Here is a 71,672-nt window from a genome sequence, read left to right as displayed (position 1 = left end):
CCCGGGCGGCCCTGCCAACAGCACGCGGGGGCCAGGCAGAGAGGCGGTAAAGACACAGCTTTCACCCCTTTGATATTCAGACTGACCCCATTGTGTCAGCGCCTCTTCTCGGCCCATCTATCACGGTGTCAGTTCCTGCTGGGGCCCCAGGACCCAACTCATAGAGGTTGCTCTGTGTGTCGACCCATTTATCTTCCCAGGCTGCTGTGCTGACGGGACTGACACTTCTATTTGTTATCCTGCAAAGCAGGGCCTGGGCATGTCTTCTGAGACAGAAAAACAAGGGATGGGGGAGTAACTGCAGGGCCTGAAAGGGCGTGTGGCACTAGTCAAATGGCAGGTAAAGGAGAAGGAGCAGGAGGCAATGGGAGGAAAGGATGTTCTGGCTCCAGGTGCCTAGGGGAAATGCAAGAAGGAAGCATGAAGTTAGCATCTGAGTCCTCGACAAATGAATAAACAGGAGAAGAGCTGGGAGCGGTGTGATGCATCTTTGGCTCAGGACCTAAGCCAAAGTATCATTGTTAATGTTGGGAGCACAGGATCCTTGCACTGGCTTCCCACTCTTGAGGTACAGGACTTCCAGCTCTGTTCAGGGTCATTCCCAAGATGTCATGGCTTGTTGTTGTCACGGTGGCCTTTCAGTGTTCACCAGAGACCCCCCACGTCAGGCAGCTAAAATGACAGCAGAGGGAGTTGGAATGGGGTGGGAGTCATTTCATTAGGAAGAACGTTCCCTGTGATCGCCGTGCCACACTCCTGATGTTAGTCACAAATGGTGAGCCGACGCTGGGTTTGGCTGGCACTGAGACAAAGCGTCTCTGAAGGAAAGGCGAGTATGTGGCTGTGGCGAGGAAGGCTGGTCTTGGGGTGAAGGCACTGGGCAGGGACAGTGGAGAGGTAGGTTCAATTCCTGGCTTTCTGCCCATACTTCTTTGGTGAGCTTGAGCAAGGCCTCAGTTCCCCAACTGTGAAATGGGGATAATAGTGTGTTCCCACCCCAGGAGGCTTGACTCACTAATATTCGTGAGGTGCTCAGATATGGTGATGGCAGCTAGCTAGCTGAGGTACTTTCTCAAGGAGTGTGTTTAGCTCTACAACTGGGGCAGGGGCTGTGTGTGGACAGTGTCTAGGCCAGTGGAGTCCTCATCCTGCATTGTACAGGGCCTAGTGCTGATCCTGGGGGTGAGGAGGTGCCTTTGGGTGCTACTGCCATACAAAGAATGACCTTTCAGAGTGGCAGTCACTAGTGAATGTGTGACACTCTTTGAGTCTCAGTTCAGCAAAGCAGGTCGCTTCTGCTCTGGAGCTATGTGGGGGTGCTGCCGGCTACCATTGAGGGACAGTGGCAGGATGCTGTGAGGGAAGCTGACACAGCGACACCCCCTGCTGGTCTGGCTTTCCCCACCTCCCCCTGCACACACACCCCTCAGAGAACAGCTATGTAGCTGTCACAACCCCTAGCTCCGGAGCCAGCTGCAGTAGCACAGCTGTTAATCTCACAATCCAAGAGCTGTGAAACTGCCAAGGAAGTGTGGCTTGGTGCTGTCTGTGCTGCGTTCCCACCTTCTGCTTGTCTGTGGGAAGCTCAAGGCTGTCAGAAAGGAAAGGGTCCGGTCCATGAGCCAGGTGCAGTGGGGCATCGACTGAGCCACCTGCAGCATTCATGCCCACGCTGAAGTCAGGTGAGTCAGGGTGGGGAGAGCAGTCAAGACCTTACAATCCAGATGAGCAGGATGCTTTCTTCAGAGATAAGGTGGAGAATGGGGAAAAAGCCTGTCCGAGTGCATGTCAGCCTCTCTGGCGAATGTGAAACACTCTGTACTTAACCCTGTCGGTGCTGCAGAGATGTACAGCCTGCTGCCTACCAGCCAGTGGGGCAGGCACTACAGCAGTCTTAACCAGTCACCAAAGTCCTCTGGATGGTGGCCGGACTTCTCTGGGTGCTTACCACAGCCTCACTCATGAGGGCCATATCAGCGCAAGAGGGCACAACTCCGTTGGTTTCTGTGGCACTGCCCCAGCACCTCATCCAAACCTGAGTGATCTACACCCAAATGGGCAGCAGGAAGGTGTGGCACCCAAGGGGGTATTACATGGCCTGCGTTTTTTTCTGGTGTCCAGCGTGTGCACCAAAACCATGCTCAGCACAGCAGCCTATTGCGCTGTTCAGAAAAGCCAGCTGCCATTGAAAACCTTTCACCCTACCGGGCCACCTCTGCCTGCTTTGAATTCTTCCAGCACTCCCAGGTGGCTCTGGATTTCCTCAAACTCCCTTTGATTTAAAGCTGAGCACTCCAGGGGTGTGACAGAGATATGGCCTCTTTCCCCCTTACACCACTCCCAGATTTGAGCTGGCACCTGCTGCTTTGGCTTGGCAAAGCCAGCTCTACCCGCAATGACAGGATCATGGGGGCAGTTGGCAAATGTGGTGCATGCCACAGTGCAGTTTTCATCCCCTGGAGAAAATGCTTTCTTTTCTAGAGCTTAAACACTGCATGTGGCAGCTGCAGCCTTACACAAATTAACCCTTCACGCACAGTCTACAACAATGATGTTGCTCTATTCCAATTGCAAGTGTCATGCCATTAAGTGAAGGTGCCACACCACAGACACCAAAATGGATGCAGAACTCTAAGTGCCAGATTTCCAGAGCTGCTGAACACCTGCAGCTCCCATTGACTTTGGCTGGAATTCTGGACTCACCATCCCTGAAAGTTAGGCCCCAAATGACCTACCGGCTGGGTCTGAATTAATGTCCTAACAGCACAGTCCTCTGTGTCCGTAGGAGTTACACGCTTCCAGCTCTAGTTCCTCCCTCTTGGCTACTCCACATGGCATCCAGCCTGGTGCCTACGTTTAGAGGACATGGTTCACTGGGCAGAAAATGACAAAGTTCCCAAGCCAAGAGCCCAGCACTTCCCAGAAGCCACTGGAAGCTGTAACATAATGGCATCCTCCGCACTGCTATACAAACACCCAGCACACCAAGAGCCCCACTTTGCTCTTCACCTTTGGAGACTGGTTGTACAGTATGTGCAGCAGATCTCCGGCAAAGATAAAACAATGGAAGGTCTCTTCCACTAGCAGGGCTGGCCTGCCCCCGATGCAGGTGTGAGGCTACCAAGGGCCTTAATTAGCCCCCATGCTTTCTCGCAAGCAGGCCGTGTTATTTGTACACTTACATGTGAAGCTCCATCAGACAAGTTCATGGACACGTGGATAATCCTCTCCTGGGCGTCAATGTTGTATCAATTACCCCTTCCGTGTTGAATTATCTCTGTCAGGCTTTGAAACTAAGGAGATGCACGGAAGCCTTCAACATGGGAAATATCAAATGAAGTGGAATTTAATCTTGCTTGGTTCCAGGGCCGGCTCCAGGGTTTTGGCCGCCCCAAGCAGCCAAAAAAAAAAAAAAAAAAAAAAAAGCCGCGATCACGATCTGCAGCGGCAATTTGGCAGGAGGTCCTTTGCTCCGAGCGGGAGTGAGGGACCGTCCGCCAAATTGCCGCCGAATAGCTGGACCTGCCGCCCCTCTCCGGAGCGGCCGCCCCAAGCACCTGCTTGCCAGGCTGGTGCCTGGAGCCGGCCCTGCTTGGTTCTCATTTGTTTTGCTTTGTAATTAATGCTGATCAGTGAGTAGTTTATATATCCTACCCACTATGTAGCTATAAGTATGTCCTTTGAAGAAATAACATAACAATGTTGTTGTTTTTCACTCCCAGAAGCCTTTGACTCCCTGGGATTTTGTGATGAATCTAGGGCTATGTTCCAGCTCCTGAGATTTCCAGTAAAGGCAGTATCCGGTTGCTCAGGGCAGGCAGGGTAAGCAGCCCCTACACTGTTTTCAATCACATACATTATGGTCTTGACATATTGCTGGAAACTGGCTCTGAAATTATCTTGATGTGTCAGTTTTGCCTGCCTCTCATTCAAAGCTCACTGGCCGCCTGTACCATCCAGGATTCACTAGAGATCAGATATGAAATATCCTGCACCTTCCACCTATTTGTGGGGAAATGTAACGATGTAAGCCCAGCAGTCTCTTACCCAGCAGTCAGCTGGCCGAGGCCTGGCACTGCCAGGCTGCAGGTCTTTTATTGCAGTGTAGACATACCTTAAGTGTCTTCCTCCTGCAGCTGGGATTGCCTCTGCTAGCAGCAAGGAACTGCTCACAAAGCATGGGTGCCTGCACTCTGCTACTGGCTCCCTCTCCTGTCAGGAGCAGGGCTGGGAAAGAGCAAGAACTGCTCCACCAGGACTTCTAAGCTCGACACCTGGAGCAGAGCCTCACTGAGCAGAGTCCATGGATGCGTCATGGCTCCATCAAGGAGTTCCCCACATACCCAGCAGCTCTGGATGAGCCCTCCAAAGCTGGGTGATGGATGGCACCAAACAACCGCTGGGGATTATTAATATTCATGTTCTAAGTCAGCACATAATGGAGGCTTGTTTTCTGCAACAGATCATTAAGCTAGGAAAATGAGTGACCTCCTGAAGCTGGAGGCCACACTGGAGGCATTGCAAGGAGCTGAATGGACAGAGATGGGGCCATCACTTAGCCCATTTTTTAAAAGGAGCAGTTCCAAATTAGCGAGGCTGTGGAAATCTTGCAAGATATAAAAACAGTCTTAAAATAACTTTGGGGCCAATGCAAGAATCACAGCTTGAATATCACAATGCCCTATCGCAACAGCTTTGGCTGGGCGGAAACCACTCAATAAAGGGGTGCATTGGGGTCTTAACACCAAATCCAGCCCTGGTGCAAGCCTCTTGTTATGTGCACAGCCTACACACAGAGAAGTTAGATAAAAATATAAAGTACTCATGCTGGAAGATAGCAACATAACATTCCTTTATGTCTTAGAATTCAGAACAATATCACACATGAACCCCAAAACAGAGAGAGAAAAAGCAGGCTGCTCCCTAAAACCAAGAGGCACAACTCACCCCACCTTACTCTAGATTGGCTGGCTGCTGACTGACTCTGATCTCCTGCTTCCCTACAGAGCCCCCTGCCTGCAAGCAGGACCAGGAACACCATCCCACACACACTCTTATAGCGATTACTTGCAGTTCCAATGCAGTCCTCAATACAGCACACCTATGGCATCTCCACTGAGCTGGGTCCATGGGGTTTATGCTCTCTCTCTCCTCACTCCACTCTAAGCACCTAATAGGTGATTTCAATATTATTCACCTGCTCTGCATGTGAAAAAATCTGCTTTATTCCCCCGACCCCAATCAGCAAATTCTCCTACTATATTATCCAACTCTCCATAGGCTCAGACATCCAAAGGCCTTGGCACAATGTTTCGGTTATTCAGTCGATGCCCTGGGGACAGAAACAGAACCCAGAGGAGGCTAGGCAGAGAGATCGCCAGTCCCTAATCCATGCCCCGGTAAGAATGACATATAATCATTCCCTCCCACCCAGCTATTATTCAAAGGTGGCTCTCGTGAGGAAGGCTGGTCTTGTGGTTAACACTCATGAAATCTGGTTTTACTTCCCAGTTCAGCCACAGACTCCCTATATGACCTTGGGCAAGTCATTATGTCTTTCTGGGTCTCAGTTCTCCATCTGTAAAATGGGGCTAATGATACTTCCATTGTTTCTCTTTTCTATTTAGATTTTAAACTCCTCTGGGGCAGGGATTAACTCTCACGATAGGTTTAAAGGTGCCTATCTCCGCCAGGTCCTGGTCTCAGGTGTGATCTGTGGGAGCGACTGTTATGTAACTAATAATAATGCTGTTCCATGGACTTACCAGTAACCTTCACTTGACAGTTGAAATTGTCAGCTGACAAATCACAGGCAATCCATTGTGCAGTCAACTGGTTGGATTCGCCGCTGCAGGGGAAGATCATAGAGGAAAATGCTGTCTGGGATAGGAAGGATGGGTTTGACGTTAAGGCACACGACTGGTAGTCAAGAGACCTGGGATAGATTCAAGCTTTTCCTACAGATTTGCTGTGTCACCTTGGGCCAGTCAGTTACCTTCTGTGACCTGCCTAGAGGGAGTAATGAAGCTCCCCTACCTCATAGCGGTGCTGGGATGGTAGCTTCATCCATGTTGACAAAAGGGTTTGAGAGGCTAGGATTGAAGGTGCTGTAGAGAGATGCAACGCACTGGCCTGGGTCACCTTTTCCTGCAGCGCAGCAAGCAGGAAAGGGCTGTGTGAGAGGAAATCTCCACAAAGAGCCTTAGTAATGGAGCTCTTCCCCTTGCTTCTAGCTGGGGATGGGGTTTCTTCACCTGTTCCCAAATCTGGCAGATGCTCAGGATCCATGGGACGACGGGGTCATCTGCGCAGAGGCCCTGTGCTTCTGCATGGGCTCTGGCCCCACAGCCATCTGGACCCAGAAAAAATAACACAGGCCAGGCTGCATTGTCTTCTTCAGGGTATCTGGGATATGAGGAGGGGATATGACATGCCTCCATGCACAGTCCCAACCCCTCCCTCTAGCCTGCCCCACTTTCCATGGCACCTCGCTGGGATCCTCAGGGGGAGGGGATGGTGTCCGATGCCCAATCTGCACAGGTATGGGGAGTTCTGCATGCAGATCTAGGTGGGGGAGAGGGGAATCCAGGCTATTTTTATTATCATTACTGTGGCTGGATAACTGTCTGACCAATAAATAGTATTTGTACTTATGCTAATTGCAATCCGATCACATGCTTCAGGACCTCGCTCCGTCACCATAAGGGTCAATGGAGAATCCCTCCAACACATTTGGCAAGGTGCACTCATTTCTTTTTTTTTCTTTTTTTTTTTTTTTGTCTTTTGTCACTTTCCACTGAAGCCTCACATATTGGCCATTCTTGGAGACAGGAAAACAAGACTCCAGGGATCTGGCACATCAATGCTTGCACTCCCAGGATCCTCCCAGAAAATCAAGCTTATGTGAAACAGAAAGGCTGAGGTTTTGCAAAGCCAGTTGCGGGGATTCAGACACCTGACCCACATTCATAGTAATGGGACCTGGGCGTCCAAGTCTCTTAGGCAGCTTTGAAAAGCTCAGCCCTGCAATCTGGCCAACGACAATCCCCAACACAGCTGAACTAGAAATTGAGGGGTCTCTCTAAACAGTTTCAGAAACTCCCAGCGCCCAAGCAAGTGTGTGAGACCTGACAGGCACCACCAGGTATAATTTTTGGAGCATTCCAGTTCGTGCGAGGAGACACGCCTGGGCCCTCTCTCTCACTGGCCCTCCGCTCTGCTGACTGTGCCACCGCTGCACCACACACGTCCCTGCTTACAGAGCAGCCTGATGAAAGAGACTCTTCTGGTCATGAAGCCCTCCCCTTGCCCTTCCCCGAGTTCTGTGTGGCCTCCTCTTGGCCAGTATAAAAGGTAAAGGGCTGGATTGTACTCCTCTGCCAGATACCCATGTAGGGGGGCCCCTTGCAGAGCTCCCTCTGGATTCTACCACTAGGAAGGCTAGGAGGTGGGGCTTGCTCCACACACAGAAGAAAGCAGGATTCTGGCCCACAGATCACCATAGATCCACCAGGATATGGGGCCACCAGGTCAAGACCCGGTTCCCTCTATTAGCTCTCAGCCCCCTGAAGCTCTGTCCTGGCTCCCTATCAGTGAGCTGCCTGCAGACTTAAAGCAGGGCTGCCATAAGCTGTATTAACATCCCTCTGCTGCCTGTTTCCAAAGGGTGCTGGAGTGATAGAGACAATACGCATCCCACACACACACACACTTTCTCCTGCCTCTTTTGCAGATCCCCTCACCCGTGGAGAGCCCTTGGCAGGGTCTGAAGAAAGGGGAGACAGTGGGGAAGGGTAGATCTGGGCATGAACCCTCCAAGCATCGATCCAGCCCAATCTGGCCTCCACGTAATTCCTGAAATGGAGCCTGCAGCGAAGAGGGAGCCAGTGGAGCTGTCTGCGGATGTGGTGCTGTGGGCACTGTTCTCTGCATGTGCAAGAGGCCAGGCGATCAGATTCTGCACCTGGGGAGGCCATAGATACAGCATGACACAGAAATGAACAGCTGCGTCTCTCCAGTGCTGCTGCCCAAGGTCACTCACTCCTACCAGCAATCCTGAGAAGAATCACCTTGAAGAGTTTCCATTTCTTGAGCAATATTGAGCAGTCAGAGCTGGATTGAAAGATCGTATCCATCTTAACCCAGGTAGCTTTCTTTGCCTCCACTCCTGCACAAACAAACACACAGTTAGAGGAGTCCCAAGGGGAGAGCTGGCACTTTGCGACCCGTGCACTGTTCACGAACAGGTCACAGACCTGGTTCCGATTATTGGTCCCATTTGGGAATGGATGCATGGGAAGCTGTCCTGATTTAACACAGGCTTCTCTTGCCTCAGAAAGCTCTCCCTCTGGAACAGATCTCTTTGCCCGTGGCATCCTGGCTCTCTCTCTAAACAGCTGCCTCAGTTCCTCTCTGACTTCAGGATGGACAATATCAAGTCAGTGGCAGCTGGTGAAACAACCAAGCAGAAGCATTTTTAAAAATAAAAGTATTTCCGACGTTGAAGTGTTGATGGGAGGGCGGACCAAGCTCTTATTTGGAGGGGATTTTATATGTGCCTGTGACGGGCAAAGGGCTTTCATTCTCTCTCTCTGTTTGCACATGCTTTTCCACAAGCTGTGCCATTCCCATGGACGCAGCGTGCAGCTGAGCTCTGCTCCAAGTGTAGGAGACACCTTGTGGCCAGACAGAGGAAGAGGAATTTATTGGGGACGTTAGTAAATTTTTTTAAACTATTTGTCAGGAAGGCAGAGTCCCTACTTGCCTGTGTAAAATAGTGAGGCCCAGATGTGCGAACCCTGCCCCTTCCCACGACACTAATCCTTTGATTTGCACCGAACGAAGAATTAGGGAACCCTAATCCCAGGATTTGGGAGGTTCAATTTCACTTTCATCCTGGAATCCCAAAGAATCTCTATTCCCCCACTGTTGTTGGGTTTTGATATTAGATTTCATGCCTTTCAGTATCCTGCCCTCGGAAAACACTGTGGGTTTCTGGGACTGCATCCCTATCTCTTACGGGCCAGATCCTCAGCTGGGGTAGAGCAATGGAGGTCCATTTAAACCAATGGAGCTATGCCAATTTACACCAGCTCAGGATCAGGCTCCCTCTGTGGTTTTTGGGTAAAGGTGGGAGTTGTGGGCAGCAAAGAACAACCCAAGAAACTCCAGCTGGATTTTTACATAGAGACTCGGATGACCTATTTCAGTCACTTGCCTCTCTGCTAGGAAGATCTAAGCGCTACCTGAAGCAGCCAATGAAGAGGGATGCTTGCTGGCCGCTCTAGTCTTCACTGATGCTTTCCTGCTTTGCTTAGTACCTACATGAGGGACAAGGTGGGTAAGGTAATATCTGTTATCAAGCCAACTTCTACTGGTGAGTGAGACAAGCTGTTGAGCGTTCATAATAGTTTTTTCTCTTAAAATGTGACCTCCATGCAATGGGGAGGGATAAAGGGTTTATTGGTGCTCATTTAAGAAGGCCTGCATTGCTCTGAATAATGCATTTGTCCAAAACTCATGCCCACAAATCCTTTACACCATCGTCTATTCCAAGGATTAGTATCTATGGGTCCAACCTGTGAAGTCCAAACCCAGGGGCAGACTTTTTAAAAGCTTGGTAGAGGGGAGAGATCAAATCCAAACCCATTGCTAATAAACATGCTCGCAGCCTTGTCTAAAAGGCCAGCAGTAGCTGACTGATGCTTAATGTGGAAAGGAGTACAGATGGTTTTGTTTCTATAGAACTTGAGTGCGCTTTCCACATGGGGGTGAGGCATAACTGCCTAGGGGTCAGCTGTACCACCCACCACTCACAGAAGCAAATCTCTGCTCCAGCTGAGAGGGAGGAGAAGGCAGATTTAGAATTGCAAATAAAGCATTAAACTGAAGCTCCTGGCATAAAACTCGGCCTAATTAGAATACTTCCGGCAGATGCATCCCCCCGAAGCAATGACATGGGTTGCAAAGGGGCAAAGTACCTTTTCAAACAGAGTGTAACTCCTGCAGAAAGAGTGCCTCAGGGTGAAATGAAGGCCCTTTACCCAGAATACTGCTTGCCTTGACCTGATACCAGGCACCATGGTCCTAGCAGCCACATGCTTAATGCTGTCAACTGCTTCTCCCATAGCAGATATCTTCAGTATGGATCTCCACAGCTAGACAGTGACTTAGGCCCTGGTCTACACTGGGGGGGATCGATCTAAGTTACGCAACTTCAGCTATGTGAATAACGTAGCTGAAGTCGACGTACTTAGAATGACTTACCGTAGTGTCTTCACCGTGGTGGGTCGACTGCTGCTGCTCTCCCGTCAACTCTGCCTGCGCCTCTCGCGGTGCTGGAGTACAGGAGTCGACGGGAGAGGGCTCGGGGGTCGATTTATCACAGGGATTCTCAAACTGGGGGTCGAGACCCCTCAGGGGGTCGCGCGAGGTTATTGCATGGGGAGTCGCGAGCTGCCAGCCTCCACCCCAAACCCCGCTTCCCCTCCAGCATTTATAATGGTGTTAAATATGTAACCCTTCTGCCCATCTAAGTTGGCAGCAACAAGGGCCGGGTTCTGTATCTAGGCGTTCCGTTTCAATAACGCAATGCAAAACCGGCTCGAGCCCCCACCCAGTGACCTGGGACAATTACATACCACCCCCTGGATGCCTCTAAGAGGCAATACTTCCCCTCTCACAAGCACGGAGTCTGAGTGTAGCAGAAAATGTTTAATAACATGAGGTAAATGACAACAGCATTACATTGGAAAAACACCACAAACAGGATTCATAACACAAACCATGAGCAAAAGACCCACCCCAGCAAATTGGGCTGTGTCCTTTCCCTTTGGTTCTTGAATCCAGCAACCCAAAAATCACCCGGAGTCCCCAAAGTCCAACACCCCCAAAGTCTCTTGGGTCCAGCAACCACCCAAAGTCCCAAAAGTCCAACAACCCCCAAAGTCTCTGTCCCTGGTCAGTGCAGCCCCAGAGTAAAAAGGGGGGGGGCACGCAGGGTGTTAAGGGGCACGTTACGTGATCCAAGGCCGGCCGGCCGTCTCTCCGTGGGGTTCCGCTGCAGCCTTCACCACGAGCCAGTCCACTCCTGCCGTCCCACGAACTGCTCTGCTCTACGAGCTGCTCCACTCCACTCACCGACCTGTGAGCCGCTCCAGCCGTCCCCGCAAACAGCTCCGCTCGCTGTTCCTTGGTCCACTCCAACCGTTCCCGCAAGGCTCCGCGCTGCTCCTCTAGTCATCCCCCCAAATTGCTCCACCAGCTGCTTAGCAATATAGCTTCAGGCTCCCCCACTAGTTAACACAGCACTCAGTGATCTCAGCTCTTAATAACTTTAGCTCTTTTGTGATTTCAGCTCATAGTAGGGAAGCCCTAGTGCTGGTGCACCATTGGCCCAAAGTGAATTCAGCTCAGCAGCCTGTAACTAGACTCCTAATAGAATCAAAGCTAGCTCTGACATTCAACAGTGGAGAGAGGAGATGGTGCAATTGGTGTTTCAAGCCCTCAAAGAAAGCAAGAGAGGGTGGAAGATGCTCACCTTGCAAGGGTTTGGGACAGACTTGTTGCTGAGCTCAATGGGATGAAGTGTAGATAATGCCATGTATGGTCCTCATAATCCAATTCAGATTATTTTCCCTCTGATTCTTTTTATCCAAGGCCATAGGAGACAACTTTTTATTTATATACAGCACAACATTAGTCTGGGACACTATTGCTACAGTCAAACAGTACCAGCACACAAACTAAGCATTTATCTGTTTGTATGGGCAATCACAACAGTCACCACTACATTCACTAGTACTTTCAATTAAAAAAAATATATACTGTACTAACACCATCAGTTTGGAAGGACTGTAAATTCACATGCTTCAAGACACCAACCAACCAGCAATTCCAAGGGGTTAGAAGCACCCTTTCTCTGAGGGTACGTCTGCACTGCAATTAAAAATCCACAGCTGGCCTGTGCCAGCTGACTCAGGCTTCGGGCTGCTTCGTTGCTGTGTGGTCTTCCGGGCTTCACTAAACACCGGGCTCTAGGACCCTGCGAGGTGGGACGGTCCCAGAACCTGGGCTGAGGCTTGAGCCCGGAAGTTTAGTCTACACCCAATCAAACAGCTCAGCCGCCAGCGGATCCTGCGAGCCCGAGTCAGCTGGCACGGGCCAGCTCCGGGGTTTTAATTGCTGCATAGACATACCCTGTCAGACAGGTTTATTCAGATTCCCCACTATGGGGCTCCTTCCATTTCCCCTCTGTAGCATTCAGTACTGGGAACTGCCTGACACAGGATACCAGGCTACATGGACCCCTGCTGTCACTCACTATGGCAGCTGCTAAGAGGAAAACATTTTCAAGAAGGTTTCAGCACTAGTCTCACTGACCCTCGATCTCCCCCCATGTCCCTCACACACTTTTACTAGCAGAGTCACTGATCACCTCCCACGACACTCACATGCTGCATTTCTGCACTGACCCAGTAGCTAGGGTCTCCTCCAGAGCATATATCACCTGGCGTCTGCAGCAGCCTGCGCTGGGATAGCGAGCAGTATGGGACAAGCAGACAGACAGCAGCTCCTCGGAGCAGGCAGGCCCAGGGGGGGTCTTACTCTGAGTCAGATTGTGACCAGTGCCGGGGGCGCGGAGGGGAAGCAGAGGAAGGGCAGGGTACAAATAACCCAACTCTCTCTTTCCTGGGTGTGCACAGAGAGCACCACTAATAGAAACCGACGCTGCACCAGGAGTGAAAGAATAATTAGTCTCCCAAACACAGAGGAAACTATCTCAGTTCCCAAGCAAGTTATGAGAACAAAACGAAGAAAAGCATGTGCACTAAGTTATGCACATAGCTAGAAAGATGATATGGACTTGAAGGGAGCTTCATAGAATATAAACCGTGCACGCAGGTTATGGCATTCCAGTTGAATTTTGCTATCTTCAAAACATGTGACAAGGGGTTATTATAACAGGTGGTTTCCCAAAGAGGGTGCTGTGGTATGATAGTAGCATAGGTACTGTACAGGGTGCTGTCTGGAAACTTGGTAAGTTCTACAGTACTTTTAGGAAGGGTGTGATCGTTACAAGGGCTTGCTGCGAGAGGACTGTGTACGTGGAGGAAAGAACAAAGCCTGAACGTTGTACTGTCTTGGCTCACTCCCGTCCCATCTCCTGTTTCAACGCTGAACATCTCATTAACATACCTTTGCAATGCACATTGGGATTTTGTTTGTCTATGGGCATGTGATTGTATAAAGGCATTTGAAAGCATAAATCCTGAACGTTGTACGGTCTTGGCTCTCTCGTGTCTCTTGCTGTACCACTGAACCACTAATTAGCATAGACGTGCAAAGCATGATGGGAGTGTACTTCCAGCTCATCCTGAGCTTAAAGTCCTAGCTAGGGGGAGCCTTATATAATGTTCAGATACTCATTTTATCCAGTCAGAGGGAAGCTCACCACTGAGGTCACATGCAGGGTGCTTGTCACTCAGTGTTCAATACCTCTGGGAAGGTCTGAGACAAGAGCCATTAGCTGCCCTTGCAGGGCATCACCTGCTGCAGGTGGATGAGTTACCAGCTATGTTGGGCCCTGGGTGTGGGGCAAATTGGGCAGGAGAAGCTAGAGGAAACCCCCTAGTGGATGCCCAGCCCCCTCCCAAGGGTTTGGGACAGACTCATGGCTGGCACTACTGAGTTCAATGGGATGAGGTGAGACCCCAGAGGCCTCATAACCCAATTCAGACTACTCTCCCTCTGACCATTTTCTTACAAGACACATCCTATATGCATCCGAAGAAGTGGGTTGTAGCCCACGAAAGCTTATGCTCTAATAAATTTGTTAGTCTCTAAGGTGCCACAAGTACTCCTGTTATTTTTGCGGATACAGACTAACACGGCTGCTACTCTGAAACCTTACAAGACACAGTTTGAAATCTACTGCCACAGGGAATGTTGTAAAATCAGACAATCATTCACAGCTCCACTGAATGAAAAACCCCAATCTGCATATAAATCCGCATAAAGCACCTGCCAACGCATCTCCGATAAGCAGGTTTTTCAATTCCCAACTACGGGGCTCCAGGAACCTACTCTCTGTAGCATTCAGTACTGGGAACTGGCTACTGGAGATGGACTTCTGCTCATACCCACTATAGCAATTGCCCAGGGAGATGTTTTCAAACATCTATTATTTCAAACATCTTAATTTCAAACATTAAGCGGAAAAGTCCCATTGACTCTCAGTACTTTGGAAAATCTCCTATGTCCCTAACACCATATGCTAGCAGAGGCTGTAATCACATCCCACCACACATCATGCACAGCACTAGATTAATTCAGCTGGGGTTATGTCTAAATCAATCAATCAAAACTGTGGCCTCCAAGGGCCATAGCATTACACAATGGGGGTTATTAGTATTAATTATTGAGACTGCAGGAGCATCCAGACTACCTAGGCAGGATCAGGGCCTCACTGTACCAGGTACTTTACATGCCTGTATGAAGGTGGGGTCTCTCCCTAAAGAGGATACAATCCAAGAGCATTATCCTGCAAGCCTTACACACACACATCACAAACAAATGAGTTTTTCAGACCAAGACCTCCACCCTGCCAGCCAGCACCTGGTACCTTTCATTCATCTGTGCAGGTGCTACTATCCCCAGTGAGCTGGGGCTCCCCCAGAGCATACTGTCAGGGTGGGGTGTGGAGCAGAGTGCACACACAAGAGCAGCAAATGGGCAGCAGCAGCAGCACCCCAGGACAGGCCGTGGGGTTCTCCCCCACAGTCAGAGCATGCCAGTCCATTTATGGGGGAGGGCACAGAAATTGGAGGGCACTCCCAGCCCCTCCTCTCCTTGTCACTGCCTCCCCCTATGCACAGACTTTGTGCAATACTAAGGCATGAAAGAACATTCCATTCCCAAACCCAGGGAAATATATCTTTGACTCCAATCAAGTTTAGAGATGGTGCATAAGAAAAGAGTATGTGAGTTATATGTACATGATGATTCAGTCTTTAAAAGCATATAATATAATATTAACTATGTAAGCGGATTATGGAATGAATGATTATTTTTGGTATCTCAAATAAATGCAATAGAGATTTTACAATAGGCAGCTTCCCAGCTACAGGGGGCACTATAGTGTGATTGTACACTCATATATAGGGTAAAATCTAGGAACTTAGAGAACTCTACTTTTAGGAAGGGATAGTTGCAAGATGACTGTATACATGGAGGAAAGAAGAAAGCCTGAATGTTGTACTGTCTTGGCCTCACTCCCATCTCCTGTTTCCATGCTGAACACCTCATTAACATATCTTTGCAATGCACGTTGGGATTTTGTTTGTCTATGGGCAAATGATTGTATAAAGGCATATGAAAGCATAAATCCTGAATGTTGAACTCTCCTGGCTCTCTTGTGTCTCTTGCTGGACCACTGAACTTGCAAAGCATATACTTGCAAAGCATGATGGGCGTGTGCTTCCAGCTCACCCTGATCTTGTACTTTAAGTTTTCTGGAGCCTTATGTACTATCCTTGATTACCTCACTTTCAGGTCAGAGGGAAGCTCACCATTGAGGTCACATACAGGGTACTTGGTATTCAATACCTCTGGGAAGGTCTGAGACAAGAGCCATTAGCTGCCCTTACAGGGCATCACCTGCTGCAGGGGAATGAGTTATCAGCTATGTGGGGCCCTGGGTGTTGGGACATGTGTAGCAGGAAAAGCCTGAGGGATGCTCCCCTGGCAGATGCCCATTCTCCCAAGGGCTTTGGGACAGGCTCATGGCTGGCACCACTAAGCTCGATGGGATGAGGTGAAGCCTCAAGGGTCTCATAACCCAACTCAGACTACTCTCCCTCTGACCTTTTCAGGCAAGCCCATGCTTTTAGCATTAGCACTCATTGCGCCAAGAGATCATCAGAATTCAGTACAGAGACTGGATATTTATATGGATAATCCCAACATCCACAACTACATTAAATGGGCTAATCATTAAGAAAAAGAAAAAAAATGGGAATCAATATAAACCCACATACTTCAGGTCATAAACCAACCACTATCTCATGGGAAGTAGGAAGCACCTTTACTCCCATAGGCATGTTTTTCCAAATTACTCACTGTGTGGTTCCTTGCATCCTCCCTCGGAAACATTTAGTCCTGGAAACTGTCCCACACAGGCTCTCTTACCGGCTGGACCCCCTGCTCTCACCCACTGTGGCAATTGCTAAGGGAGACATTTTAAAAATCACCTCAGCGATTTAGGAGCACAAGTCGCATAAGTCACCAAGTGCTTTGGAAAATTCTCCCCCTCTGTTCCTAACACACATACACAGCTAGAGTTGCTAATCACCTCCCGCCCTGTGCTAGGCTACACCAAACCACTAGCTGGGTGTTCTCAGCTTAATATTAATATCTGTTTCCTCTACAGCACTTTTCAGCAGTAAACCACAATGCACTTCACACTCCAATATATTTAGCCACACAACAGGTAGGAGAGTTCTATCATCTCCATGGTACAGACAGGGAACTGAGGCACAGAGAGGCTAGGTGACTTGCCCAAAGTACAGCACTGAACCTGGGTTTACTGTATTCTGGGCTACTGCCCTGAACCATCCTTCCTCACGTCCTTCCAGCCTGCCCCACTAGAGCATTGTCAAGGAGCACTGGGCCCCAGCATAGGAGCCCCTCTTTAATTCACATGTGGTGAAGTCTGATCAGTACAATGCCTTCTAGGGGGCATAGCATTACAGAGCTGGCCTGATTAGGATTAATTATTGAGACTGCAGGAACATCCAGAGCCCCTAGTCAGGTTCAGGGCCTCACTGTGCCAGGCACTTTACACGCCTATATGAAGGCAGAACCTCTCCCTAAAACGGATACAATTTAAGATCCATACCCTGCAACCCCTTCACAAACAAATTAGTTTTTCTTACTACATCAGAGTTCAATGCTGCCAGCCTGCCGTTGGGGCCTTTCATTCATCTGTGTAAGCACTAAGATTGCATCCAACTGGGACTGTTACAACCCCCAGTCTCCCAACAGAGCTGGGCCTCCTCCCGAGCTTACCATCAGCCTGGGGCCTGGGGCCTGGGGCCTGGAGCAGCCTATGTGGGTCAGTGTGGACGTACCAAACAAGGCAGGCAAGTAGTTCGCCAGGATGGGTGAACTGTGGGTCGGGCGCACCGCTATTAGCCACAGTAAATGCCAGAAGGGCAGGAAGGATACTGGGCAGCAGCCATCCATCCAGCAGCGCTCACTTGCTCAGGGCCGGTGCAACCCATTAGGCTACCTAGGCGGTCGCCTAGGGCACTAACATTTGGGGGGCGGCGACCACAGCGGCCGGAACTTCGGCCACCCCGGTCGTCGTCGGTATTTCGGGGACGGGACCTTCTGCCGCCTCTGTCGGGGGCAGCATTTCGGGGGGGGAGGAGGGTGTGACGGGTTGGATCACAGAAACCCCCTTGGGAGCTGCCACCGATGTGCAAAGACTACCCCTGCTTCTGTTTTCCCTGCCAGCTCAGGACTCCAGCACCCTGTCTTGCTAGACACTCCTGTCTGGCTCCAACACAGACCCAGGGTCTGAATCACTTGTCCCAAAGCTGCAAGTTTACCTGAAAACAGCTCTTAGTAGTGTGCTTGTCTTTAGCACTCAGATGCCCAACTCCCAATGGGGTCTAAACCCAGATAAATCCGTTTTACCCTGCATAAAGTTTATGCAGGGCAAACTCATAAATTGTTCGCCCTCTATAACACTGATAGAGAGATATGCACAGTTGTTTGTTCCCCCAGGTATTAATACATACTCTGAGTAAATTACTAAATAAAAAGTGATTTTATTAAATACATACAGTAGGATTTAAGTGGTTCAAAGTAGTAACAGACAGAACAAAGTCACCAAGCAAAATAAAATAAAATGCGCAAATCTATGTCTAATCAAACTAAATACAGATAATCTCACCCTCAGAGATGTTTCAGTAAGCTTTTTCCTCAGACTGGACACCTTCCAGGCCTGGGCACAATTCTTTCCCCTGGTACAGCTCTTGTTCCAGCTCAGGTGGTAGCTAGGGGATTCTTCATGATGGCTCCTCTCCCTCTCTCTTCTGTTCCACCCCTTTATATATCTTTTGCATAAGGCGGGAACCCTTTGTCCCTCTGGGTTTCCACCCCCTCCCCTCACTGGAAAAGCACCAGGTTAAAGATGGATTCCAGTTCAGGTGACATGATTACATGTCACTGCAAGACTTTATTACTCACTTGCCAGCACACACATATACAGGGAGACTCACAGGTAAACAGCCATCTGCAGACAATGGGAGTCATCAAGATTCTAAACCATCATTAATGGCCCACACTTTACATAATTACAATAGGCCCTCAGAGTTACATTTTATATTTCTAGTTTTAGATACAAGAGTGGTACATTTCTACAAATAGGATGATCACACTCAGTAGATTATGAGCTTTGTAATGATACCTTACAAGAGACCTTTTGCACAAAGCATATCCCATTTGCATTATAGTCACTTATTATCAAATTTTTTATAAAACTATCCCAGTTACATTATATTCACTTATTATCATGTTTTTATAAAACCATGTAGACTGCACGTCACAGGGGGAACCTTCCGCCGCCTCTGTCGGGGGCGGCATTTTGGGGGCGGGACCTTCCGCCGCCTCTGTCCGGGGCGGCATTTCGGGGGCGAGACCTTCCGCTGCCTAGGGCAGCAAAAAAGCTGGCAGCGCTCCTGCACTTGCTGTGAAGGAAACTCATGCTACACCCTCTAGCTGTGGGCCTGGCAGGGAGCACCTGGAAGCACCGTGGCCCTCTGGCCCTGAAAAACTCACCACTCTCCTCTCACCGAACGCTCCAGCTTTCGCCAACACTTCTCATCCAGAAATGGACTCTTACAAAGACTGGCCACAAATGCCAGGCAGCTGTGTAAGGCCCTGCTATGGCCTCAGGGCTCACAGCTCCAAAATCCTATGCACTAATTAGTCACTGATGTGCTTCCTACTGGTCTGTGTGTAGGGGCATTGACAAAATCCAGCCACACACAGCACAGGCTTATATATTTGGTGGGGTACATAAAGGAATGGTCCTAACTCCCATAAGTAGCAGAAAGGAGCAGGGAACAGAGGGTTCCTAATTAACATATCCTTTCAATGCATGCTAGGATATGTTCCCAGCTGCCCCTGATCTCACAATGGCATATATCCCGGAGCCTCAGACACTGCCCTGGCTGGGTGAGCCATTAGCTCAGTGGGAAGTTCACCACTGAAGTCACATGCTGCATGGTTGTTACTGACTGCCTCTAAGATGGGCTGAGACAAGAATCAATAGCTGCCATTACCTAACAGGTAGATTAATTACCAGCTTGGCTGGGATCTGGGGAGGGTCACCCATTGAGCAGAAGAAACTTACGTAGGATTGATCGCTAGCCCTGGTCGGTGCCCCCTCCCAAGGATGTGGGACAGAACTGTAGACAGCGCCACTGAGTTCAGTGGGAGGAGGTGAGGCCAGTGCCCCACCCAGACATCATAACCCAATTCAGACTACTCTTCATGCAAGGCCACAGGAAACAAAATTTTATTATATACAGAATATTATTAGCCTGTGTGACTCATTGCCACAGGATACCATTAGCAGGACTCAAGCAGGGATTGGAGGCTTATAGGGATAATCAGACCACCACAGTTGCATTCACTAGGATAAAGAAATAGAAACCCTCATGCTTCAGAGCAGAATTCAGCCCTTGGGGGACAGGAAGGAACTTCTCCAACAGGCAGGTCCTTCAATAATTATTTACTGTGGCCTTTGTTGCATCTTGTTCAGAACTATTTGGTACTAGGAACTGTCCAACACAGGATTTTGGGACTAGATGACAATTGTTATCAACCTAATACACTTTTATTGGCAGAAGGTCTAATAACTTCCAGGGACAGTCACACTCCACTAGTTTACACTGACCCACTAGCTGTAGGGTACAGCACTATAGCTGTGTATTGAGGAATTGTCAAGGAGCACCTAGTCCAGGGGACCTTGGAATAGCAAACCCCTTTTAACTGGCAATGTGTTTACATTTAAAAACTTTGCTATAGTGGCCTGAAAGGAACAAATCATTATTTGGGTTGTTATTTTTAATTGCATGGGTAATTATTGTTAATTGTTTTGACTGCAGTAGTAGGTAGTGGGCCAATCAGACTCTGGGTCCCAGTTGCTGTACAAACCTAGATGAAGACAAGTCCTCCACTCTAAAGAGCATACAGTCTAAGAAGCTGATCCTACAAGACTTACATACCTGCTTAACTAAGCCAGAGTAGGCCCACTGAAGTTAATGGCGTGATTCACACACTTACAGTTAAGTGTATGTCTAAGCACAGTATGAAGGATAACCAAAGAGATGGCTCTCCCCTTTCTATCATTTTCAATACATGGGTAGGCGGGTTTGGCAGGGAATTGAGTTTGTACATGTTTTGTGTGACTTCCCCCATGCTTCCTGAACCCCCTCTGTGCTCCCGTCCACCCCTCTCTGCACCTGGGGGTCACAAAGCACAGTTGGGAAACAAAGCTAATCCATGGTACGCTCACCGGCATTGGGACAGCATGTCTTTACAGTGACACATGCTAAATGGTTTTGGTGCCTTGCTTTCACTGAGAAGTCCTTATAAAGCAATATCCCACAGCACTAGCCAGGTCATTGCAGGGTCACTATTGCAAAGTGTAGGGTTTTAGGTGGTTGCTGTTAAATAACAGCTGAGTTGTATCTCTTGACAGGAGGGCCAGGAAATTCCAAACGCATGGACCCACAGCTCTCTGCACAGAGCGACAGAGACTGTGTATAAAAATAGATGTTGGGCCAAATTCATCCTGGGGATAACTTCACTGAAGTCAATGGAGTTTCATCAATGAGGAATTTGGACCACAATATTTTTATTCTTTAAAACAGGTTTCCATGACAACTAGCCACATAATTCAGGTTCATCCCCTCCAGAGGTCAATATCAGAGGCCTAAGTGATAGCATATGTTTGATCCGTGTTGAGTTTGCCTAACATGTAGAAGACCAGGAAGCAGGGCAGTAAACGTATTTTGACTTTATTTCCAAAAACATTAAATACAAAGGCAGCGTAGGTGCTATTAGAGACCATACAAATATGTCCTTTATCGTCAGGAATCTTATACAAATGTGAAGGCACTGCAATCTCTGGCTACCCCTGAATCACCCCTGAACCATTCCCATGGCAGATGTTTTGTGGGGAGGATGCACTCTCAGTCTCCACTGGCTTTATGTTGTGATCGATGGCCCCTCTTGGCTGGATGCTGCTCCCTCCAGAGACAATTAACCTTACTCCTCCGGTTGGCCTGAGGAGGCATTTAAATGCCATGAGCTTGCTCCCACCCAGAGCTGCATGTACTGTCTTCACAGCACTCCTGGCTCTCCCCAGCCTGGGAGCAAACATGCAATCTGCACCTGATGCCCTGCATGGCAGCCAGTCAAATGGCCATACATACATTTGCTCATGTTACCATTGCTATTACATGTCTGATGGAAGAGATCTGCAATTTAGAGCCATTCCCTGGGTCCCACCCCTGGCCACTGTGGGATTGTTCCCTGCAATATATACACCAGTGCTTTGGCCATTCCAGACTCCAGTGAGTGAAGAGATGAAGACTCCAGCATGGTCCTTGGGAGAGAATTCCCCAGACTCGGAGACGTCACTGATAGGCTGTTTCTTCTGAAATCCAGCCTCGATATACCTTTCCCCTTACAGGAACTTCCCTGAAACCTCCTTCCACTAGCTAATCATCACTGACTGGACACTTGGCCAAATGATGGATACCCAGTCTCAGAAAGGAGCGAATCCACCTCTCCCCAGCCTTAACATTGACGCCCTTTGCAAGGGGAGGTGTACTGGCAACATTCCTAGGGGAAAGAGGAAAAGGGGCAGAAAAAGGGCAGGGGCTCAGTACAAATGAATAGTCTGTTTCTGTCCCCATGGCAAGGACTCTTGCAGCCTCTGCTCCACAGGAGACTTGGTAGACAGGCCAGGCTGGGTAACGCCTTGTCATGGCTGGGCTGGGTAGCGCCGCTGTGAGAGCCGCTTGGGTTGGCCAAGTCCAAGGGAGGCAGCAGTGGAGAGCTGTGAAGGATAGAAATACTGTAAGTAACAGGCTAGTTGTGGGACTGACCAAAAATGGAAGGAGCCCACAATATTTTGGCAGGCAAGATAAGAGCTTCTCCAGTCAGCGAGTCAGACACAGGTTGGGGCCGGCCCAGTTCTGTTTGTCTGGAGCGAATGCTCATGAGTGTGAGGGATGGGCAGCACTGACAGGACCATGCGTAGTGCCGGCAGGGTCTCTGCAAGCTTTCCCCAGGGAGCTCTGCCAACACAGTTCAAACCCAGCCTGCTATTCCAGCCCTGACCCCACAGGCAGCTCCTGGCCTGCTGCCCCTTCCTACTCCAGCACTGGGTGTCCCTTGGCCTCACAGCATTCTCACCGTACCTCAGTAACCGAGGTCAACTGACTCGGGCTCATAGGGCTAAAAATAGCAGTGTAGACATTCGGGCTTGGGCTGGAGCCTAGGCTCTGAGCTGGGTTTCAGAGCCCGGGCTACAGCCCAAGCGGGAACGTCTACACTGCAATTTTTAGTCCCATAGCGCGAGTCCAAGTCAGCTGACCTGGGCTCTGAGACTTGCTGCCACAGGGTATTTTTTGCAATGTAAACACACACTTAGTCTTGGCCTGCAGCACCCCCTAGGTTCTCTGAACTAGGCTCTCTGGAAATTAGACAGTCAATTGAGCAGAATGTGCTCCTGCTCCTCCTTTCCCCACAGCAGACAAGGAGAAGGCACAGCCAAAACACCTGTCTTCAGTTGCCAGATGGTCCCTTCTCTAATCCACACCAAGGCTGAGGTCGGGCAGAGAATCAGGGGACTGTAGCCAGCTCCCTGATGCCCCCCACCCACCTCCACTATGCACGGTGGATCTTGACAATAGCAGAGAAGCTGGCCCTAAGTCTGCAACTGAGAGGGCTACAAGGACATCTCTCCCACATCTCTGGAGGCATCAACCGTGCTCTCTCTCTCTGCCAGCTGGGAGACAGACAAAAGGGAGCATCCATGCCTCTCCCATCAGAGACTGGATGGGTCTGACTTTACCTTTGTGAGGATCCCGGCATCCCTCCTAAGTCAGGGAGCCCCTGTGTGGCGGGCCCACTAGCTAAGATGCCCTGTGTGGTTATAAGCCAGGAGGAGCCTCCATACCTGAGGAACCTGAGCAGGATTGAAGAGTGGGACCTGCCCTCTACTAGGGGCAAGGAGACCACCAGGACCAGAGAGAGGGCCATGTGAGTCATCCTGAAAGAGGAAACAGAGGGAAAATAACAGCTGGTCCCTGCTTTGGGGTTCAGAGAAGCCAACGGAACATCCTAGGTCACGGGGTGGGGGAGATGGACAGGGCTGGCAGAAGATGCTCCCTGTTTCCTCTGCCACAGCAAACCACAAACAAAGGAGCCGTCTAACCTATCTCCCCCTTCCTGTTCCCTCCCACACACTAAAGATCCTCCCACCAAAACAAGAAATAGAAAGAACAAGAATCACCCCACACTCACAGAGCCTGCCCTCGTCCCTCACCTGGCCTCCAGCCCCAGGAAAGGCTGCTGATTCCCTGCCATCGGGGCCCTGCAAGCCTTTAGCTTCATTCATAGCTGCGGAAACAAGAAAGAGATTTCTAAACGTTTGGTTCATTCCAGGATCGTGTGACCAAAACAACCTTAGCAACAACATGAGCCTGCTTCCAAAAAAGGACAGCGCTTGTGGCCTCTCCTGTATTTACCTGAGCTTCTGGAGAGAGGGCTGGGGGAAACCGGAAGCAGGCGAGGAGGGTGAGATGATGAAGAGCTTGCTCCAGTGGCTGGAGGAGGGGGAGAGGGAAGTGGGGCTGGTGCATCCTTCTCCTGATGAAAGAAAAACACACACCAATTCCGAGGGAAGAAACCTTCTCAGGGAAGAAAGGAAGAACAGCTCTGTGCTCAACCCCCAGAGGCCAGCTTGTTCCTAGTGCAGATTCATTATGCTCTGCTTCGCTACATCCCAGGAAGCACCGCCAAGCCAAAAGACTCCTTGATCATACAAAACCCAGGGAGTTCAGACACAAGGCTAGGCAGGCGGCCGCATCAGCCCTATCTCATGCTGCGGGGCAGCTGCTACGGGGACAGTTAACCCCACTGCTCGTCATTTTAGCCACACCATCTTGCCCTCGATGCCCTGTGATCCTGTCATAGCTCATAAGCTAAGCAGGGTGGAGCCCAGTCTGCTGGAGATAGCTCAATAAACAGCACACACCTCTCTGCATTAGAATGGAACCAACACCCCAGTGTGGTGCTAGGGGGTGCTATGGGGCAGAAGGTGCCATCTATGGGATGGGAAGTAACAATGAGTTCCTGATGCCCCGTGGTTATTTAAAGAGTGGTCACAAAAAGAATATTGGGAGGGAGCTAAAACCTCATGCTTCAGGGTTTAAACTTATCTCTAACTTTCGAGATGAGGCCGAGACCTTCACAGGGGGCAGGTCACCCCACATCTGCCTGCTGCAGGGTTTCTTGCATCTTCTGAACCATCCGGTGCTGGCCGCTGTCAGAGAGTGTACATGTATATTTGCATACACACCCATAGGAAAATGTGGCCAGGATCTGGGGGAATGGCACTCTGCCTGCCTACCATTTCTCCTGCAATTCCAATGGGGGAATTTATTCTTCACTTCAGCTACTAAACACTGTGGAAGTGTTGCCATTTGCTGCTATCAGCTGCTGCTTTTCCCTTCAGCAGAGACCAAGTGACCCCCACGGAGTTTGAAGAGCTCTTGGAGAGCCTTCTGGATCAAAGTTACTTTATAAATATACAATTCTTAGTAATGAGAATTTGCTTCGGGATGGAGACCTCAAGTTGTCAGTTTCTGTCCCACTGATAAATAAATCCCCAAGTACAGTGGCATGTAAAAAACGCACAGTTGTAGTGAAAACCTTGGCAGTGGGGTGGTGCCCTTGAGCTGGAGAGACAAACTAGTGGAGGATGGATGAAGATAAAGATAAGGGGTGAAATCCTAGCTCCATTGAAGTCAATAGCAAAACTCCTATTGGTTTCAATAGGGTCAGGATTTCACCAGTCGTTCCTGTTCACTTAACTGTACCCAGTGTTAACTATCCTCTGGGCCGTCTGTCCACTGGGGTGTCTCCATGCACCATGGTTCCCTTTACAGGGTGTCTGGCACCAGTTAGCTGTCTGAGAACATGCATGCACCAAGGGCTTAGTCCCCTGCCACAGCAAGGGTCACAGGACTACCTCTACCCAGCAATGAACTCTGGGCCATTCAGCCTTGGCATGGAGATGTGCACGGTGTGAGGGCCAGGGAGGTTACACCAGAAGGGGGAGGACACTGGCAAAAGCGAACTTGATCATGAAAGGGAGAGTCAGGGAGGTGACGGGGAGCAATAGTGCAGGCAGTGTGCAAACTTCACACACACACACACACACACACACACACACACACACACACACACACACACCCCTCTGCCACGGTCCTACATCCCTGACCTGCAGCCACCTCTGCTCTTCCAGTCCTGGCACAAGGCTCCACCAGCACCTCCGCTGTCCTGGGAGTGGGAGGTAAGAGGAGAAAGGCCCCTCTTCAGACTGAGGGCGGGGAGGAGAGCTCCTCTGAAATCCCTGCGACGTAAAAAGCCCCCTCTAGTCCTCGTTACCTGGGACCCCAGTGCAGCAGAGACTGGGGCAGGGCCAGACACATCTCTGGAAGGCGTCACCTCCTTGGAGGGCTTTGATCGAAACCAGCTGAACCAGCCAAACCCTGAGCCCTGGGAAACACAGGTTCTTACTGAGGCTGGAGTCATTGAAATAACAGCAATATATTAAAGACACCACCGCACGAAAACTCAGAGGTGGTGGGTGGAACCCAGCCTCACCCCTCCCAACCCCCGCAGCTTTCTTGGGTGAAAGAAAGGGTTCGGGGCAACCCAGCCCCTTCTCACTGCTGTGATGGGAGAGGAGAGTAAACCCATCCCTACGTCGCCGTGCAGCAAGGACCGAGAGCAGGGCTGAGGACCCCAGAACCACCCCCACCCCATTGCTGGAGGGGACAGAAGAGCAGGGGCTCAGCATATCAGCCTGGAGTCAGCAGGGACTGGGGGGAGCCCGTTCTACCCGGGTGCACTGACTGCAGCACTCCCAGCTATACGGGCAGCGAAAGGCTGGCCGGGAGGTGAGTGAGAAGTTGGTGATGCCTCCAAACGAGAGGGCACGTGAGGCCTGATTCTGCTCTCCCTGCGGTGTAGATCAGGAGTAACCCTCTTGCAGCCCTGCTGATGTAAGAGGGGAATCAGGCTGGGGGCATGGCTTTGAAAGCAGCACAGTTCCCCCCTCACCTTTGCCTCCTCTCGCTCTGCCCCCTCCGTCGACGGCCGCTCTACAGCAACTCCCTCGCCTATGCCTTCTGGGGGTCGCAAGGCGTCCTCCTCCATGGAGATGGTGGAGCTCTCTGAGACGGTTCGGGCCCTGGCATTCAACACGCTCTGGTACCAGAGATAAAGGGCATCAGCGCCATTGGAGAGGGGCAAGGGAAACTGGGTGAGTGGGGCTGTAAAGAACTACCCGGCAGCCATTCCAAGAGGCGGCAGCATTCATTCCAACAGGGCCCCTCCTTTACGATCCCTTTTATTCCAGGCCCTGAAGAAAGGTCTGAGGCTAGATTCTCTCCTGAGCCAAGCAGATCTCAGAGCAGGAGAGAGGATTCTGTCAGGGAGTTTGTTATGCCTCCCTGATTCTCATGGTGCATCTGCACCAGCCCCAGCCCATCAACTTAAGTTGGAGGAGCTTAGGGGCTGCTCTATCTCATGCCAGCTGGCTGAGGTCCCTATGTAAGCATATGCCAGTCATGAACTGGTGTCGCACAGGCATATACTGCCCCACCTCCACAGCATGCCCCCTACACCAAGATTCTGGGGTACAGGGATATTTTCCATCAGCTCCCCTGCGCTAGGGGAATTCTCAGCTGGCTGGTGAGAGGCAGAAGCCAGCACTTTGCGTCACATCAGCAGCCCAAGACACAGGGAGAGAATATGGGCCGTGCTCTTCAGTTCCAATTAACACCACGGGTGAAAGAAACATTAGGGATCAGACTGAGAGCACCAATCTCATCTGACGGGTGACCAAAGCAAGAGGTTGAACCCAGTGTGCAGCACTAGCCCTGTGGAAACAAGCTATCTCCTCGGGGTGGATGGCTGGGAAGTACCTCAGCCCCAGGGTTTGAGGAGGGTTAGAGTGCCAGAGCCATGACACAGCTGGGGGAGGAAGGCCATGTTGGCAGCTGAAGCTAGGTTCAGGGAAGGGGTAGTAGCAAGAGGCAGAAGATAGCATGGGCCAATAGGCCCATGGGGTGAGTGCTAGTGGGCAGCTGGGGCGGAGAGGTCGGGGAGGGGTCACACTTGAGTGGCAGGGAGGAGAACAGGGTTTGTCTGACCACATCCTGTGCATCGTGGCACCTGGCTCCCCCTTGTTCTCACCTGCTGTTCCAGAATGTTCTTCTGAACCCCAAAGGGCCGGGAGCATCCTTGAAACCTCACAGCACTCCCTAAAGAGCCGAGAGAATGATGCAACTCAGGATTCAGCCTGGGGGGGCGCATGCCCCTTACGTGAAACTCCTGTCTCGTCCAGCGGGGGCAATTTAATGCAATCATTGGTGTGGTATCGAGGTACCAACCCAACTGGCTGCTTAACAGCGAGATGCTGCCATTGGAGGAACAGGCCCAATCAATCTAGGCACACACAGTCACTCTCTGCGCGAACCCAGAGGTACGACCAGAGTCCATTGCAGCTGGGCATCAAAATCTGCTTCTCCTCCTGTTTATTCTTCCCTGAGCATTGGCAGGGTTAGGTGCTGGTCCCTTCCTCCAGCACTAGCACTACCACCCTGGTGACAGTCTGTTGTACTCTGTCACACTCCTCCGTGGTAACCACAATGCACAGGGCCAGGCGCTTCTTCCTGGTGGCCCCAAAATGCCAGCTCAAGATCGGCCTTGGACTGTTGGCACTTGTGCCGAGCAGGGAGAGGACTCGCTCAGCCCAGGAACGAAGGCAACGAGATTGGGCAGCTTCCTGCTCACCCTCAACACTACACACTAGCACAGAGGCGGGCAAACTTTTTGGCCTGAGGGCCACATCGGGGTTCTGAAATTGTATGGAGGGCTGGTTAGGGGAGGCTGTGTCTCCCCAAACAGCCAAGCGTGGCCCGGCCCTGGCCCCATATCTGACCCCCCCTGCTTCTCGCCCCCTGATGGCCCCCCCGGGACTCCTGCCCCATCCATCCCCCCCATTTCCTGTCCCCTGATGCCCGACCAGGACCCCTGCCCCATCCATCCCTCCCTGCCCCCTGACCGCACCTGGACCCCCCGTCCCTGACTGCCCCCCACCGCCCCATCCAACCCCTCCTCTCATTCCTGACTTGCCCCCGGGACCCCTGCCCCATCCAACCACCCCTTCTCCCAGGCCCCCCCCCGTAATCCCTGCCCCTCACTGCCCCCCGTCATCCCATCCAACCCCACCTCCTTCCTGACTTCCCCCCCGACCCCTGCCCCCATTCAACCACCCTGTTCCCTGCCGTCTGACCGCCCTGACCCCTATCCACACTCCCGCCCCCTGACCACGCCAGCCACGCCACACAGAGCACTGGGTCAGGCTGCGGCTCTGCAGCTGTGCTGCCTGGCAAGAGCGCACAGCCCCACCGCCCAGAGCATTGCGCCGGCAGCGCAGTGAGCTGAGGCTGCGGGGGAGGGGGAACAGCAGGGGAGGGGCCAGGGGCTAGCCTCCCGGGCTAGGAGCTCAGGGTCCCGGCAGGAGGGTCCCGCAGGCTGGATGTAGCCCGTGGGCCGTAGTTTGCCCACCTCTGCACTAGGAGCTGCAGACACTTCAGGTACGTCTACGGAGCATGCTAAAAATAGCGTGTAGCCATGGCAGCAGGAGCAGCAGAAGAAGCTCGCCACCCTGAGCATGGGCTAGTGTCTTGGCCAAGTACATACTTGGGGTGGCTAGCCCCTCCTGCCTCTCCCACTGCCCTGACCATGCTCTACTTTCAGTGTGCTAGCTCGAGCCAAACTAGCGCGGGGATGTATCCTGGAGCTGGGAATCACCCACCCAGCTCCATGTGTAGACGTACCCTTGGAGCATTGGTCTTCTCTCTGCTGGATAAGACACAGTCCCAAGACAGCAAATCCAGGGTGAAATGCTCTGTGCGCAGGAGGCACCAGGTTAAAACGCAAACCACTTTTGCCCTAATGCTAGAGCGGGGATTCTATTAAAATGGGACCGAGGTGAAGCAAAGGCCGTCCGTGAGCATCATTCATGCAGACAAACCTCTCAGCAGAGAGGAAACATGGGAACTCTCCGGCGACATGCCACGCTTCCAGAAAGAAAACCCACAGGCATGTGCAGGAGCCTTCGTAGAAAAACCAGTCAGAACAAAGTGGTGGTTCAGACCCACCTCTGGCCCACCTATTCCCCAGAATGGAGAGAACCCCAGCGCCGAGATCTGTGCCTGAACTTCCCAACGTTCAGGAGCCGAACACTCCAGTTCCATCTCTCATCTGAACTGTCCAATATGTATGTGTCCTGTTCTCCCCCCGCCCAAAACACATTTTCCCAACCCTCCTCCCAGGAATCCTCACAGATGGCCTGCAGCACAGCTCAGGCAAGCTTACCTGGTGGCTGGTAGACCTGTGGGGAATGGTCATTTGAAATTCCTCCTAGAGAGAGGTTTGCCCCAAAGCTGACCTCTGTGGGACGATTCTCTTGCATGGCATCAGGTGGCACAGAAGCTATGGCCTGCTCTGACCCCTCCACCCTGGAATATGCACCAGGCGGGAAGGACACGTTCTCCTGTAGACCTGGCTGGTACTGGCCTGTCCTCTCAGGAGCAGGGGGGTTATACTGCTGCAGCTCTAGGTTGTGCTGGTAGCCTGGGTTTTGTGCAAACTCATGATGGAGATCTCTGTCTGGAAAACAGATCCCAGGAATTTACTCAGTATATTTACAGCTTTATTGAATGACTCAGGGTAACAGAATTCCCTTCGGTGCCATTTTTGTACATGGAAAGTGGGCCTGAGAGACACAGCAAGAAAAGACCCCAAAGGAATAAGAGTGGTTAAGGCGTGGGGCATTGGTACAGGTCAACCAACACAGGAGAGCTTTTACCTCCTTAGTGGGGAGAGGGTGGTGGTAAAAGACAGGAGGGGCAATATGCCTCCAGATGCAAGAACCCCTTAGAATGGGGCCATGACGGAGGCAGAGCCAACTGAGAAGGGTGAGAAGAAGAGGAGGACTTCAGAAATTCTGAGGGTCCCACAGCCTCTTGTGCCCCCCCTACCTACACACTGGGAAGGGAACAAAACTTGCCAAAAGCTCCGCAACTTCCTAGCTGCAGCTGTTAATCTCCACCCTCCCCAGGCTCCATGGGGAGGTGCAGCAGGCCAGGGCTGGGCAATGTCACCACTAAGTCACTGATCCACAGGGCACCCAGACCCAACCCTGTAGATCCCTGGCCAAGCAGAGACAGGATCACACTCCTGGAGCTCGACTGAGGCCCCCCACCCAACACCCTTTGTGGGGAGGTGGCGATGCACAGTCCCCTTCTAGAGTATGTTTGAGAGATTCCCAGCAAGACTCGGAGTCTTTGCTATCCTGGGAGAGCAACACAGAGGGTCAAGGAGGCAGTTTCCAGTCTGTTCCAACTGGTCTCCCATATATCTGGTCATGCTCCACATTTGGAGAACCCCTCTATCTCTACCCAGAGCGGCCTAGATCCTCAAAGGTATGTAAACACCTAACTTCCTTTGTATTTAGGTGCCTAAATATATTTGAGGATCTGGGCCAATGTGTTCGTTCCTTTCTTTACCTGCTGTGGATCCGCTGGCTCTAGAGAGCTCTGGCTGAGTGGATGCCAAGTCGGGGAGGTCTCCTTCCTTCTGAAAGGATTTGAAAAGTGAATGTTACAAAAGAAAGGGAAAACTAGAAAGTGGGACACCCAGAAGAATTGTCTCCAAGGCACCGGTAATCAAGACATGATTGTCACCGGAGCGAAAGCCACGCGGGCTCCTGGTGAATCACAGCCACATGGTGGATAGTGATCTCTGCCTTGTTTCTGCTCCTTCCATTCTCCAGCTTCCAGTCAGCTCCAGAGACCATGTCAGAGTTACTTACACCCACCCCTGCGCTTCTCATTCATCCCAAGCAGAGGGTGAGCAAGGAGGCGCACTGAATCCTGGGGCTCTGTTCTCCTGCTATGGCAAGTGAACAACTCAATGGCTATCACTCAAATCCTACAGAGGGTGAACCAGGCACAAGGACACTGTTAACGGCTCCCTCTGTGGGAAGGCTGGAGCTGTTCAGAATACAGCTATTGGGCCTGATTCACTTTAGTGGAGTTACTGCTAATTTCCACCATGGTAGATGAGATCAGAATATGACCATTGTCCTTCTTGGAGGGGACAGGATGGGGAGCCACAGGGAGGGGAAAAAGAGACAAAACATGGAGACAGACCCTACATTTTAAGGGAACACGTTCATGGGAAATTAAACTGCTCAGGAGCGTATACGCAGGGTACAGGGACTGGAGAGAAAGACAAGTCTCTAAGCATATAGAGATGAAACCACCTGCAACATCCTCACACACACAAAGAGGAACTCTTTGCACAACAAACCTTATCTTCTAATCACTTTCCTAAAAACAAGACAGGGGAAGGTGCTTCTTACCCAGCATGATGCTTTTTGGCTCACTAGTGCCTAGCCCAGAGACCGCTATGAGTTCTGGGCGATACATTCCCTCCCACTTCCACGGAGACCTTGAGGTCCAACAGGAGAGGGCCTGTGATGCTAGCCATCACAGAGGTCTGCACAGTATCAACAGTGTGCTTTCCAAGAAAGAAGGGGAAGGAAGAAGCCTTCCAGAACCCAGGTAAGAAATCCCCTTGGGACCTTAGTGCCTTTCTAAACACTTACCTAGGACTTACTATGCAGGGGAAGGACGCACCTGCAGACTGACCACACCATAGAGATTGGTCACACAGCACATCCTGTTTCGCCCACCCCAGAGGACTGTGGCAATCATGAAACATGACGGAAAGAGCCACTCCAAATCCCATCATTCTCACCTCCCATTGTTGGCCTCGGGCTCGGAGCTGGACGAGCCAGTCGGGTTCCAGGTTCTGTTCCTGCTCAGGTCTTTCCAGTAGCAATGGGTCAGAGAGCTTCAGCTGCTCTGCAAGCTGTGCAGTGGTGGGGGAGAAGGCGGTGGGGAACAGATGCTTTAACCTGTTAACCTCTCAGATGCAGAGAGCACAGATTGACAGTCATAGCAATTAATGAGCTGCTAGGCACATGGACCAGGGAAAAGCTGTTAACTCAATGAGTGCAGCATTTCCTCATAATAAATACATAAGAATAATGCTCGGCATTTATATAGCACCTTTATTATTTCTATATAGCACCTTTATTATTTCTATTGCAGTAACATCCAGAGGGGCCAGAACTGTTGGGCTAGGTGCTGTACCTTCCCTAACCTTCCCTCAGAGGATTTCAAAGCACTTTACAAACACCACCCCTGTGACCTAGGTCAGGACCAATATCCTCATTTTCCAAGTGGGCAAACTGAAACACAAAGAGATCAGCGTGACTCCCCCAAGGGTCCACAGTTACATAGGCGCCGACTTCCCCTCTTTCACATGGGTGCTTGACCCCCACTCCACCCCTTCCATGAGGCCCAGCCCCTGCCCCGCCTCTTCTGCCCCCTTCCAACCCCTACCCCAAAGTCCCCAGCCCAGGGCTGTCCGCGGGGGGGGGGCAAGTGGGGCAATTTTCCCCACGCCCCGGGCCCCGCAGGGGCCCCCACGAGAATATACTATTCTATAGTATTGCAACTTTTTTTTTATGGAAGGGGCCCCTGAAATTGCTTTGCCCCAGGCCCCCTGAATCCTCTGGGTGGCCCTGCCCCAGCCCAACTCCGCCCCCTCCCTGCCAATATTCCAGCTCCTTCCCCAAATCCCCACCCTGGCCCCGCCTCTTCCCTGCCTCTTCCACTGAGCGCACCACGTTCCCACTCCTCCCTCTCCCTCCCGGAGCTTGTTAATGCCGCCAAACAGCTGTTTGGAGGAGGACAGGCGGGAAACGCTGGGAGGCAGGTGGAGGAGCGGGGTTGTGGTGCGCTCAAGGGAGGAGGAGGTGGGGCGGGGGGTGAGGGGAGCTTGGCTGCCGGTGGGTGCAGAGCACCCTCTAATTTTTCCCCGTGGGTGCTCCAGCCCTGGAGCACCCACAGAGTTGGTGCCTATGCACAGTTATCCATCAGCAGGACCAGTAAGGGATCCCAGATTTCCTGGCTTCCACTCCTGGGCGCTAGCCACATAACTCCTGTGGGAGGTGGAGGGAGTGTTCGCAGTGGCTAGAACATGAGTCTGGGAGTCAGGCTTCATGGCTTCCATCTCTAATCTCTGCCACTGACTCACTGCGTGACCTGAGCAAATCTCTCACTGTGTATCAGTACAATGCGTATAACACTCACCTCACAGGAGTGTTCAGAGCCTGAATTCACTCCTGTTTGTAAAGCACTGCAAGAACTCTAGAAGGGCAAAATCAGGGTCACTTGGCACGTGCCATTGTTCTCTCTCTTTAGGGTACCAAAGATATGCCAGGATGTGTAGCACACACCCATACCCATCAGCCTTTTCAGGCACAGAAAGTACATCAGGTCAGAAGGAACTTGCCCAGTTTTCTCCTCTGTGTTGTAATTGGGCTTTATGATTTTTACCATTCTTTCTGACTGTCAGACGAGACACATGGTAATGGGGTGCTCAGCTCCCTACGCACTTGCCAAAGGAAGGGGGAAAATCACACTATTGATATAGCAGTTAAAAGACCTGCCTAAGGAGATACAGCAAGTCAGGGGCAGAACTGGGCCTAGAACCTGGGCCTCCTGACTTGCTGTCCAGAGCCCTACCTGCTGGACCACACCACTGCTCCACTAAGTTGTGAGCTGTTAGATACCTGGCTGAACTCTTAGCATGACTCTGTAACTGACACACTCATGAAGTCTGCTCCATAGAAGGTGACAGAGACACACTTTAGCCAGACAAAGGGATGGGCTAATTCACCACTAGCCAGTGTAACACCATTGTCTTTGATCAAGTGACAGCTAATTGGCCAGGGGTTACTAGCCCAAGACATTAGTTAAGGGTTATTATTAATGATGATGATGGAGATTGTGCAGTAAAACATACGAACATAGAGTAAAACACCTGCCCTGCCCTAAAGAGCTTACAGAAAAGAGAGACACCCACAGCCTGCAACTAGGGACAATAATTAACAGGAGAGTGAGTGAGGAGAGATTCCTGGTGCATGAGCAAATGGAACCATATGGGAGAAGTTGTTTGTCCAGGTGGGCAGGGTCAGATCTTGTCAGATACAGACATGGGTTCATTCTAAACCAATACCAAGAGAGAAGAAATTAGAAGTGTGATTATTCCTAAATGGGAGGATGCTTAATCCAAAAGCTAATAGGTGCTTTGATCCAGTATTAATGAACCAACACCTGGTTGTAAATCGTCCCTGGCTTCAAAGGAAGGGAAGTCTTAATCAAACACTAATGTGGATCATAATTCGTAACACAGTCTGCAACATCAAAGACAAGAGAGGTGCTATAACTGTGCTGGTTTTTCATCTGAAAGCCCGTTCTCGCAGGAGAAGTGTTATTCCCAGCAGAATGGCCCATCTGAGAGGCTGTTAGAGTAAATAGGTTTCCACAACAGGTGGATCCAGGTAAGGGCTACAACATTATGTAACTCCAACTTTAGGGCTAGTGTGACAGGGATTTTCACAGCACCTGCCTCAGGTGTGTATTACCTAAGTATTTTTTCTCTCTCTCTTTAATCTACATTGTGGCAATGACCAGGAAATATTTCTTTTGCTTCATTTCAGGTGAATTAGGTTTTGACTGTATTGTTCCCTGGGCTCCACACAATGGAGCTTTAGCAGGAAATAGAACTCAGAGAAAGATGAATGGGATAGACTATGAATGGGTCCAGGACAATGACAAGGTCGTGCTGCAGAAAGGGTAGGTGCCACTGTCAGTATTATAGAGCCAAATGGTTCAAGAGATAGCTGCCTACTAAAGTGATCAGTGCAGTCACCTGTATCACTGGAGCTTCATCCACAAACAGGGAGGCAATGTAGTCTAGTTGATTGAGCACCTAACTGGCATGCCAAAGACTTGAATTCTAGCCCTGGCACTCGCTTGAGCACATTACTTCCCTGCTCTGTGCTTCAGTCCCCCCATCTAGGAAATGGGTACAAGGATACTGTCCTCCTTTGTCAAGTGCTTTGAGCTCTACTGATGAAAAGCCCTATGTAAGAGCCAGATGCTGCTGCTCATTCTTCTGGTTTTTTGGGACAAAGGGGTTGGCTTGTTTTTCTAACGCCATCCCAAACATGACAAAACTGGACATTTTCTGGTTTAAAATAAAGACTTCTGCATACTTTAATCGCTAAAATAGATGTGAAAATTACAACATCTTACCATAAAATAACAACAACAATACCCAGCTCTGACAACTTCAATAACACACCCCAAATCCTGTAGCTGTTGTGAGATTATGATTTCTTGTGGAATATTCCTTCTAATGCAAGTCAGACCAGTTCTAATAGTGAATACCTAAGTAGCTGCCTGTGGACACACAAACATCCTCGGAATCTGTTATAACACCTGAGTTTGCAAATGTTATCCCAGAATGATACATTCAAGAGGAAGTATCAAGAACCATTTTTAAAATAGATTTTAACTTCATAAGTCTCCACCATTTTTAACTTTGTAGAAGCTTCAAAGTGAGATTTCCTTCTTCTGCAATTTTGTGTTCTTTCCTAGTTGGCACATGATGCCCCTTCCCCCTCCACTCCCCTTTATTTGATATTAGACTTGGCTCTTGCATAGTTGTTTCAGCACCATGGGTGAGGCCAGCACATATCTTATTTAGGTAGTTGCTACGGAAAAATCACCAGAGGCAGCCAGACAGCACAGCCTATTGCATCCCAAAGGACTCACGTATGTATTGGGTTGATCTTAGTTATCATACTCCAGCAAATAGATGTTCGGGGCTGATTTTCAGATGTGCTGAGCTCTTGGGAGCTCCAGGAGCTCAGAGACATTTCCTAACAGCAGAAGGTTGATTGTTATATAGGCCTAGGCAACTTGACAGCATTCCTGAAATCCTGCCTCATGTAAATCAAGGGCAAAACTACCAGCAGGGCCAGGATTTCACCCATTCAACACTTCAGCTAACCCCCACCCACAGCCAAAGCAAACAAGGACTGGTTACGAGAGACGCACCTTGATAACCTGTTCTAACAGCACCGGATGGCTGGCCTGGGTCTGGTCTAGCAGAGCTGTGCCAATCCCTTCGCAGTAATGCAAGGCCTGGGAGGTGAGACCATAGTCCGCCAGGCGTGCAGCGTAAAGGAGTTTATACACCTTGGAAAAGGAACAAGAAAAATGACTGTCCAGGTGAGGAGAAGAAAAGGAAGGAAGAAGCAGCCCAGCTGCTCAGAAGGTGAGGTCCCTGTACAGCCTTGATGGAGGTGTCTGACTCAGAGGCAGCATGGTCCAGTGGGTAGCACACAGCACTGCAAATCAGGAGACCTAGAGTCTAGTCTTGGCTCTGCTTTGTGACCTTGAGTAACTTCCCTCTCTGTGCCTGTTTCCCCTTGCCGGTCTTCTCTATTTAGACTGTTGGCTCTTTGGGGCATAGGCTCTCTCTCCCTATGCATCTGTGCTGCACCTAGCCTAGTGGGGGCCTCTCAGTGCCTAGACAATGAAATACCAACTTGCAATCAAGGAGGGAACAGCCCAGCCCTATTGCAGCACCATGCCATATCTCGGAATTCCGCATTAACACGTCTGCTTAGAAAGGCACGAAATAGAGACAGGCTCAGTTGGTCATGTCTTAGGTGCAGTGGGGCTGAAGGTCTCATTATGATCTGTAAGGGGCGTTTGTCCATATCAAAAACCCACCATCCACTGCAGCAAGCTAGCTGGCTCGGCTCACCTCAGGCTCGCAGCTGGAATTGCAGTGAGGCTGGTTTTGAAGTCAGGGTAAAGATGTGCCAGCAGATCTGTGGGGGAGGACCCTAGCCAGAAATATTTATTTATTCACCTGATTTGTGCAACGCTTGAGGCTGCAGCAGCTGGGTGCTTATGCACAATGTTAAAAGTACATCAGTTACGCATGGCTATTAGAGAAGGGAAAGCTAGGCAAAAACTAAAGCAGATAAATACATGTGGCACTCTGCCCTGAAACTTGCTAGACTCATGCTTTGATGATCTGTGAAGGGGAGTGAATTCAAAAGACCCTCCATTGAGGAAGCTCTGCTGAGCCCAGGGAGGGCCTGATCTCTCACTGCTTCGCATCTGTGCAAAGTGTGTAACCGTCACCGTTCTGCTTTACACTTCCTCTGCATGGGCGTGAAAGGCAGCGGAGACTCAAGTCCTCCAGGTGGATTTCAAGGGCGGCCCCTCGCAGAGCACATGACGGTGAGTCTAGCTGAAAGGTGACTCTTTGCAGTTTTGTGTAAGAAAAGAAGAGCTGCAGCCTCCTGGGTCACTAGATGATAAAGGAGACTGAGCACCTATGGACCCTACAGAACCCCAAGGCTGTGAATCACCTGGGACAAAAGCAGCCAGGCACTCTCAGCAGATAAGCAGCATCAGCACTTTCTCCATGACTCCAAATGCTTCCCCTTGCCCTCAAGTCAGGTAAAGAGCTGTAAGTTGAGAGGGAGGTTGGACTAGCCAGGGTTGGAGTAGCAGGGGGCGTGGCAGGTCAGGGTTATGATGGTGGCAGTGTTTAAGACTGGACGTGGCGAGAGGTTCTACAGGCCGGGACAGACAGTGATAAATAGCAGTGACACTAGTAAATGGGCCTGGATCCCCAAAGGGATTTAGCTATTGTAATGCCTAATTTTTAGGTGCCTAGAAAATCACTGGCACAACAATGGGAGCCACAAAGCCTGAGTTAGGCGCCTAGACTCCCTATACAATGAATGGGGAGACACAGGAGTAGGGCTGGCTTAGCTGCCATGGAGAAGCCCAAGATAAGACAAGACAAGACCAAACAAATTACTGCTGAAACAACTATTATGAATGTGTTTATTGTAAATAAGGGAAGCAGAAGCTAACTACACTCACTGTTGTGGGTATGTCTATAGTAAACACAGTAGGCAGAAACACCCTGAACTGAGATGCTTGCCTTACACATTCTGCAAAGCGATTGGTCTTTACATTTGAGATATATAGAGGTTAATAGCTAGGAAAATGTATATACAATATGCTGTGTGACATGAATTGGAATTGTGGTATCACCCTGTACCTAAACTCCCTGCGTCTGGGCCTAGCCAGCGTGGATGAAGAGCTGTCACATGCCTAATTAAGTAACCGGAGTGACAAGCTGGAGTCGAACTGAGTTTCAGGGGTCCCAGAGAACTGGATGAAGTTTTCTCCCAGAAGAGGACGAGGTGCTCTGGATAAGCCGAGCGGAAAAGGTCTCGGAGGGAATCCCAACAGTAGGTGCCTTAGACTGCGATCCATGAAAGCCAGCATGTTGGCCAATGGGAGACGCCAAAGCAGGGGTGTGCTCTAAGCTCTGCCCCTCTCACAGAGTTCTGAGCCTATGTCCAGGTTGCAGGGAGGCGTCTATCTCCACTAGTGATCCATAAATGGGGGGAAGATAGGCCCTCCTCCACCCAAGCCACATGTGGGACCCGATCTGGTAGGCACGCCTAACTCCATGCAAAACAGCTGAGGGCGGGGAAGGAGGAGCAGATATGGGAGGCTACCAGTTCAAGTCCCCCCCTCTACCTGATGAGGAAAAGGGATTTGTAGAAGGATCTGCCCTATGGGATAGTCTGATGTAGGTTTCCCTCAGTCTCTCCTATTGAGGTTGTGCCACTTTAATTAAATACATGAATAATTAAATATTAATTGGGCCAAAGCAAGAATGACTCTAAAGCCCAGTGGTGCAGGCCCTCACTTGAAAAGTGGCAGAGCCCTGTTCAAATCCCTTCTCATCAGGCTGAGGGGGGACTTGAACCAATGGTCTCCCACATCCAGGGTGAGTACCCTAACCATTACAGGTTATAAGGGAAGCTCTCTTCCGACCCTCGCTGTTTTGTGTGGAGTTAGGCATGCCCACTAGATCAGGCCGCACACACGTTAGGTGGACAAACATCTATCTTCCCCCAGGTTATGGATCGCTCTGGGCATTAGATGTGAGACAGTGGTCTGGGTGTCTACAGTGAGGCAAACAACTCAGAAGGCAGAAATTTTGGCACCTAGAGAACTTTTACAGTGCAAATTTAGGCCCCGAGTGAGTTTAGGCACCCACAGGATTCGGCAGCTGCTGAGCAGGGTTTTTGTGGACAGCAGTGGGGCCTAAAAATGGGCCTTAGGTGCCTAAGTCTGGGGGTTAGGTTCCTAAGTCCCTTTGTGGATTCAGGCCAGGGACCTCTGCCTTTCTATAGTTCCTTTCATCATTACCACTTTACAAATACTACATAAAGCCTCACAACCCCACAGCGACACAGGTGAGAATTAGCAAATTCTTTACATGGGCGGAGAAACTGAGGCACACAGCCATACAACTTGCCAATGGCAAGTCCTAGTCCCTTATTCTAATGACTAGATTACGCTGGCCACCAACAGAGCTGTATGTAGTACCCAGGTATGGAATAGCAAGGCACCCTTCAGGTGAGGACAGAGATGCATTGGGAGAGTAAGGGTAGGACTGAAATAACAAGGGCACAGCAGGGCTGGCATTGACATGCACTGGCAATACTGGGTGAGGAAGCTGGTGCAGTGCCTGCATGTACTTTGCCAATACTAATGCATCCTACACTTTCACGAGCTCCCAATTCACTTCCCAGACATAGAGGGGATGAAAAATCACCTCTCACCCTCAACTCTGGCTTATAGAAATTGAGACATTGTCCTGAGCTGTCTATACTGGGTGAGGATGTACCCAGCCAGCAACGGTTGAGGCTGAGGATGGTGCTTAGACAGGAGATGGAGGAAGAAGAAAAGAGAAAAACTATCTGTAAATAACACTGGGTGAAGCAAGGCATGGAGGATAGCAGAGTTCTTTAGGGACCATTTGAATGCAGAACGTAATTTTATACCATAGTCTGTGGCAACAGGCATATCAGAAATGCATTAGGTTGTGATTTGTGGAGAGGTTACATTACAGCACATTGAGCACTTGTGGCTCTGCGCATCAAATGTACTGGCTGTACCTGACTGTTTCCATTACCTGGAAGGAGAGGATGAAGGATTTGGGACGTCCCAGCATCTGACAATACTCAAAGATTTCAGTCCTTAGGATAGATTCCGTCCTGGCAAACTGTACAAATGTCTGACTGAAAGGAGAAGGCAGAGAGGTGAGGTCAGGAACAGAAAGCAAGACTCTTCCTCTCCATGATAAACCTGCATGTCTGGGATACGGAGTGTCCATCCCTCACCCCACCAATCTTCAGAATGTTAAACTGACTAGGAGCAAAAGTGAAACTGATTAATGACACAGCCAGTCAAATCCCACCAACAAAAGCTTCCTTATAAAGCAGGTAAGCACCAAACCTTGTGGCACCCACAAGTACTCCTAGTTCTTTTTGCTGATACAGACTGACACGGCTACCACTCTGAAACCTTTAAAAGCAAGGACGTGACGAGGTACGGCAATCTTCTTTAACATCCTATAACACCCGCCCCATTCACTCACAGACACACTCCACGCGGCACTCCCTTGCCCCTCCAGCACATGCAGACCCACAGGGCACACCCCAAATCCCTCTAGCTCACACAGCAGCAGAAAACCTCTGCAATATTAATAAGTGTTTACTAGAGGCACCTGTGCATTGTCTAAGTGTGTGACATGGTATTTGTAAATGTGGCAAGTCTGAAACCTCCATGATGCTAAAAAGGAACAAACAGCATAAAAGGCAAAAAGCAAATTAGATTGTTAAAATCCTTTCACTGGTAGTATCTGGACTGCTAGAAACATGCAGGAATTTTTTAGTAAATAAGATTTCTGGCTGGGCCCTGAGGGAGGTGGCCTGCCTTGAACTCTCTGAAAATCCCAGCCCTTAAAAAATATTTTGTCCCTTTACAGTAAACTACTCTATCTACCACACTCAATCAATGGGGATCTGGATTCTACTAGGCAGCCCTGCAGACTGTGGGCCTGCTTTCCATTGCCTTTTACCCTCTGTGCAATTATTTCACACCTGTGCACAGCGACTGGCAAGCATTGCCATTCCAAGTGGACAGCTTTTTACATCCACTTTGCCCAGATGTAAACGATAACTCCAGGCAGCAGTGAATCAGACCAAGTGAGATGGGGCTGCTGAGCAGTGACCTTCATTCGGAGATCCAGAGCAAAGAGCCTCTCCAAATGAAACAGATCATTACTCTCTTCCAGAGACACAGAGCTGAAGTCACTTCAGTCAGTAGCCTGGTTTTCAGAACCAGGAGTCTCAGTGACATCCAGTGGACAGTTTGGTTTATGGCAGGTGGGTTCTCCCCAGCTGACACCTGGGGCATACACCCAGTCTCCAGTTATTGCTATATGTGGGTGGGGGTATTTATGTTTTTGGGCTTGGAAGGCAGGGGGTGGGCAAGGAGGAAAACGTTCAAGTGTGTTAAAACATCTCCCCACATTATCAAATGTACTGCTGCCCAAACACCCATCTACCTCAAGCACTGCACACTGCTGCTGCCTGGGTGCTGGGCTGCTTCAATGCATCCCCATGAATGTGACTACAATGAAAGGATCAACCCACAAATCCAGGAGGTAACATGGCTGCCAAGCATAACCCCTTCAGTGCCCTGTGAGCGTCAGAGTTCAGTGTGTCTTTCTTTCCACGGACCTACTGTGTATCCTTGGGAGCATCCCTTGCCCTTTCTGTGCCTAAGCCCTTCCACCTGTAAAATGAGTGCCAAGTGGATCTCCCTCCAAGGCTCTTTAGAACTTGGGCTGGGCCTCCCCCATTGTAACTAGCTGGCTCAACACAACCAATCGAATACCCAACAGCAGCATTTTTGGTCACCTAGGGTGCAGCGATTTGGAGCGCTGCTCCAGCTGCGTGGTTGCCATGCCATTGAAATGTGACCCAGCCACCCCTCCATACAGACAGAGGGACGACTGGTCCAATTTCATTGAGTGGCATTGTGAACTGGCACATGGGGAGTCTGTTCCTGGAGTGCAGGGGAGTGCGCCAAGACCTCAACTCCTGGTGGCACCAGCTCACGTGGTATGTGAGTAAGAGAGCGGGGAGACTCCCCAGCCAAGGGAAACCTGGGGTCCCTACGGGGTGGGAGGAATGAGCAGGGGATGGAACAGGGTCTTCAGTATTGGGGGGGAGGCAGGGACTGGAATTTATCCCCTCAAGAAATCTCTGAATTGGCACCATTGATAGTGCCAATCTCTGAATGGCATCATCATTCCCAATATACCTTCGGCCATTAGCACAATGCACAGCGCTCTAGCGAGGTTAGCAGGGAACTCCTGGGTCCTGGTCCCAGCTATGCCACTGTTTTAAAGATGGCCTTAGGCGCAGCATTCCACCTTTCTGTTCCTAAAGTCTCTGCCTGGTAACATCTTCAATTAAAATGGAATGTTAAACAACAACAAAAAATAAACTATAAACTAGGTCTCCTTCCAAGGAATGTTTGTTCCTGTTTGTAAAGCGATTGGAGATCCCTGGGGGAGCTGTTCTGACTCCTAAGAATGACAGCTGTAAATATTTGCAGGAGCCTGCATGCTTGGCTTACTCACCTGGGGTCACTGCCCAGCAAGACAATGTGGTCTGTCTTAATCCCGTAGTGACCAAAAGGGACATTCGCCATTAGATAGCAGAAGTGAGCAGCTTCTATTAACCCTCTCCCAGCTGGACAGGAGAAAAGGGACAAAAGCCAGTCACAACAAAAATACACCTTCAAATGCGCACATGACAAAACAGCTGTATCCATCTCCCCTCTCTGCCCATTCAAGACCCCCAACCCCGAGGAAACCCCCACACCCTACATCCTCTTGCACGGCTGTTATTTTGCTAGTCATCAAGTTTAATTTTCCATTAGATGACCTGACTGGGTGGCAGAAGCACATGCCAGTAAGTGTCTGGCTCCCATTTAGCTTCTTCGGGATGTTTCAATGTAGCAAAATCTGTGGCGAGGCTTTCTACCATTGTCACCGCATAACTGGCACTAAGAATAAGCCGATTAAGTATCTCTGTCAGCCATATCTGTGACTCATGCACTAGGGCAGAGGTATGCATTTCAGAGCCTGCGATAGGGATATTTCACCAGCAGGAGTATACAGTGTCTATTATCTGATTGAGCGTGCAAAGCAGAGCAGTATTCCCATTCCTTTCCCTGCCACCCGGCACACCTGTCTTTACACAGTTACTTACACCCATGTCTGCACATATACTGCTGTACGTCTCCACACACACACACACACACACACACACACACACGTTACATTGCCCTGGAACATGTTGGCTCGCTGTGTTAAAGGCAGCCAGGCACACAGGTATATGGGCAAGGGTATGCATGCAGATAACTGGCCTGTGGGCACAAGCGCACAGACACGCAGTCACAATTGCATACACTACACAATTACATGGAAAGGAGCAGATGCACAATCTTGTCAAGACTCCCAAACATACACATCTGTTCACAACAGCTTACGTAGCCCCTGGTGCTGCCAAGGCATCTTATGGCACTTTAATAGAAGCTGTGCAGTAATTTAATAATACAGTCATGCAGCTGAGCTAAAGAGGAAATAAAGGGTTGTTCAGCTTGGAAGCAAGAGGTCACCCCAGGGTCACAGTGTAGGGAATTCACGAGAGAAAAGTCTGCTGCACCAGTCCCCCAGAATGACCTATGCAGGGGCAGGCGAGACCAGTGGCTGGCATCTGATGGCTCAGGGGCGAGAAGGCAGCCGGTACCTCTCTGAATGTATGCAAGTGGCCCCAACTCATAGTTCCTTCATGGTGGGCAGTGAGTTCACAACAGCATGAACTGCACCCATTTAAACCACTCCATGATGCAAACTCACTCCCAACTGCATGCAAGGAGCACAAGCCCAAGCTAGCCAAGAGAGCTGAACAGATATCCACTCACACCACCAATTCCACAGACACACATCCAGGCTGGCCAAGAGAGCTGAGCAGATCCCAGCCATCCCACCATTCCTAGGTGTGCTCACCTTACCCTGCAGGCACCTTGTCAGCCACCTGTTCTCACATGGCCTCTCTCTGCCCCACTGAAGTATATGTCGGGGTCCATACACATAGACAAAAATTAAAGAACTGAACTTGGCTTCTGCAGGAGGGAAGCCTGGGCCAGCGGGAGCTCTGTGTGCTCAGCGTCTCGCAGGGCCGGCTCCAGGCACCAGCTCAGCAATCAGGTGCTTGGGGCGGCCAAGGGGAAGGGGCGGCACGTCGGGCTGTTCGGCGGCAATTCGGCAGCGGGTCCCTCGGTCCCTCTTGGAGGGAAGGACCTGCCACCGAAGTGCTGCCGAAGAAGAAAGCGGTGCGGTGGAGCTGCCGCCGATCGTGATCGCGGCTTTTTTTTTTTTTTTTTTTCCCTTCTCTTGCCGCTTGGGGCAGCAAACACCCTGGAGCCGGCCCTGGCGTCTTGGAAAGGCCCTTTTCTAATTTAGGTGTCTAACTTTAGCCATCCACATCAGAAAAAGTTGACCTGTACATTTCTGAGTGGCAGTAAATCTTATTGCAACTGGAAATTAAATATCTGAGCTCCTCTTTTCCAGGTAGCAGTAGTAGGAACTTTCCAGCTCTGCACCACCAATGATCCCAACTGCTGGTCTGAAATGAGCCAGATGGCACTCCAAGTGGATGCTCAGCGCACACTCCCAGCGAGGCCAAACTGTGTGAGGTGGTGAAGGTGATGTGGATGGCTCTACAGTGGGGACAGAACCGAGCTTATTTCCATCAGGGTGGTTTTGAACCCGGGGGCAGCGTTAGCCATTAAGTCACCATCCTCCCACCTCCTGTAATAGAGTATACTAAACGTGTGAGCACAATGGGGCGTCCTATCTGACACTAAGTGTGATCCGCTCAGCTGGGCCCAGTCATCACCTCTCCTCACCCAAGGTGTCTCCCATGGCGACGATGGCCCGGTGGTTCAGCTCAGTGTCCCCAACCTGGTTGGACAGCATCACTGCCAGGTGTGGTCTCCAGTCTCCCCACCTGCCATCCCCACAGCACTGGGAGCAGAAACAAAGAAAGATGAATAGATAGTTTGGCTGCTTTAGCTCCTTGATCTGGCCTTTACTAGGTACAGAGCTATTAGAGCATCACAAGGGAAGGAACACTGTCTGTGAATAAAGAAATGAAGTGACTATGTCTGTTCAAGTAAGACCTTAAGGCGGAGGAGGCAGAAAAGCTACAGTGCATTTCTCTTCGCCTGCTTCTGGCTATAGCTTCACTAATGGTGCCTGGCAGTTTGTGCCTTCTGCAAGAAGCCAACGTAATGGCAATTAGTTTATGCCGAGTAACCAAAAACGTTCACCTAGCGTCATGCCTCTGTGTCAACCTCCACTCCAATCAGCTGAGCCGGGCCACCTCAGCCTCCCTGCATTCCCTCTGTCAGCCTGAGCTTTCCATGTCCCCCCAAATTCCAGGCCCCTGTGCTCTTTCACGCCTCCACAGAAACCTTCTGCAAGTCAGCTCCATGCCTCCCCCACCCTGTGCCACCTACGTAGTGCGCTAGGTTCTTACGCTACATCCCCGCTCTATCAGATTCCTATAGAGGAATGGCACTGTGCTGGTGCTAGCAGGGGACACTAGGTCATACTGGGGTTGTCACCAATCCCATATTCACAGGACAGCCCCTTTTGCACAAATCTGTCCTGTCCCTGTAAGCCAGACAGTTAAAAGAGTCTGACTGTTCACTGTGCTGCCGCACGATGTTGCATTGGCACGTGATGATATTGGGTCACCATGCATCGAGGCAGCGTCCGGACATGCACATGCAAACGCATCGCCGCACCAGGATATGGTTACCCCAGTCTCATGGGGCAAAGAGAAATAGGCAGGGACCCTGATCCCACCAGCAGGTGGCCAGATTAGCAGCACAGTGAAAAATGGCCAATTACTTTGCTGTTCACTGCAGTGAACATCCTAGAGGACAAATTGATGATACTGAGACGTCATCCTATGAAGCACTGCAGAGTGCCACTGGGGCCTACCCAACACCAACACAAGGCATTGAGGGAGGGGAGGGAGCTAGATGCTTTTCCATTCAGTACCAGAGCTGCCTGAGGTATCCTTCCGGACATGAGCTGGAAGAGAGTCTGCAGTGGGTCGTTGAGGGCCAGCGTGCTGGTGAACCTGCAAACCGAGAGCAGAGAGACAGGGCCGTTATGCTGACAGGAAGGAAGGGCCGTCCAGTGATTAGAGCACTAGCTAGTACATGGATGGTCTGGGTTCAATTCCTGCTCTGCTAAACTTCCTCTATGACCTTGGGAAACTCACTTAGCCTCTCTGTGCCTTAGTTCCCCCTCTGTAACATGTAGATAACACTTCCCTACCTTACAGGGCATGTGAGGATAAATACATTAAAGAGTGTGCAGCCTTCAGATACGGCAGCGAGGGGGCCACGTAAGTACCTAAGAGAGATTGACGGGTGAGCCCAAACCCCTTGCTCATCTCCAAGGCAGGGAGAGACAAACAGCAGAAATCCTCCATCCAAGGGCTCAGGTTGTGTGAGGCACGGACAAAGCGGGAGACTCAACAGGGATGTTATGCAGCTGTGAACAGCAGGGGAGGGGGCCAATCACGTGAAGGGTTCTTGAGCACCATGCTCTGGCAGCTCCTACCCACCCAGACAGAACCCAGCTGTAGGTCCTCAGGTCCATCTTGCTTGACAGGAATAGGGCATGACCCCACAGCTGGCTTCTCATGGCCCAGTCCAGGGCTTCCTACAGCCAAGAGAAAAAAAAAATGTCCTGTTACCATTTCTCTCTCTCCCACTGCTGTGAAAGGAAGGTCCTGACTTTCCAAGGCCTAGCATGGGACCTACAGCCTGATTCCCCTGGCCTAGGGCTTCCACCCATCTGCAGGGAGCCGGGCTTGTGAGAAATGAATTGATTTTTTCCATGGGTGTAATATGTCCCCCCAAACGTGGGGCCAGCTCAAGCCTGCAATGGATGATGTGACTGTTGGGTTTACCCATCTGGAGCCAGCTTAGAGAAATTATTCTCCATCACCCAGGCCTCCTGATGTTTATTCCTACCAGTACAAAAGTATTAGTGCTGTCCCATTGACTGCAAGCTTCAGGCTGCCTATTAGTACTTAATGCCACAAAGTCAGAATTCTAGACTGGGCACTAAAGCCTTCTCTGAACTAGAGGTTTTCCCTCCCACCATTGCTACCACCGGTTCAGCTCCAACTGTGATAGAAAACGCAGGAGCTCTTAGATGAGACGCCCTTGGCCATTATGGTTTGGAATACTGTGCCCCAAAAGAGCTGGAACTAGGGGTGCTGGAGGGGTTGCTGCACCCCCTAGCTTGAAGTGGTTTCCTTCACACACGGATTTTACAGTTTGGTTCAATGGCTCTCAGCACCCCCACTATACAAATTGTTCCAGCACCCCTGCTGTGTCTATTAGACCCCACCCCAATCAGGCTTAGCTGTCATGCTGGTTATCGACAGCAGAGCTCCTGCAATTGCTGTCATCAGTGGTGCTGCCCTGGTGTTAGCAACAGTGGGACATTTCTGCCCTAATGCCAATTCAGGGGTTAATTCCACAAACAGGGTGTGACGTTATCTGATTAAAATATGACCATATAGATCATTGTTGCTACTGCTATTCTATAATTGCAACAAATCTTGTACAAAGTATGTCAAGTAAGGTGTCTATGGAAAGGTTATGATTTGCTGAATGTGATTATGCTATTTGTATGCATGTATCATTTTTGTATCTGACGTTATGATTATTAGCTATGTACTTGTATTTCAAATGTTTGCTCCTGTGGTAACACCCACAAGGTATTTAGCCAGCACATTGTGAAGGAACTATTCAAGTTGAATGGCCCATCAAAGAACACTTAACTTACAATGGACCATGGAAGATGCCTATCTACACTTAATGAACTTTTCTGGGGACATTCTAACTAGAGTATGGGTAAGTGCCTCTGCTGTGACTAAGCAAAGCATGCAGTATTGTGACTTGCCCATGTGACTCCAAACTCCATCTTGTTACCTGTAATTTTCCACAAACTAGAACAATGGGGTTTCCCTTCACTTGGCAGAAGCTATAAAAGGCCCTTGAAACATCTCCATTTTGCCTCTTTCCTGCTCAAACCTCTGGACTATGGACTTATAATAATGGAAGCATTCTAACCAAGGGACTGAGGACCTTCCAATGATTTGGAAACAATCATAGACTTAACAAGCCAGCAGTTTAATTCCATCACTGCTACAAGCCTGATCCAAGAACTTTGCAATTGTCATATGTATTTGATTCCTTTAACCAATTTTAACTCTCACTTTTCTTTTTTATAAATTAACCTTTAGATTTCGGGATACTAACAGATTGGAACGGCGTGATTATTGGGTAAGATCTGAGTTATATATTGATCTGGGTATGTGGCTGGTCCTTTGGGATCAGAAGAACCTTTTGTTTGATGAAACTGGTTTTAAATAACCACTCATCATTAAGTCTAGTGTCTGGGTGTTGAATCCAGGACTGGAATACCTAAGGAGGCTGCATTTCTGACTTCTTGTTAGCCAGTGTGGTGAGACAGAAGTTTACTTTTGTTGCTGGATTGGTATATCTCATGGAAGAATAACCACCAGTTTTGGGAAAAGCAACATAGAATCCTGTGGCACTTTATAGACTAACAGACGTATTGGAGCATAAGCTTTCGTGGGTGAATACCCACTTCATCAGACGCATGTAGTGGAAATTTCCAGAGGCAGGTATAAATATGCACGCAAGAATCTAGATTGATTCTTGCCTAGATTCTTGCCTGCATATTTATATCTGCCTCTGGAAATATCCACTACATGCGTCTGACGAAGTGGGTATTCACCCACGAAAGCTTATGCTCCAATACGTCTGTTAGTCTATAAGGTGCCACTGGACTCTTTGTCGCTTTTTACAGATCCAGACTAACACGGCTACCCCTCTGATACTTGACACCAGTTTTGGGGTATGTCTGCCCTTTTTCCCAGCAGCTTGTCCTGAATTTGGTATTCTCAGTTGTGATCCCCTAAGGCATGGTGACACAGGGACCTTCCTTAGCCACTACCACCCATTAGAGCCCTCTTTAAAAGACAAGCCAGTGTTAGACTGGGCCAAGGGAGGATTAGCAATAGACGCCGCACTGCAGTCAGAGAAAGACCTGGGCCCAATCCTCTGGCTCTCTGAGCCAGTCAGAGTTACAGGAGCACTGTGGAGGTATCACTGCCAGCACCCGTGGGAAAATGAGACCTGTGTTGCTCAGACCCCCGCCCAATCAATTACAGAGAGGGGTTCATGGACCTGGAAAACCCACCTTTTCCTCTGCAAGCAGTGAAAACGTTAGAAAGGGAGCAGTGGGGAGTCTCTGGACACAAGTGTGCATGTACCCTACTTACTTTCTTTCTGCCATAGAAGAGGAGCTTGGTGAATTTCTCCACTCTCTGCTCTGGTGTCTCCATGCTGGGTGGGATCTCCCCAGTGAGGAGGTCTGGTGTCCCGGAGCCCTGCACTGGCCACTCTTCATTGGTCAGGTTGATCAGATTGGCCACTGGGTCTTGCCTTTTATACTTCTCCAGGCGCTTGCAGTCTTGCATCAGCAGCTCAGCTGTGTCTGAGCCCACCATGGACTGCACAGGGAAATAGAGGAACATGAGAACTGCCATCTTAGAACAGACCAGTGGCCCATTTAGTCTGGTATCCAGCCTTGGCCAGTGAACAACACTGCATAATATGGAGGTAGGTATAAATCTGCCCAAATGCACCACACCAAATATTACCATACTATGGGGAGTAATTCCTTCCTGACCCACCACTCCTGGTCAGTCTATTCCCTGAAGCATGAGGATCGGTGGCCCATATGATTTTTATCCTAGTGAGTGTCATTAAAGAGTCTATTCTTAATCACATATATACAATGTTAGTGGAGAGAAAGTCAAGGCAACGAGTCATCAACCAGCGACATAATAGCAAAAATCAAACTTTAGATATCTCAGTGGTCTGGTCCTGATTCCTTCTAACATTCAGTGGCAGACCTCCCGCAGATTGGGTTCAATACACTCATCTCCTTCTCGACAGAAATGTTGGCTCCTAAATTAAGTTGACAGTGTCCCTTTAGGTGCTGCTGTTCCATTGGAACATTGGTATTTCAAAGGTGCTGCACCTGGTTTGGGGAGCAGCCCTGGAGAGGTGTGTCTTCCATGTACCTGGTGCTTTGGGCCGCACTGAAGTGGTCAGCATTAATGGGGGAGTGAGATGCATTTAAGCTCCCCCACAGCAGCACCTGGCTGCTTCAGACACACAAAAGGGATTCTCACAACGAGCCATCCTTAACTGAACCAAAAAGACTCATAAGGACTGGCACTCATCACAATGCATAAAGAACACACACCCCATTCTGCCGGCAAAGGAGGACCAAGAGTTTCCAGAGCAGGGCTGAGTCTCTGCCTCTCTCAGTCTCCAAATCACAGCTCATGGCTGCTTTGCGCTGGCAAAATGTCATCACATCCACCTTGTGCAAATCCTCCCTGCAGGAACAAGAAAGAGGGTGTTGGCAAGTGCAAGGCAGGACATCCTTAACAGCATAAGGGAGGATTCCCAGGACTCTGTGAGTTATGTGGAGGACTCCAGAAAATTATTCAAGGAGAGGTGGAAAATCAGAGATGCTCACATGCATATCAATAACACCACTATGCATCCGTCAGACAAAACATGTAATAAGGCTGGTTATTACGATTCCCATTTTGCAGGTGGCCAAGCCACAAAGATTTAGAATGTATCCGAAATCCCTTCTTTGTGCACCTGTGACATTTTTAACCTGATCCAGATCAATCTATCTGCAGAGAACATCACAGCCGATTGGGCTCTAGCACCTACAATGCCACTCCACTAATATTGTCTCCTTCTACTGTGCTATTAACCTCTGGTCCTCAGACTTCCATCCAGCCCCTGTGCTTGCTCAATGCTTTTTGTAATTTCATTGCTCTTCTTCTGTTTTATCTCTCAGCTTTTCTCATGAGTAACTGAATGGCATTTCAGTATAAGCAATGTGATGCAGAGCAAACCTGATTGAACAATGATGGGTTGAGGGAAGATGTTCCCCAGGTCTACACTTACTGAAGCTCAGCTCCCAAGGAGCACAACATCAGGCTTCAGTTCTGCAGAGCGTGAGAGAACTGAAACGCCTGCTCATCCAAACCACTGGTTGTACAAAGATTGTGGATGTCCCACAAGCCCTTCTTACAACCCGGGTTTCCCTGGACTTGGTTACGAAATAACAGTCAAACAATGTTCTCTGAGCATTCCCAATAGAGCAAACGCACAGATCCAACCAACCACATGCACATTTCTGGATCTGGACCTGGACTTTGCCGATGGTCCTTATCTTTACAAAGGGCCTACTCAAAACCCTGGGCCTGAACACCCTGAGGCTTTGGGGACTTTGAAACATGAATCCAAGTTACATGGCTTGGGCTCATCTCTAATTCCAGGTGACCATATCCTCCTTTAATGGTCAAGCTGTGTGTGTAGCAGCCTGAAGAGAAGCTGAATGCTGGGACAGAAAGGAATGCTGATAGGGGACATGGTTTACTGTACACCTCCAATGGCATTGTACCTGACCAGAGGCCCTGGGAAGGCTCGCATCTCCTCCTGCTCTTTGGTGTCATGAAGGATTACCTAGGAGGCAAGAGCAGAGACTGTGACCGAGGCCCTGTCTGAAAGTTAAAGTGCTTTGGCAAAGGCTTTACTAGTACTGGGGATGCTTTTCTCAAAGCCATCTTTGGGCATACGTGTTATCTCGGAGCATATGCACTGACGTGTTTACCACCTTGATCCACACAACTATAAGAAGCAATTGCCTTTTACGATGGGATCTGGCTCCTATAATTGCAGTCCTTTGAGAGGGAGAAGGCTCCAGCTCAGAGGGGAAAAGAGGGGCAGATGCTGTGGAACACAATCTATCTAAGGTGCTTATATGGCTCCCATCGCTGCTATCTTTAATGTATTTATCCTCCCACCACTCCTGGGAGGCAGGGCAGGGCTATTACCCCCCAGCACAGATGAGGAACTGAGGCACAGGGGACTTGCCCAGGGTCACACAGGAAGTCTGTGGCAGAGCAGGGACTTGAGCCCAGGTCTCACAAGTCCCATGCTAGTGCCCTAGCCACCAGACCATGCTTCCTCAAATTGTCTCCAAAGAAGAGAGTTGTGACTCCAAGGCCTCTGGCCCAATGGGACCAGTCATTTGGATGGCTACAGGGTACAAGAGCCAACCCAGGTCACTCACATAGGGAATCTGCCAATAAAAGCAATCTGTGCAGAACCTGGAACTGGGCCTCAGTGTCTCATTCAAGGAACTGTAAGAACCAGAATGGCCCTACTCCTGTGTGAGATCCCTCCATCTGTGCTATGGCCAAAGGCTCCAGAGCAGAGTTCAACCACAGCTTTGGGTTATTCCATTTAATGACGGCAGAGCATGCCGGCAAAACATGCAGCCCGCTGTGAAGGTGCACACAATGTCCTCTTGAGCCCAGGTTAAGGACACTGCTCAACCCTAAAGACTTAGTCACCTTAAGGTGTGGCTAGTTCCTAAGGGCATGTCTCCATGGGGTGGGGGTGGGGGTGGGGGGTTGATTTCTAAAGCGCACTAACATGTTGTTCCTTAACTGGTCTGTGTAGATCAGGGGTAGGCAACCTATGGCACATGTGCCAAAGGCGGCACGTGAGCTGATTTTCAGTGGCACTCACACTGCCCGGGTCCTGGCCACCGGTCCGGGGGGATCTGCATTTTAATTTAATTTTAAATTAAGCTTCTTAAACATTTTAAAAACCTTATTTACTTTACATACAACAATAGTTTAGTTATATATTATAGACTTATAGAAAGAGACCTTCTAAAAACGTTAAGATGTATTACTGGCACGTGAAACCTTAAATTAGAATGAATAAATGAAGACTTGGCACACCACTTCTGAAAGGTTGCCGACCCCTGGTGTAGATCCTGCTGCACTTTACCATAGCACTATTTGCCACAGTGAGACGTGGGCAGGAAGGGAGCTGGCACTGCTCAGGGAAATGGAGAGACAGCACAAAACTCAGATGCCTCAGGGTTAAAGGGGCAGTGCGGGCAGGGGATGGGAGGGTACAAAGGGTTACGGGGCAGTGCGGGCAGGGGATGGAAAAGTATGAGGGGTTACAGGGGCAGTGGAGACAGGGGCAGTGCGGGCGGGGGATGGGAGGGCACAAGGGGTTACGGGGCAGTGCGGGCAGGGGATGGAAAAGTATGAGGGGTTACAGGGGCAGTGGAGACAGGGGCAGTGCGGGCGGGGGATGGGAGGGCACAAGGGGTTACGGGGCAGTACAGGCGGGGGATGGGAGGGTACAAAGGGTTATGGGAGGGTACATGAGATAATGGAGCAGTGGAGGCGGGAGATGGGAGGGTACAAAGGGGTTATGGGGCAGTGCAGGTGGGTGATGGGATGGCAGCTCTCAGTTGCAGGTGGTTGGTTACCTCCAGGCTGTGCATTTCGATGAGGGCGGGCTGCCCATCAGCCGGGGAGTTAGGGCACACTCGGACCAGCTGGCCTCCTGCTCCAAAGCACACTGGCACGTGAGGGAGGGAATACTTCTGGGGTGCCACGTGGTGCGGAGTGGACAGCAAGACTTCCTCTAAACAGCAACAAATGCACACAGAGGTCAGAGCCAGCCCTTTCACAGCCACTCAGCAAGCTTTGTTATTGGGGGAAAACCCTAGGGACAGCACCTGACATGCTTCCAGGCAGCACCAAGCTTTCTCTGCCAGCTGGTACGGGGGCCAAGGCCCCACAAACTGTGCCAGGCAGAATTCAGGGAAACAGCCCTTCTCTGAGCTGACTGAAGTCCCTACCAAATCTAACACTGGGTTATATGGACATACCCTACAGTACTGCTGGGCGATGCCCAGCATCCCCCTGTACTTTCCACATGCTGCTTTCCAAGTGCAATTTTCTGCACCATTAGGTGCCTTAAAAGCTTTTTAAAATCTGGCCCTAAGCATCAGTAATGGCCATTCGGAACTTCCCATGATGCTTTACAGGCTCATATGTGAGGGCAACAGCCATATTCTCATACAGCCCACTGTCCCCGCCATGAGAGCGTCTACATGTGCCTGCCCCCCCCCCCTCGGACGCCTGGTGCCCTCACCTCACACCCACCTGTTTGAACTGGACTCCAGGTCTCTGAAGGATCTGGGTCGTACTGACTGGGAGAGTCGCGCATGTACTGACTGAGTTCATAGCTGCTGGAGCTGAGGCCAGATTCCTTGTACTGCATGAGCCGGCTGAGCTCACGTGGGGCGGGGAGCTGAGGGAAAAGAGAAGCCACGGGAGCCATGGGGAAAGGGAAGCAGAGAAAATAGCGGCCTGAGGGAGCCAGACGGGGAAGGTGGGAGGAGAGACTGGCAAGAGGGGTGAGAGTTGCTTTGTGTGGAAATGGAGCCATAACACAACAAACACACGTTGCACTTATACAGTGTGACAGTGCCCAGGTTGGCCAGCGCTGGCACTGGACCAGTGCCTGCAGAACGAACAACAGGGGTCTCTCCAGCTTGAGCTAAACTGCCTAGTCTCAAGCTAAGAGCTGTAACCGGCTTGTGTCCTCTGCGGATCTGGCACAGGGGGACAGACATCGCCCCCACTGATGAGCGTGGTACAGCTGCGCCTCCCCTCAGATGATCTCAAGCACTTTAAGGTCTAAAACTCTTTTAGTCGCGCTTTGCTTGTTCCCGGCGGTTTTGATCAATATGATTCAGATCCTCCGTTGGTGTAAATCCGCATAGCTCCACTAACTTCTGTGGAGCTATACCAGTTGACATCAGCTCGCCCACTAGCCTACTACCTCTCACCAATCTGACGCAGACACCCCATATGGCTGTCACCTGCTCCTCAGGAAGCAAATGAGCATTTTCTAGATATGTTTTGTCATTTGATCATTTGCAAAATGCAGTCACTCAGACAGAGTCTCATGTCACTAGTGGAAATAAGCAGTGTCTGTCATAGGCAGCTGTCACCACCTCTTCTGGGAGCAAGTAACCGTGCTGCTGGACAGTCCCCTGGTGTGGGGAGGGAATGAACGAAAATAGAGGTCCTAGAATAACAGAGGGTGGAGAAACCCACCAAGACCAGCCTTTGGGCCAGTTCTAGGTGCAGCAAGGGTGGGCCCTGCCTCCAGATGCCATGGGGAGTGCAACTGACAGCCCTAGAGAAGGAGACTTTGTGATAATGATACTAATAGCCCTTCCATCTTGTTTCCAGGTGAGGCTCTCAAAGCACTCTGCAAACAGTAATGTATCAACGCTGGAAGGTGGGGAAGTAACACTACCCCCATTTTGCAAACTGGGAAATTGAGGCAATGGGAGGTGAAGACATTTGCTCAAGGTCACACAGAGAGTTGGTGGTAGATCCAGGGATAGAACTCAGACCTCCTGACTGCCTGGTCCTTGTTCTAACAACTACGCAACACTCCCAAACAGACGGGCTGACAGACACTCTCCAAAATCTCCAGAAGAACCTCAGATCTCCGACTCATCTGTCTCTCTGTGGTTACCTCATATGGCTGGAAGCTGGCATCCTCCACGCAGTTCCCCCGGGATTCCTCCCCAATCTGTTCCTGCCTGGGAGTAGAGATGTACCTCTCCTCATAGGAGCTGTAGCTCTTTGAGCTGTGGGAGGGAACAGAATGCCAACCCAACATGAGGGCAGATGTGCCATGAGCCGTCCACAGAACCCACTGCAGATGTGCTCATCAAGTTCCAGTACTGATGACTTTCCTAGGTGAAAAGCCAGTGGCACGTGTGCTGCTGCCAGATGGGGGTGAAGACTCCCTCTCTTTATTCAAGGGAAATGAGAATACACAGAACCGGCTTGCTAGAACAGACTCAGTCTCCTGCAGAAAGGGACAGAGCTGTAGTTTTGCAGTCCAATGGCATGGATTCTGGCTGCATCCTGCCAAGATGAAGAGCTGTGTACTGAGTACTAAGGGCCAGATTTTAAAGGTATTTAGGCCCCTAAAGAGCCAGATCGGCACCTAGTGGGATTGTCTGCACCATTAGGTGCCTTAAGAGCTTTTTAAAATCTGGCCCTCAGCATCAGCCCTCTTCTGGCTGCAATCACACAGGCCAAGCCACTGAAACGCAATTCACTGTCATCATTGTTTCCTGCGTGGGGTCAGTGTATCCGCTGCTGGACAGACACAGTCTCTGCCCAGTACAATTTTTAATCTAGAGGCCTGATCCAAAGCCCTTTAAAGTCAATGGGAGTCTTTCAGTAGGGACCGGATCAGGCCCTAGAAGCGCTAGGATGGCTAGCCCGACGCTAAGCATAGATAAGGCACAGGGAACCCTTTCTCCCCTGCCACATGCACACATCATAATCCCACTGCCTGTGTCTTAGGAAGCTCAGGGTGGGGATATGGCTAGTACTGCCCAAAGCTCTAATCAGCTCCGCAGAGCACGTGACTGAGCAGGGCCGGGCCATGCACACTGACAGAGCGATGCTGTGGGAACCCCGGCTGCACCAGGTTTGAAATACAGTAGAGGACGTCCTTGAAACTGACCCAAGAGGCTATTTCAAGAATGATCTAATGGTGACACCATGGGAAGCTGCAGGAGAGCCAGCGGGCACCGTGTATGCACAGTAACACAGAACAGCTTGGGCCAATGGAGCCGCCGGCTGCATAACTGAGACTGTACTTGCTTGGGTCAAACTCACTAGGCAAACCACAACAGGGTGTGCAGCATGGGGTCCCACTGGCACGTAGCTACTAGAGACATTCCATCCCAGTGCATCTGGGATAACAGCATAACCACGCACCCCCATCTATCACGTGTTATTGCTTAGGTTTTGAAGGGGGAAGTTGGAAACCTGCCTGCAAAGCTCATGCACAGACATTAGGTTCTTCCCTTCCCATTCTAATCACCCTTACCGGTATTGTGCCACATCGTTCTGCCCAAATGGGCTGGTATCCTGGTCATGATGGGAGTCTCTGTAGTAGTTCTGATCCCAGTAATTCATGTGCCTGCCATAAAGATCTTCGTGCCTTGGATCTGCACACTCAGAGAAAACCACCATAAAGATCTAGTATTTTTCTTCAGTGCAATTAGTATTAATGAAGTTTTAAAAGGGACAACATTGAGTCAGGATTTGTCATTTGCACTCCATTGCTTCCAAATTATTCTGCCTAGTTAGTACAATGATATATATATTTGTGTGTGTGTGTGTACGTACAATACACACCTATAAATTACATGCACAGTAACAGACATCCCTTCCTTCACATTTCCTTTAGCCCAGAAATGTCATCAGGCTGCTAGCTCTGATCATGCAGTGAAATCAGCATTATCCTACACTGTCTGAGACCAGTAACGACTTGGTGCTTCACCGGCTACATGGCACTCAAATGCTCCTGTATGTCACTGCTGTAGCTGTCTCTCAGAGATGCAAACCCAAGTCAGTGCTCACATCATGAGACCAGGATTCAAGGGCTGAGAATGGAGGCAATGAATTCAGCTCCTCAGGAGGAGGAGAACACCTTGGGATGCTCTTTGGAAAGCCCATCTAATCAAGAAAAGGTGGGTAGCTGGTTCTGGAGAAGGCAACAACCAGCTCTCCTCCTCTAAGAGGGTTGGTCACCATGACATAGAGACATATGTATGTCAGAGAAGGGACGCATCATACAGGGCTAATGCTAAAAGAATGATCAGGAATTGCCAACACAACAGACTAATAGACTGGCCAGGCCAGCAAGAAACAGCAAGCAAAGTAGTTTTCATTTCCTAGAGGAACGTACAGTACCTCTCTCATGCTGCAGTACTTGGGAGGGTCTGTGATAACCTCTGTAAGCGTAGTCTTCCCCAGAGCTTGGCGATGGGTAGCTCCAGTAGAGGTCCTCATAGCCTTGCCTGAAATGAATCCCAAATATACAGAACAGAGAGGGCGGAGAACCAAAAGGAGAGCAAAAGAAAGGAATCCCCATCAGAACTATATTGGCACTGGGCAGCTCCCATGCCCTCAGATCCAGATCCAAACAGAGGATCAGGAGACAAGTCCTGCATCAGAACTAGATCTAGGGTCAGGACACCAGATCCCATCCAGGATCAGTTCCAAGGTGAAAGGCCAAGGAATCAGGTGTGGAATGAAATGCTGGGTTAGGATTCCATCCCAGTCTGAGATCTTTGGGACTCGGTTGTGAAACGAGGTCAATGAAATAAATGCCAGGGTCTCATCAGCCCTATAATCAGCTGCAGGGTCACAGTCAGGGCTTTGTCAAGGTCAGAGGTTAGGGTGAGCGTTCTGAAGCACTGAGCAAGAGCAGGAGGTTTGGGGGTCAGATTCCCTTCGCCTCCTGTTCTTAACAGAGGAGTGTCGCTCTCCAGGCCACTGGAGCCCTGTCAGCTTTGGTGGAATTCTGGAATCGTTTGGCTGGACACCTCTGGAATATCCCTAGGAGCTCTGCTGGAGGGACCCACCCTCATGAGCAGTTTAGGAGATTTGGAGAAAAGAACCTCTTTCCTGCAAAAATTTGAAGCTGCCATGCTCCTAAGGGGCTTCCCAGTAGGGCCCCCTTCTCTGCTGAATCCCAAAAGTGCCCAGAGCTCTCCCTCAACCCCTTACAGTTCACTCACACCCCTTAGCAGAGCATTTCACAAGCTTCATGAAAAACCCACTGCAAAGTGGACTTCGCAGGTACAACATGCAATTTTCAAAGGTCCATACCTCGGTCAAATCAAAATCTGTATCTGCCAGGACACTCAAAGCCACTTCTCCTCAATAAAGGATGTGTCCACCCCACATTTTATCCTTCCTCCCCTGACTGTTTCTGTAGCAGAGTTAACATAGCTGCAATAATTTGTGTTACATTGTTCTTTATATTTTTATCACTTTCCTAGCACTCAAAAGAGCTGAATTATATTTGTTCTAATTTTCAAACGAAATTCACTGATGGATACAGGTCAAGCCTGGAAAATTTCAGCCCCAAAAGTGAAAGTTTTAGAAAGTTATGCATGACCATAAAGAGGGGATTAGAATGGGAACTGTTACACAGCCCTAAATAAAGCAGCCACTGCAGCTCCTGTTTTAATAACTGGCTATTTAGAAGAATGTGGAGGGATAAGCACCCACAAAGGACAGTTTGATCCATATGGTTACTTAATTTTATTCAAACCTTACCTTGAATATGGTCTAGTGAGATAACTGCTTTCATAATACTCTGCTCTGGAGTCTGGTCTGATCTGGTCCTCTGGCCTGCCAGGATAGCTGGGGTGGTGGTACTCCATCCATGGGTCTGGCCACAGTTGAGGCCCTGTTCTGAGGTCCTGTTGGTGGTGGTAATACCTCTCGCCATTATGCCTGGACTGGGGTCGAGGTCTGTGGTAGCCTTCTCCCCATGGCCCCCTGTCCTGGCCCTCCATCCGGGCTACATGCCTCCCTCTTGGATGGGGCTGCCCCGGGGGCACCCAAGGGTCCATCTGGGTCTTGCTGTGAAGCTCCTTCTCCTTGGTTTAGTTTTTCGTAGTTTTGTAGCTTCCTGTAAACAAAGGGATAAATCCCAGGGCATGAAATCTAAACTACCTCAAAGTCAGCCCGCAAAGTGCATTGCCATGTTTCCAATGCCATAATACCGATCAGTTTTGTTGTTAGTTCATGTCCCTTTGACTCCCTTCAAGATGCCAATGTCCAGGGGCATGGAAAATCTACTTGTCCACTCACCAGTGACAAGTTGGAAGCTTTTCCTGGCAAGTGAGGTGGCCTAAAACAACAATTTTTGCAGAATGTAATTTTCCATTTAAAAAAACCCCAATGTTTCTCGCCTTTCCAGTTGCAAAGAGAACCTTCCAAATATGAGCTAATGCAGAGCTGTCTTCCTGAGTCTGCAGCCAGCCAGCCAGAGGGACTCTCTTGCTGCTCATAGCTTTCCCTAAGCAGAAATTAACAAGATTGATCAGTCACTCACAACCCAGTGGGCTGCAGTGAAACTGTCAAAACACAGTGCTGCTGCTGAAGATGGCTCAGAAAACTATGAAGAGCAGCAAAAGCAGGCACTGCAGTTAGTCTCGTAGAATGAGAAAAAAATAAATACAAGTGGAAAATGTAGAGTAGCTGAACTCCTGCCTCATAGCAGCCAAAACTTTTCAGGGTAAAGAGACAGGAAGCTCCCTCTGCCTTTCAGCAGCTGGAGGAGTGTGGTTTCAAATGTATTAGACATCTATTAGCTATAGATGATACAAAAGAGGGAGCCCAAGGAAGGATCTGGTGACAGGATCTGGGAGAAACCCCAGCATCCTCAGCAGCTGGCAGGAAGGCTGGGCTTCTCACCAGGGCACTGTCCCTCAGCCTGGCTGGTAGAACCCCATCCCTCTTGCTGATGGGAATACTTTCAGCTAGTAGAATTAGTCCTATTGCTAGTAGGTGTCTGACACATTTTTCACGTCTTGATGGGTGAAACTTGTGCTGGGAGGAGAGGGAGACAAACCAGCCTTGCAAGTGCAAGTAACTTTGGCAATATGTTTCCCACAACCCCAAAATAGCAAGTACATTTCAGGGATGGGAGGATATTGCAGAGGGGTCTTCAGAGAGCCTTCCCCTCAGACACTGTATAGTCCTGACCAGCTACCTGACCTCAGGGAAGATGAAGGGAGGGATAGCTCAGTGGTTTGAGCATTGGCCTACTAAACCCAGGGTTGTGAGCTCAATCCTTGAGGGGGCCATTTAGGGATCTGGGGCAAAAATCTGTCTCGGGATTGGGCCTGCTTTGAGCAGGGGGTTGGACTAGTTGACCTCCGGAGGTCCCGTCCAACCCTGATATTCTATGATTCTAAGGCATGATCCAGGACCCACAGCCTGGCCTAAAATAGGATCCCACTGCAGGAGTTTGTTTGCCAGCAGCACCACTGGCCCTGGGAGCAATTTGCAGGCACCACCATTTTAGTCTGCCCTTGCCCACTTGCCCCCTTTAATGCCTGGTGGAACAGCAAAAGTCCTGATCAACCAAACTGCACGGATGCCATAGAGTGGGCAATGAACTCACCAACAGCACTCGCTTTGCAATGTTATCAGTCCCCACATCCAGAGAGTCAGGTAATAGTAAGAACATTCCTAGAGAATGGAGCACTTGGAGACACCCACAGCTCTATTATAGCTAATGCCAAAGAAATGGTCCCTAGCCACAAAACCTGGATCCAAATCTGGATTTCAGGGGTGCTCAGATGAGGGGTTTTTATCTAACCCATTATAAAGGCTAAGACATGCTCAGCTCTTTATTCCTTTGTGCAGCCACTCAGGGGCATGTGGTACCAGGGGCTGACACCAATTCATTCTAATAAACCCTCTCCCCCTTCCCCCACAAAAAGCTACAATCTCTTCCCCTCCCCCACACCTTTGCCAAAACTGTTCTGTGCTATTCTAAGGGTCAACACTCACAATTCGCACCAGTGTGATCTTGACTTGAGACACACACACCCTCCACACCACACAAAGTATAAAATGCTGGACTGAGCAGCTTTCTAGAGCACACACTTGTGTGTGTGTCAGTCTATTCTGAGTTCATGTCATCCCATAGCCCAGAACTAGGAGCAAGGGGTTGAAATGGCGATTGATTTCCCAGATGCCACAGGATGACAAGCACCTGGAGAAAGCCCAGCGAGCAGCAAAATGCCCATCTGCATACACACACCTGTTCGAACGTGCCCACCACCGACAGCTTTGCAGACCTGGCCTGCGCTCTCTCCGTCCCCAAAGGCGGCTGTCAAAGTCCACCTGCCACATCGGCTGATGCCTGCCTGACCCTCAACCTGGATCAGCACTCCCAGCTCTTTGCTGCTACAGAGACGTCCCCCCCAGCTGACGAAGCAGAGCAAAGTGCAGGCTGCTCACCTGCCTCGGGACAAACCCTTCTGTGACTGTTTTCTCTGCGCTTGTCAGGGATTTGCTCTTGCGTTTATTCAGGCTTTCGGAGACGCTGAGATTTAGGCAGCCTGGGGCAAGTTGAATTTAAAACCATAACAGCCAAAGGAAAGATGGAGACAAACTTCCCATGGTAACTTGTTAACCAGTTACCTCCCTCCCTTATAATACAAGTGGAACAACTTTCCTTTTTCTTTTCATTTGTTCCTCTCTTCTCATTGGTCAGGGGTCCACCATGCAACATACTGAGTCAAAAAAACCCACATATATTTTTCCTTTTATTATTAATAATAAATAGTGGATCTACTCTATTCTATTTATGGTCTTATACCATACTCATCACCATAGTATTTGATTTCATCATGCAGCCAACAGGCCACCCGAGAAATAAATGAAACTTGCTAATTAAGCTTCTTAGTTAATTTACTACTAACTGTGGATGAATATAGTTCTAGCAAATGTAACCCCCACCCCAATCATGTTTGATTGTTCCATCATCTCTAACTACTGAATGATCTGGAGGTCAAAGGTCAGAGCAGATTTTTTACTGAAAATCTCAGGAAAGCTTCCTTCTCTGTGGTGTACAACTGTCAGGGACCACGGGGTCTCAAACCCCAGTCCACAGGGCTCTCCAGAGCCAGTAAATTCTGACCTGCCATCAGCTGCTAGAACTAGTAGGCAGACAGACTGTTCCACTACTTCTGTTGCTGCTCTGCCAGAGTAAAATTAACATGTCCCTTGTCGGTTTTACCGCAACTGTTCAAAACTTTGTGCAGTTCTGAAACAGACAATTGTATCAGTTTCACATTTCTCTTGCCCATCAGAAAGTTGTAAGCAATAGCAGAGGCACTGATGCTGTTACTCCTGTAGTTAACTTTTCTGTTTACTATCACCCTGTTTTTTCTATTGGTTTCTGGCTGGTAAGTTTAGGCCTCTCTCTAGTAGGCAACTGGTACATTTTTTTTAAAGCCTGCCTCCCACCAGGGCATCATTTATATTAGGAATCTTAAAATTCTCAGCCACTTCCGGATGAGCAGAATCTTTGTAAAGGGGCATAATTTCCAAGACTGTCATCCACTGAAATAGCTAAGCCAGGGTGTGCTGTGAGGAAAAAGCCACAGTTTAAACTACATAAAGCAGCAGTTATGAATGCTATTTATATCTGAGATGACCAGAGATGCTATACTACTCAGGCTGTGCAAGGAAAGATGATGTGGGGAAAACACTACCAGGCCAGCAACATAAAGTTTCAAGCAAGAGCAGCCTAAACTGGAAAGCTACAAAAAAACATCAGTTCGGAAAGCCAGGAAGCACAACAGAAGAGCTGGAGGCTGGGAACAGAAGAATGAGGGAAGAAGAGACAGAGATGGAAGAAACAAAAGGACAGTAGAAAGATAATAAAGGATGCTCAAAAAAAGAAAAAAATATTAAGTATCTGTAGGAGACCTTTTAAATACCTTTCTGACGTTTAACACATTATACACTGAATAACTTAATTCTTTCTAAACAAAGCTAAAGGAACAAGATCTTAGAAATCACATTTCTCTGACAAATTTTACCTACGGTTGTTTTAATAAGATTAGATGGGAAATATTTTCCCCTGTTTCTTCAGTTTGTTTGCTTTGTGCATTTCACAGCACTTGGCTTATAGTCAGCGTTACTGCACCCCAGGTAGTCAGCCAGTTTCCCTTGTTTGTGTGAGTCCTTCACAGAAAAATCTGAAAAAAATTGGGACTTTGTGATTGTAACACCCCATAAACTGACAGGGGAAATTGGAGGTAGATGTACTGCCTGCAACTACTTTTAGCTCATTTTTGTTAAAACTTACTTTAATTTTCATAGTATCCCTTTAAATGACAGGAAAGTAGAATAAAAAAATAGAATCAGAGTAGTGAGAGGTGAAAAGACTTCTCAGTTCTAGACCCTTAAAAATGTATCACATACATTGCCTTTCAGTGCAGTCAACCCAAATAATCCAGTGCAGTGGTTCTCAAACTGTGGGTTGAGATCCCAAAGTGGGTCGCAACCCCATTTTAATGGGGTTGCCAGGGCTGGCGTTAGACTTGCTGAAGCCAAAGACTGAGCCCCACCACCCAGGCCAAAGCCGCAGCCTGAGGGCTTAATCCCTGGACAGTGGGGCTCAGGTTACAGGCCCCCTGCCTGGGGCTGAAAGCCGTGGGCTTCGGCTCCCCCCATCTGGTGTGGCGGGGCCTGGACTTTGGCATCCCCCCCACCCCTGCCCAGCGTGACGGGGCTTTGGCTTTGCCCCCCTCCCCCCATCTGGGACAGCGGGACTCAGGTTTTGGCCCCCCCACCCAGGGCGGCGAGGGCTTTGGCCCCCCCACCGGGGGCAGCAGGGCTCAGGTTTTGCCCACACACACACACACCCAGGGCAGTAGGGCTCAGGCAAGCTCAGGCTTGGTCCCCACTTCTGGGATCATGTAGTAATTTTTTTTGTCAGAAGGGGGTCACGGTACAATGAAGTTTGAGAACCCATGATCTACCCTCATCATCTGAACTGAGAAATACAAAAAGTAAACAAACAGCACAACATATGAAAATTGATTTTTAAAACTTTTGGTTGTAATAATATTAGATGCATAGATTTTAAGGCCAGAAGGGATCATTCTGATTATCTGGTCTGATCTCTTGCATAGCATAGGCTGTAGAACCTCACCCAGTAATTCCCTGCATTGTGTCCTTTTAACATCTTGCAAGACACAGGCAAATCAGGACTGTATTAGAATCCAGTGCCTCCTCATTGATGCCGAAAGCCCTTAACTCCAGTTGATGTCAATGTTGTGAGGGCTCAGATCTTCACAGGTTTAAGCCCAAAGAGAGGAGGCAGCCTCCATATCAATTCCTATTTATTAGTGTGGATTTTATACAGGATGAAATATAAAACAAACAATACTCCAGTACTGCCCCTGAAAACAGCTGGAAACTCTTCCAGTGCAATCTCCAGCAGTAGCATAGCACCTCTCTGTGGATCTGCTCCAGGTGTTGATTTATCATTTCTTGGCAGGCATTTTCCCATTACTAATCAGATAGTTTGTGTGTCTAAATTTTCAAGTCTCCCTGCCCCACATTCACTGTTTTCAATCCCCCAAACCACTTGACTTTGCCATCCTCACCCCTGAATTATGCACAGTGACATTTAATAATATACTTAACAAGGTTGTCTGGAATGGATCTCTGGTGATTTTAAGGAAAGTTCAATAAACTGCAAGAAAGGGTCACTCTTAGCCTACAGCAAATTAAGCAAAAGGCATTCTACATCCAGCCCATGCTCCTCCAAATAAAGAAGCAGGTTTGCAAAGAGCTGGCATTTGTTAAAATCAAAGCATGTTTTTATTCAAATTATAAAGTTCTCAGTTTGGCTGTAGCAGAAAGGCAATTAATCTCTATTGGGTCCTATTACAAATCAAGCCTTACACCCCGGGAAGTGTCGTCCCCCGTCCCCCCCCGCTTTATTCCCCCTTCAATAAATCCTGTTATTCTCTACCGTGAATACTGAAAAGTAGTTACTTACACCACCTACCCCTAAAGCAAAGGCTGGGCTGCTGTATACCATCCTGAAAGACTCTGGATGCTCCCCCACACATAAGCTCTGCCACGTCAGCTGGCCGGAATCTTCGTACTGAAGCCATTGCTGGTGGTCGGAACGGTTAGCTCAGAGCACCAAAGCAAAGAGAGAAGCCTCAAGGGCCTCTCCAGCCGCTGAATTCTGCCATATTGAGAAGGTCATTGTGGGGGAAGAAGGTCGTTCAGTGCTCATGTCCCACACTCCACTGGAGTTTGTGTGTAACACCTATAATGTTCCTCCTTTGTCTCTCCAGCCATAAAACTGATGTTCTCTCTGAACTGTACAGAGAGATTATTAGTGTTGCAGATTTACTCAGTGGCAGATAAAATGGGGACAGGCTGAAGGGCTAATCCCAATGACTGGACTCTGTTGTATACCTGGGCTTCTGTTGCCACCTGGGCCGTACAATGTTGCACAGTTAATAATGTAAAGTAACACATGCCAACTGCAGAAATATTCCAGGGGCAAACTGGCCCCATCCAGGGGAACACCTGCAATGACAGCATTGGCCACTTGCTGCCCAGACCGGAAAAACATAATTTAGTACATGTTTAAATGCACTAAAAATAAAAATGATATATATTTTCAATGCTATAAAACTGGCTCCTATGTATAATATTGAAAATCCATGGCAAAGGTATATGATTCATATACACGTGTTATTAACATAGTTTAGTTATATATTTGGTTATACAGATATCTTCATATACTGACAACATTACAACAGAAATGCCATAGTTGTCACATTAGGTTTAGATATCATTAATACTTGCAAGTTAGATCATCAACTCTTTTAGGGCAGGAGCTGCCTCTTACTATTTGGTAATGCAGGGCTCAGCCCAGCAGGCTGTAATCCTGATCAGGGCCTCTGGCACCACTAACACTGCTAAATCTCAGCCATGTGAGTGATCCACTGAAAGTCTGCAGGGTCAGGCCCGTACTTTGAAAATTATACATACTATATATGTGCATTACTGCTAACCTCACAGGTCTGAAAATCAGGAGGTTGGCTTAAAAATCGTGAGATTTTAAAATATAATAAATTCTGGGTTCTTTTTATTTTCCTTCTATTTCTAAACCTTTAAGGTACACTCAGGTCATGTCTTAAAGCTTTTCTTTACAATCATGAGGCCTACAATCTTACTTTTATTTAACTGAAAGCTGAAATTCTCATGTAATTGCGACTCCAGGAGCTGAGGATTTAAGGGAAAACACCAAATATCACAGAACTCACAATAAAACCGTGAGAGTGGTCAACACTGCCTAGACCTGGTTCAGATCTCAGCTGTTTCCCATAGATTTCTAATATTAAGAAATACATATGAAAAATGCATTGCTCCCATATGAGCTGGACCTAATTTGAGCAAAATGCAGCCATATAGAGCAGGGAAGATAGCAGAGGGTGAGTAGCCTTTGAATCAAGATGCAGCACTGCATGCTGGAGCCCACTCCTCTGTGAGCTTCTCCCTTGCTTGGGAGTACCTTATAAAAGCAGGGGAGCAGAAAACTGCTTGCACAGAGGAATGGGCTGCAGATGGTAGGTCCCAGCATGCAGTGCACCATCTTGATTCAAATAGGCAGATCAAAATGGAGCTGGGGCCTCCCATCCAACCTGCAGAAGAAGGCAGCCATGGGTCACACTGTAGAATTCCGTGGATTCCACTCAGTCCACCCTGTTGCAAAGATGTGTTTTCCTTTAGAAAAGATGAATCAGAACCAACAACTCTCTGGCATTGGCGTCTACTTTTGTTGCAGCTTTCATTTTCTTTCTGAGGGGAATATATTTGCATTTCAAAAACGAACAAAAAGACTTCTTTTACGTGACTAGGTAACAATGTTACTCTCCACCAAGAATGAGGCAAGCTGTACACAGCTATCCAGCTGTGATATGGAATCACTGCTCGCCACTGTTAAAAGGGTAAATACGATAAGGAATCGGTATTGGCAGAGGGTTGAGCAAGTCTGCCTATGAGGTCTTTTTTATTAAAATAAATTTAAAACTTCCAGGTGGTTGGAAAGGAGCATCAGAATGAGCCTGTGGGTGGGAGGAAAATGTTGGCACTCTGCTTGTGGTCCACCAGCCATTCTTCTTCTCCCCCCGCCTCCATTTTTTCCTTCCCCAACCCAACTGGTGGCTACTCACACTCTGCCACCTTCCCTGCTCCATATGGTAAGCCATGTTCCCTGTCCCATAGAGCTTTAGGGCCCAGTCATCCAATCCTTTACTCACACAAGTAAACCTTGCTTTTGTAGGCAGCCCCAGCATCTAAGTTATCTCATTGAAATCCAGGTGGCTGATCAGATGGGTGAGGATTATTTCGATGAACAAGGCCTTGCAGGAATCTGACAGAAACCAGACAGAGGTCCCAGCTGCAATGTAAAATCTACTGTGTCAGGAGCTGTTACGATATGTTGTCCCATGACACAGCTCAAACACAGTTTGATGTTGCAGCTTGTCATAGATGGGACCAAACCATGTCTGAACACGTTCACAAATCAAGCTACAGTCTTAGGGCTTGTCTACACTTACCCTGCGCCACTATAGTGTTTCAGTGAAGATGCTGGCTATGCCAGCAGGAGGGCTTCTCCCGTCAGCATAGATAATCCACCTCCCCAACAGGCAATAGCTAGGTCAATGGGAGAATTCTCTCGTTGACTTAGCCCTGTCTACAGTGGGGTTTAGGCAGGTTTATCTATGTCACTCAGGGGTGTAGATTTTTAACACCCCTGAGCGATGTAGTTATATCAACCTAATTTCCTAGTGTAAACCAGGCCCTAGACTTTACTATTTGCTATAGCACAATTCTGGAACACAGTTCCTTGGAGCTGTTGTTTGAGGCTGTCTGGCTGCAGAGTCAGAAAGAGAGCACTGCATCTGTTTACACATACAGTAGAACCTCAGAGTTACGGACTGACTGGTCAACCACACACCTCATTTGGAATCAGAAGTATGCAATCAGGCAGCAGCAGAGATCCCCCCCAAAAAACCCAAATACAGTGCTATTACTTGCAAGTACAGCAAGTACTGTGTTAAATGTAAACTACTAAAAAAATAAAGGAAAAGCAGCATTTTTTCTTCTGCATAGTAAAGTTTCAAAGCTGTATTAAATCAATGTTCAGTTGTAAACTTTTGAAAGAACAACCATAATGTTTTGTTCAAAGTTACGAACATTTCAGAATTATGAACAACCTCCATTCCCGATGGGTTTGTAACTCTGAGGTTCTACTGTAGTTTCTTATTCAGAGTGTTTACTTTGCAAACACAAAAGCTAGAAGAGGGGCCCTCAGAGAAGTGCTGGAGCAGTATTCTGTCCCATTCTGGCTCACTTAGGCTATGTCTACACAGGGATAAAAAAACCTGTGGTTGGCCTAGGTCAGCTGACTCGGGCTTGCATGGGTCAGGGCTCTGATACTGAAAAAATCGCTGCATAGATGTTCAGGCTCGGGCTGGAGCCCAGGCTCTAGGACCCTGCAAGATGGGAGGGTCCAAGACCTCGGGCTGCAGCCCAAGCCCAAACATCTACATCGTACTTAAACAGCCCCTTAGCCTGAGGCCCACGAGCCCAAGTCAGCTGGCACGGGCCAGCTGCAAGTGTCTAACTGCAGTGTAGACAGACCCTTAGAGCTCTGAGCAAGGAGCTGAGGAAATTGAACACCAAAGGCATAAACAAATCCACAAATAACGTTCAAGTCAATAAGAGTGTCTGAAATCTTCAGGGGCACGATAATTTATTTCTACAGCTGGTTTAAAAATTCATCACAGCAGAAGTAAATTGGAGAAAGGCCAGAACAAAGGAGAGGAAGCAGAGAGTTGAGATAAAAGCAGACGAGAGATCGGGGTTTGCCACTCACGCTTATTATCCACCTGTGTCCTGGAAGGCTAACTTGCAAGTTGCTAGAATTCCTCTTTGCATTACAAAATCATCACATCACGACAGAACATCCAGTGGCAATGTAAACATCAGGGCAAGTTATTGTGCACTAACCTCTCTAAGGTGACTCTCAATGATACATTATAGTTGTTGGCATATTTAAAAATGTGCCCTGCTGTACAAACTCAATGCATCATGAATTCAGTAGTGTCTTGGCTTTGCAATCATCACAGCATAGCCATATGGATCCAGATCCTCAGCCAGTGGAAACTGACTTCAATGGAGCTACTCCACATTACACCAGGTGAGGATCTGGCCCAAGATCTCAGTACAGAAGGCTTTAATCTGATTGAATTAAGGCAGGTGACAATCCCATCAGCTACAATCATAAAGACCATAGTCAGGGCCGGCTCCAGGGTTTTGGCCGCCCCAAGCAGCCAAAAAAAAAAAAAAAAAAGCCGCGATCGCGATCTGTGGCAGCAATTTGGCGGGAGGTCCTTCGCTCCGAGCGGGAGTGAGGGACCGTCCGCCGAATTGCTGCCGAATAGCTGGACCTGCCGCCCCTCTCCGGAGCGGCCGCCCCAAGCACCTGCTTGCCAGGCTGGTGCCTGGAGCCAGCCCTGACCATAGTGGTAAAAAGAGAATTGTGAACTGCCCAGAGGAGAGACGGGGAAAGACGCAACATAATGTGGGGCAGTGCTGCATTGACTTCAACACAGAGTTACACCAGCAGGGGATCTGGCCCCTGTCTACAGTTCCAACTACAGCCAACCTTCAGAACAACACACAGCTCAGAGCTGGGATTTGCACTCCTACTGCTGAATTTTTAATGAAAACACACTTCAGTTAATCGGCACTGCAAAACACAAAGCATTTTGTACCTACTCTACCATGTTTACTGAAATTAAAAGGCTTCCTGTTAGGCAAAAAGAAAAGTCAAGGGACCTTGACTACAGAGCATCCATTATTCAAAGCTTTATCCATTATTCAAAGTTTTGCTGAAATCTGTCTGTGGGCTTGAAAGGAAAAAAATCACAGAAGTTTTCTAGTCCATGCTCAGTTTACTTCCAGCTCGATTTTTTCCTAATTACACGTATCAAAACTCTGGGCATTTTGGAAGATCAGAAGAAAACGTTCACCCTGCCTGGCAGAGCTCCCTGGTAGCAGCTATAGATTTTTATTTCAGTGCTGCAAGGGTGTGCCCTTCCCTAAAGCATGCTCCTTTTCCATTGGCTTTGTGTGAAGGAGGTGATAATACTTGATGAGAAGGTGGCATTGGAGTAATTGGATGCCTTACCAACCTTTGCCATGTGAGAAGATTATTTACCTTTGTAACCCTGAGTCAGGTCAGGTGACAGACTGAGGCCAGGAAATAAAGCTCCATTTCTTGCAGCAGGCCTGGGTGCCACATCTTTAATATGTGGTGTCACAGCTAAACTAGGGGCCAGATTTCAAGAGGGCTATGCACCCAGAGGCTCCTGTTATGATGCTACCATCCTAAGCTCTGTTGACAATCAGGCCCCAATTGCAGGTGCTGAGCACTTGGAAATCCGGCCTCCCATCTTGCACAAAGACGGAGAGGTAGGGAGAAAGGACAGGGCAAGCGTTCTGAATCTCCTGAGAAGTACATCCTATATGACATATTGTGGCAGCAAGCCCTCCAGGGCTTTCTGATCACACAGCCCCTTTTCCACAGGCTGTCTGGGAAACAATCCATGGAGATCCTTCTGACTTATTCCGTCAGGGAGTGGATGGAGTTGCTGGCAAGACCCTCCAATCCCATAGATGTTGGTACATATACCCAGAAGGGCAGGGTCTCTGTTCTATGCCCCAGCCCTCCCTATTCCCCCCAGCAGGTATCACAGCTCCCTAGACTCCCTGCTGTCACCTAGGCTCAGACTTTCCCTCAGAGAGTTCAGAG

At 49.3% G+C, this 71,672-nt stretch overlaps 1 protein-coding gene across 1 annotated transcript; it reads right to left on the bottom strand.

Moving 5' to 3' along the window:
* Positions 1 to 22,066: 22,066 nt before the first annotated feature.
* Positions 22,067 to 59,735, bottom strand: SEC16B (SEC16 homolog B, endoplasmic reticulum export factor). The gene is made up of 25 exons (XM_065409795.1): positions 59,561 to 59,735; positions 58,187 to 58,293; positions 57,318 to 57,445; positions 55,941 to 56,055; positions 54,551 to 54,698; positions 53,869 to 54,026; positions 51,973 to 52,034; positions 50,749 to 50,884; positions 49,757 to 49,987; positions 46,997 to 47,094; positions 46,423 to 46,504; positions 45,261 to 45,378; positions 42,925 to 43,036; positions 40,405 to 40,510; positions 36,435 to 36,575; positions 32,215 to 32,328; positions 30,960 to 31,029; positions 29,767 to 30,060; positions 27,577 to 27,644; positions 26,440 to 26,586; positions 25,762 to 25,872; positions 23,838 to 23,958; positions 23,636 to 23,709; positions 23,267 to 23,359; positions 22,067 to 22,141 (listed from the first exon to the last, which is right to left on the bottom strand). The coding sequence occupies exons 1-25, from the start codon at positions 59,733 to 59,735 to the stop codon at positions 22,067 to 22,069; spliced, it is 3,084 nt and encodes a 1,027-aa protein (XP_065265867.1).
* Positions 59,736 to 71,672: the final 11,937 nt, after the last annotated feature.

This window comes from Emys orbicularis, chromosome 8 (assembly GCF_028017835.1).
Source record: "Emys orbicularis isolate rEmyOrb1 chromosome 8, rEmyOrb1.hap1, whole genome shotgun sequence".
NCBI classification, from domain to species: Eukaryota; Metazoa; Chordata; order Testudines; family Emydidae; genus Emys; species Emys orbicularis.
The sequence above is the reverse complement of the archived record's forward strand: the minus strand, read 5'-3'. Positions and strand labels throughout refer to the sequence as shown.

What these genes read in the sequence shown, in the direction of transcription:
- SEC16B (XM_065409795.1), bottom strand. Translation starts at nt 59,735, where the DNA reads ATGGCGAGAGGTATTACCACCACCAACAGGACCTCAGAACAGGGCCTC. An exon ending in GGATACCTCAGGCAGCTCTG is followed by an intron (nt 45,379 to 46,422) that starts GTACTGAATGGA and finishes TTCTGCTCCCAG; the next exon opens with TGCTGTGGGGATGGCAGGTG. An exon ending in TTCCTGGGGCTGGAGGCCAG is followed by an intron (nt 23,360 to 23,635) that starts GTGAGGGACGAG and finishes TTCCTCTTTCAG; the next exon opens with GATGACTCACATGGCCCTCT.